The 72,089-nt window shown below is 41.7% G+C and overlaps 1 protein-coding gene across 2 annotated transcripts; it reads right to left on the reverse strand.

Moving 5' to 3' along the window:
* Window positions 1-3,150: 3,150 nt before the first annotated feature.
* Window positions 3,151-58,596, reverse strand: PIK3CG (phosphatidylinositol-4,5-bisphosphate 3-kinase catalytic subunit gamma). Of its 2 annotated transcripts, none has more exons than XM_038398662.2 (11): window positions 58,323-58,596; window positions 38,973-40,988; window positions 36,554-36,619; window positions 36,220-36,445; window positions 31,257-31,360; window positions 20,973-21,119; window positions 18,906-18,996; window positions 11,604-11,734; window positions 10,474-10,585; window positions 9,273-9,430; window positions 3,151-5,921 (listed from the first exon to the last, which is right to left on the reverse strand). In XM_038398662.2, exons 2-11 carry the CDS (start codon window positions 40,974-40,976, stop codon window positions 5,640-5,642), a joined length of 3,321 nt encoding a protein of 1,106 aa, XP_038254590.1. In that variant the 5' UTR covers window positions 40,977-40,988; window positions 58,323-58,596; the 3' UTR covers window positions 3,151-5,639. The 2 variants fall into 2 exon arrangements, with proteins under 2 accessions (XP_038254590.1, XP_038254607.1); XM_038398679.2 differs by lacking the exon at window positions 58,323-58,596 and adding an exon at window positions 42,203-42,798.
* Window positions 58,597-72,089: the final 13,493 nt, after the last annotated feature.

Consider the following 72,089-nt stretch of genomic DNA (forward strand, 5'->3'; position numbering starts at 1 on the left):
TGTAAAAAATTCCCTTTTCTGCTTAAAACCTCAGAAGGGGAATGTGTGTGAAATCTGGTAAAATGACAATACATACATAGTGTGGAGTTTCCTGGCAGTGGAGGGAATTTGCTATTTTCCAATTTTGGTCTTCATCTGGTTGGTGGTGAATCTTACCAGTCTACAGCTTCCATAGTATTGGATGGAAGTGCAATTATATGTATTAAGATGATGAATAAAACAGGATGTTAAAAGATTATAATTAGAACTCAAAAGTAGGGTGGCAAGTGTTATCTTCTTCTGAAGTCCAACAACGAGGCCTAAATGAAACAGAAGGTGGGATCGCTTTGAGCGTGTTGGAATCGCTTCAAGCCATAGAAGACAAAAGTGTATATTTTATCTTCATTCAGGGCTAAACAGAAAATTACATTTGCCAAACTGGATGGCTGAATTGGAGGGACTGAAAGCTAAAGGTTGGCAGGCAACATAGAATCAACCAAATAAACACACAACTATTTAAAAATTAGATGGTTACCAGGCCAGCCAGATAACTAGCTAGCTAGTTGTTATGGTCTATATGTATGGAGGAGATCTGGGTTCAATTCCTGGTCACTCATTGTCCAGGCTGGTAGAAGCTTCAAGTGCTCTGGAGGCAGGGTTCTCCATTCATGAGAGGAGGGAGGACAAAAGCTTATGCTCAAATAAATTTGTTACTCTAAGGTGCCACAAATACTCCTGTTCTTTTTGCAGATATAGACTAACACGGCTGCTACTCTGAAACCTGACATTACTGCACAGTGAGCCCAACAGAGTATTCCCCTCTGCCAGCATGAAACATTAAGTCTGGATGAAGGGATGGTGTCCTTAAGGATGTGGAAAATAATTGTCTGCAACTTCATACCATACAGAAATATATTAACTACATTGTATAGGATGTTTATTGTATATTGATACTGTACATTATGCTTATTACAAATAATGGGCTAGCTCTAACAACCCGTAACTCATATAGATAGTCCCATTAAAGTCAGTATCGTATTTTTTGATTAAATCATAGGACTGGAAGGGACCTCGAGAGGTCATGTAGTCCAGTCCCCTGCACTCAAGACAGGACTAAGTATTATCTTGACCAGGGGTCGGCAACCTTCGGCATGCAGCCCATCAGGGTAATCCAAAGGCGGGCCACAAGACATTTTGTTTACATTGACCATCCGGAGGCACGGTCCCCCGCAGCTCCCAGTAGCTGTGGTTCGCTGTTCGCAGCCAATGGGAGCTGCGGGAAGTGGGGGGCCGCAGGGACGTGATGTTCTAGGTGTCTGCAAACTGATTGCTTAATTATTTGCTTCATTATATTTTCAGGTACTGAAGTTAAGGTGACTGATCTGTAATTCCCAGGGTTGTCCTTATTTCCCTTTTTATAGATTGGCACTATATTTGCCCCTTTCCAGTCCTCTGGAGTCTCTCCCATCTTCCATGACTTTTTGAAGATAATCGCTAATGGCACAGATATCTCCTCAGTCAGTTCCTTGAGCATTCTAGGATGTATTCCATCAGACCCTGGTGACTTTAAGACATCTAACTTGTCTAAGTAATTTTTAACTTGTTCTTCTCTTATTTTAGCCTCTGATACTACCTCATTTTCACTGGCATTCATTATGTTAGATGTCCAATCGCTATTAACCTTTTTGGTTTACACAAACAAAAAAGTCATTTAGCACTTCTGCCATTTCCACATTTTCTGTTTTTGTTTTTTTTTCTGTTATTGAGTAAGGGGCCTATCCTGTCCTTGGTCTTCCTCTTGCTTCTAATGCATTCGAATGTATTTCATGATCATTTTCACCTAAGCTGCCTTCCACTTTCAAATTCTCATCCAGTTCCTCCCTATTCGTGAAAATCAAACGTAGAACAGCCTCTCCCCTAGTAGCTTTCTCCACCTTCTGAAATAAAAAATTGTCTCCAATACATTCCAAGAACTTGCTGGATAATCTGTGCCCTGCTGTATTATTTTTACAACAGATGTCTGGGTAGTTGAAGTCCCCCATCACCTCCAAGTCCCATGCTTTGAATGTTGTTATTTGTTTAAAAAAAGCCGCACCTACCTCTTCTTCTTGGTTAAGTGGTCTGTAGCAGACCCCTACCATGACATGTTTTTAACCCCTTTTATCCTTACCCAGAGACTTTCAACAAGTCTGTCTCCTATTTCTATCTCAACCTCAGTACAAGTATACGTATTTTTAATTTTTAAGCAACACCTTCTCCCTTTCTTCCTTGCCTGTCCCTCCTGAGCAAACTGTACCCTTCTATACCAATATTCCAGTCATGTGTATTACCTCACCAAGTCTCTGTGATGACAACTATGTCATAGTTGTGTATGTTAACTAGCATTTCAAATTCTTCCTGCTTATTCCCCATACGTCTCACATCAGTATACAAACATCTCAGATACTGATTTGATTCTCCCCTTTGTTCTCTCTTGTCTCTCCCTTCCTGCTATAATGGTCCCTGCTCCCCTCCCCCATAAAAGTCTGTGTATAACAAAGTTCTGCGTTCCTGTATTATCATAATCTCTGGATAGCCTAAACAGATTTTGTAAGATTTCAGATAACTTTTTACTAAATTCTAGCCTCAAATCCTATTTTCATACTATATAGTGCTTTAATTGATAAGGTTTTTCTGTCAGCTTGTAGCACATAATAAACTGCTGATACATGCTTTAAACTTAGTAGTAGATTGTAAACTTCTCTCCCAGGGCTATATTGCTGTTAGATCTTTATTTACATGAACAGGTTTGCTTATGAATGGCATTACCTGGCAAAACTGCGACCATTGTTTCAAATATTGCTGACTCAAGTATTCTAATATTAACAGCCGACAATTTAATTTAAAATCATAGCAAAATTTAAATCAAGTTTGCTTTAAACAACAGAACCAAGGTTTATAAAATCCCAGTAGAAAATGGGGGTTTGCCCTCAGGGTGGAAAATCATGAAACTGGAGTCTTCTCTTTTGTTTCATATTGACAAAGTCCCTAGAATTAGGAGGGTGGGGAGGGCTGTTTGTGAAGCTTTAGACTTAAGAATAAAAATGTCCTCAAAGCTGGGCTTTGAAGAACATTTCTTCAAGAAGTTCCATACATGTTTTTTGAATTATTGGAGAAACAGAAGACTATTTATTTATTTTTGAAAAAGAAATTCTTTTATTTCATGATTTATCATCAAATAAGAGAGAATTTATTTCAGGACTATAGAGCACAAAACCAAGAATATCACAATGCTTATCATACATTACACCTCAGCATGCTTTTAAAACCATTTTGCACAGGGTCATTATGTGTCAGAATGGAAAATGATTTCATAACAACATGTAAGCATTTTGGACCGTCTCATCAGAATTTACCATATACATCAAAAATACCTTTGTGGAGAGCAATCAATTAAGTACCTCCATTTAAAAACCAAAAATTCGTTGTATCTCTCATAATTGAGATACCAACTACAGTACATTTATTCCAAATCTTTTAAGAGCACACTCAGTAGTTCTTCTAAAATCTAAGCAACGGTGCGAAATGATAGATACAAACAACAACAGAAATTAGCAAATCCAGTTGATCATCTGAGTTTAACGTAGAACCCATGTCAATATGTAATAAAAGAAGCAATTACATAGGCACAAGTGCGTGCAAATAGGCCATACTGTAAGCTGTTTTCTCTCTTTGGTAAAATCAATTAATCAGCAGGGAGAGTATTTTAATAATTTAAGTCAGAAGCAAATTTCATGCTGTAAATTATGTTTTGCTTTTTCTTATATTAATAGGATCAATTAATTATTTTCAGATATGCTATTAGAGAAATAGTTAAAAATATACACCTAATATTTGCCCCCAGTATTTCCTTGTCTTTAGATTTAGTTTATACTTAAATTAAAAATAAAAAATTTAATTCCTTTCATAAATAGCTTCTCAATAGTCAATTATTTTAAAAGAACTTTAAAAATAAAACAAACACTACAAATAGTAAAATATACACAATTTCAAAGATTACATTTCATTCCTAATTGGTATAACTTGAAAATATGTCACTGAAGAATAAATAACCTTTGGGCTTCTTAAACATTTGGCAAATTGTTCTTAGAGAAGATTCTTTTAAGGAACAAGGAAGTTACTTTTATAAAGCTTTTAATGTAGGCACAGAATTCCAGTAATATTCAACAAAATAATTCATTTAAAAAAGGAACTTAAAAATGAAAATTGAAACACTTAAACTTAAAAGAAAATTATCGGAGCAAACCCAGGAACTTTAAGGTAAAGGAGATGTTCTGTGGGCACTTCTGTGAAAGGGCCAATTAGGCCTTTGGTTTTATGGTTCAGAAAGCTATACCAATGGTAATGTAAGGTTCTCCCTAGACCACAGTTTCTCAACCTTTGGGTTAGGACACAAAACTGGGTCACCAGAATGTTTCAAAAGGTTTTGTGGCAGCTCCTGTGGCTCTAGTCCCACTGGACTGGCTGGGCTCACTCCCTCCTCCTAGCTCTGCAACCTGTGGGGTCCCAGCACCACTCAGATTTGGCCCAGCTATCAACAGGACAGGAGTCCAGGTAGGCCAAATTTGAGTGAATGACACTGCAACCCCATGAGTCAAGTCACAACTCCATTCACACAAATTTAATCCAGGCAGGGAGGCGGGGCCACACCTGAGCAGTGCTGCAACCTTGGAGGTTGCAACACCCAGAGCCAAGAGCCAAGCACAGCTAGCCCTACAGCACAGGAGCTGCAGGAGCCGCCATTGTGGGGTGAGTGCCAGGTAGGACCCAACCCCTTCTCGAGACAGGATCTGACTGAAACCATCCCAGGGCCTCTACCCCCAGACTATTTACTGGGTCATGACAAGCTGTAAAATTATAAATGGGTTGAGCTTTTTTTTTTTTTTTTTTTTTAAATCACTGTTTTTTCCACCAATGTAGTTAATCCATCTCTCAGAGGTGGTAGATAGGTCAATGGAAAAATTCTTCCGTCGACCTAGCTGTGGTTACACTGGTGGTGAGCATGAAATTCTTCACAACCCTGAGCAACATAGCTAAGTTGGTCTAATTTTTAAACGTAGACTCTCTTTCAGGCCTGGTCAAGGGGGAACAAGGAGTTAAGGAAAGGATGAAGGAGAAGAATGAGGGTGAAGAACGCTTGGTAATAAAGCCCTCCTGAAGAAGTATACGTCCTGTAGGGGAACTTACAATCAGATTATTTAAAATGAATAAATAAAAATCCTCCTTCTCTTGAAGGGCCTGACAAACATGCATAATTTAGGGGAAAGTCACAGAGCACCCGTGTTTCAGTTCCCAGGCTATCATCATGCTCCACTCCTTGCTTTGTCTTTTTCTGAAGCTACCGTGAAGACAAATGGGAAAATTGTAGGCCACATCAGCAAAGCTACTAACAAATAAAAAACAGTATTTGCAATGTTAGCAACTCCAGAAAATCTTTTTCTGTAAGAAACAGATTGACGTTCTTGAAGTTCAGGGCAAAGCAGTTTTCCATTTTTAGAAGTCCTATTTAAACTGTTAGCAAATTAAAAGAAAACTTTGATGGTTCAATTACTAGTAAGCTGTAAATAAACACCCTAACTTGTTAACGTTCTAGTTATATCCATAGTTATTTTACAGAAACATTAGGCAGAATGCTTTTCTACTCCTTGTTTGATTCCAAGCACAAGATGTAAAAACCAGTTAAACTGCACAGTCCAGCCTTTATCTCTGCAAACCTCAATCTGATCCAGAAAATGCTTTTTAGCATCTTCCTCATTTTTACCTACAGTTAGAGCATCCCGGATATATTCAATATCTTCTTTGCTGGTTAATTGGGGCATTCCAGTCATTAGCATCATGGAAAACAGAATGATCAGCAGGTTTGTGTGATGTCGAAGAGCGAGATAAGCCTTCACACAAATGTCCTACACAAGGGAAGAAAGTTTTGTTAACTAACTAAAGCAGACTGAAACAGAAGGTTTTAGGAAGCTCATTTAGGAACTTGTTTAAATTTCAATTTCACAATACTAATCAACCATGTTAAATTGCTAACACTTAATTTCCCTACTATTCATTTTAACAGAAACATTAAGCTAACTTCCCCATCCATTGCTTTGGATGCATTGGTAGCTATTGAGGCATGCATCCATGTTTTGTTGCAAAAACTAAAGGGCTTTTTATAACAGCATTACATAAATTAATCAAACATAAGCTTTTTAGTAAAAAAGAGGATTTAAGTTTAATTTTCCTAATGTGTAATAATTGCCAGTAACAATGAAAGAAACCTCATTAATTTATCATCTTTCTCTAAAATCAGTAACATTTCCATTTATCATAGGAGAATCCAAACCAACTCACTTTGTAATAACAACAACGAGTCCTTGTAGCACCTTAGAGACTAACAAATTTATCTGGGCATAAGCTTTCGTGGGTTAAAACCCACTTCATCAGCTGCATGAAGTGGAAAATACAGTAGAGAGGTATAAATACATAGCATATGAAAAGATTAGAGTTGCCTTGCCAAGTGGGGGGTAAGTGCTAACGAGCCAATTCAATTAAGGTGGAAGTGGGCTGTTCTCAATAGTTGACAAGAAGGGAGGAAAAAATCACTTTTGTAGTGCTAATGAATTAAACCTAATCAAGGTGGCCCATTTCAAACAGTTGACAAAAAGGGGGGAATTAGGTTTTGTAGTGACCCATCCACTCTCAGTCTTTATTCAGGCCTAATTTGATGGTGTCCAGTTTGCAAATTAATTCCAGTTCTGTAGTTTCTTGTTGGAGTCTGTTTTTGAAGGTTTTTTGTTGAAGAATTGTCACTTTTAAGTCTGTTATTGAGCGTCAGGGAGACAAGTGTTCTCCTACTGGTTTTTGAATGTTCTAATTCTTGATGTCAGATTTGTGTCCATTTATTCTTTCGCGTAGAGACTGTCCGGTTTGGCCAATGTACATGGCAGAGGAGCATTGCTGGCACATGATGACATATATCACATTGGTAGATTGGTAGCACATCTACCAATGTGAAATATGAACTGGTTAACTACTTTTTATCTGTTTATTGGCCCAAATGGAAATTAGACTGCCCATCTTACATGCAACAATGTCTGTATGATTTAGAGGACTGCAATTTGGATTTTGGGGGAAAGATTGTGATTTAAGGCCCACACCAGCTTTGTGTACATTAGAGATTTTTGCAGTAGTGTAGCTTCCCAGACCCTGGGGAAAGTCATACTGTCCCATGTGCCAGTTTACACTGGTTCAGTGCATCAACACTGGGGAATGGCAGTACAGTGTAGCTACCATGTCTTCCCACAGTTCCCTTGGGGTATATTTTCTTGCTGTCTATCTACTCACTGCTTCCAGACTGAACATCACCTGCCAATTCACACTCGCATTTGAACCCCACATTCATGCATGGCTTATACAGTGTCTGCAAGAGCACTTCTGCTCTGGTACACAGCTATGTTCGGTTCAAATCCTCCTTTGAAGGGGGGTTCAACTCTCCTACCTTTCAACAGCCAAGAAATGCCTAGCTTTATAAAAGACTTTGCAATAGTTTGACTTTTAAATGTTCTATCACCTTACAAATATGATGGATCTGCAGGTCATTTAGAATTCTGCACTGCTAGAGCAATGAAATCCTTTCACACTAAGATGATGCTAGAATTGCTTTTGATTCAAAATAAAGGCTCAAAACCAGCAGCGGGTACTCACTTACTTTTAAAAGCACAGGTTGGAAAATGGCAGCTGCCTTGTGTTTAGAAATGGAAATTTCATTTCAGAAAAACTTATTTGAAGATGGAACAATACATATAGGTTCAAATATAGAAGATTTTACCCGAAAAAATGCCCACTTTAAACATCTCAGAGCAGCAGCACTGGAAGCCATTATCTTGTTATCTTTCTTAAGCCTACTAAATTGGTTTCTTCTACAGGTCCTATATAACACTACAAAGTCATGTGCTTAGCCATTTTGGAAGGCCTCGTTGTTAAAGTGATAGCACTCCAGAGAAGGAAACACTATCCTACACTTAGGACATATGAAAAAAAAACACTACAAAACCTGCCACAGTTCAGGACAACTGGAAATTTCTATTCAGAAACAGAATTCCAGGACTGAAATAGGCATGCAGATCAGGAATGAGTTTCCCTGGCATAGCAGTTAGAAGTATGCACAGCACCTGCTCACACTATGGCTGACTCTAGCAAATTCCATTAGTCTTCTCTAATTTTATATATATCGAAACTTAATAATAAATATAAATTGTCTAGTGAAAATCATTCTATTAACTGGATATAACAGAATACTTGTATTCATACCCTAAACACTGTTGTAATAATTTTGTCCCAAGGCATGTCTTCTAAGGTGTCATTTGAAATCTTGTAATTTGTTGATCAGTATCGTCCTGATAAAATATGTGTGGCAACATTATATGTAAAGGCCTGTATGATGCCCTGTATGATGTTCTTAACACATGTTCCAAACCCCACAGTCCTGCCCAAACAGAAAGTTATTTTTCTGACTTTTATTTCTCATTACTTGTACCTACTTAAAATCTCTCTTTGTAGTTAATAAACATGTTTTATTGTATCATCTAATCCAATGTGTTTAAATTTAAGTGCCTGAATAATTATTTGAGATAATAAGATGGCGTATCATTCCCTTTAAAGAGTAACAGAGTTAAAATACTTTGTACTCTCCAGGAAAAGGCTGGGCAATACAGGACATACATTTCTGGTGGGAAAGAGGATGTGTTGTGGTCACCTGGCAGTATAACCAAGGCCGGGGAGAGCCACAGTGTAACCCAGAATGGTTGGCAGGCTGCAGTTGCACACAGCCACTCAGGGTGTGGTTTGCATGCAAGAAAGCTATTTGTGAGTGGCCCAAGTGGGAGCTACTTCAGCAAGGCATTGTAAAGCACCCCAGGTTGCAGGGCAGGGGTGACACAGCTGCTCATTAGTCTGGACTGTATCCTGGTATGTCATACTGGGTGATCCCATTCAAAACATGAAATAGAGTAACAGGTCTTCCCATTCATTTCCATTGCAGGGTAATGCTGCCCCAAGCAGCTCTGTATGTGCCTTTTGAATTCTAGTTCCCATAATCATATAGGTAATCTGAGAACTTAGTTGGGCCTAAAATAACCTAGAATTTGATTTTGGTTCAGTACATTTTATTAACAGGGAAGTCTTAAATTTTGAAGACTAAGGCACCAAATGTTAGTCTCAAAAAATAAAACACTGTTTAACTTATTTATATCAGAAGATTGACTCCTTACCTGAAATTTATTGAAATGCAGACTTGTCTTCTTTCCAGAAGTTCCCATGACAAAAAGAAAATCTGGTGTCAACACAAAAGGGACTCTTTCCTTATTAATTCCAAGGAAGCTTTTGTAATTCCCAAGAATATGGCCAAAGTCAATATGAAAGAGATTACCTTTATAAGAAAGTGAATTCAAGATTAGGCTGATAAATAAGTAGCAGACAAATATTTCCACTGGCATCCATAATACTATGGATAGCAACCTTTTAATAGTTTATCTTATATTAGTTTACTATAATATAACTCTGGTTTACTACAACAGACTATCTGTTCTCCTTTTTATACATCCTCATATCCTCTGAGCAAAATATTTATTGTTCAGATTTATTTTTTCTATCCCTTAATAAGCAGGCAGAACTGCTATATTTTTATCCATTTCTGTTAGTGGCATTGTTACTATTGGGACCTTATAACATATACATCACAAGTTACATGATAAAATAAGGTGCTTGTACCATGAAAACTTGTGCCTTAAATCCATACCACCATATACCCTTGTGGAAAAGCCCCCATAAAATACAATAGAGATGAAACCAATATGGTTCCACAGAAATTACTCCTTTAAGATTTAATACATAATATAACCCTTTCTGTAGTTATTTTTTAACCACAATATAGATATCTGTAACAAAGATACATTATATTCTGTATTCATTAATTCTGCAGGATCTTTTCATAAAGGTATATACGAGTTTATTGGAAACGAAGCCATTTCACTAACAGCCCAATTCTACCCATTAAACTCAACCAGAGTTGCATCCATGTTTCTGATGGTAGAATTAGGGTGCTAAAGTTGTTGATTTTGTTTGACTTTTTTTGAATTTGGGTTTGACACACATTAAAAAAAATACACAGGAAAAACAGCTGAAATAAATGTCCATAAAGCTACACCAGTAGCACAGAACCCATGCACTTCAATACAAATGTTACCAAACCTATTTATGTTACATGAGTAAACATTTCCACCCTAACTTTAGTCAGTGCAGTCTTACATATTCGTGAGTAAGTTTAAATACTAATGTTAATAAATAAAAGGTACAAGGATATGACGAATAATGAGTAAGATGTAAATATCAATTAAATATCTGTTGAAACACACATCTAATAAAACATACCCAGTCCCTATTTGAAGTATGTCATTCATAAAAAAACCTCACCTGATTCTGTAATCATAATGTTGTCATTGTGTCTGTCTCCTATTCCAAGTACAAAGGTTGCCACACAGTAACCAGAACAAGAATAAACAAATCTTTCCACTGCTGCCTGAAACTAATTAATAACAAGAATAAAAGTAAGAATATTCTATTGCTTATATCAGTGTTTCTCAAACAATTTATCATTGTAGACCACATATGCGGCCTACAATGTGGTACCTGGGCTGCAGATTGAGAACCACAGTGGACCCCGCAAACCTCCCCACAGACCCTTATGCCCAGCTCCTCCCACCCAGATTCCCCTCCACAGATGGGGCCAGGAGCAGAGTCCTGGGTGGGAAGCAGGGGGGTGGGGACTCTGGACCCCACCATGCGGGGCTGGGTAGCAGCCCCGACCCTGGACCCCAGACCTCTGTTGTGTAGCGCTGGGCAGCAGCTCTGACCCTGGATCCCCACTGTGCAGGGCTGGCGACCCGACCCTGGAGCCTGTGGGGCCGGGTGGCAGCCCTGTACCCCAGACTCCTGCTAGGTGGGACCGGGCAGCAGCCCCAGAGCCCGTACCCTGTGGCACCTTGCAGGATCAGGCCCTTATTAATTACCACAACACACCTGTGAGCTACATTTATATTGTTGTCCCAATTTTATAGAGGAAAAACACGTGCAGAAGATTAATGATTTGCCCAAAGCCACACAGCAAATCAGTGTGAAAGCCAGTGTCAGCTCCCAGTCCCATGCTTAACACTAACCATGCTGCCTTTTACCATCTTCCTAACAGTGCTTGCTTTAATCAGCTCACCATGCATCACTTCAAAATACCATCCACAAAAGGGATAAAAAAGACCTTGTTACTCAGGACGATGACTGTTCGCTTTCGTTTTGCCCTGTTACATGACACCCCATCATATGCACCCTAGTACTTGTTCTGCTACAACATACAGTAACATTTATTTTTAAAAGAAAAACAAACTATGTTAATGAAACCTGTGAACCAATTTAAAAATAACAAAACAGAGTAATTTACAAAGAGGATGCAGTGTGTGTGTTACAGAACACTTTTGGGACTTTCAATGGGACTTGTGCACCTAAGTCACTTAGGTGCTTTTGATAATCCAATTCAAAGTGTAAGAATTTACCTTTTCTTCAATCACACATCTGTCTTTCAGCCACTGATTTAGTATTTCATCCTTAAATGCACCTGTGTTGCCAACTGTACTTTGCTGAATTTTGGCAATTGTTGTAGCATCTTTCACAATTTCAATCATTCCTACAAAAGACAAGGAGGAAATAAAAATTTTATTTTCTAAAACACTTTAGTTTTATTTTTATATATATATAAAACCAATGCTGTCTGCATATTATTTCATAGAACCACAAAGTCACAGAGTGAAGGTCTTATATTCTGTTGAGATATTTACATTAGGAGGTTGCATTGTCACAACTCAGTCATTTTGTCTCAAAGCAACACTACAGTACAAATACTGCAAATGTAATATCAGGTTATCATCCATGGCTTTGTGGTTCTGTGCTACTATTTCACACACTATCTCCCCTCTCCCAGGCTCTTACACATAGCTACTAGGAAGGAATATCGGGATATTTTTCTTTTCTCTTTCCCTTTCCGATCCCTGGGAGAGATTCCTGATGGCTCCAGTTCTTTTGTGCTGTGCTCCCTACACTGCCTCAAGTTTCTGGCAGCATAGGGAACTCCTGTGCTCAGCATCCTGCATGCTCTTCCTGAGTACACATTTCTATCTGTCTCGGTCCTTAGCCTGAACTTGTTACCATAGTCTCTGAGGGCCTCACAAATAAGAGAAAGACAACATAGTAATCCTCTTCCTCCCCCCCATACTCTCTGCCAAATCCTCCTACTGCGAGGAAATAACTATTTAATTCTGAGCATGTGTGTAGTTTTTTTTTAAGTAACAATTATTATGAGACAGTGAAGTATAATGAATTTTTATTTTGCTTTGCACATGGTGATGTTCACAGCCACTCTTATCTCACATGGAAGTGAATTCCAGTCACTTGGTCCAGCTTTTACCACAGTTATCTCTCCTGTGCACAAAAGCCTCCCTCTGTTGGTCAACTCTTTTGTGGTTCCAGTGGAACACAGCTATCCTGGGAGGTCAGTCAGAGGGAGAGGTGATCTCTTAGGTTGCTAGGGCCAATCCTATTGAGGGTGTTGATTACTGGGACAACACACTTGGATTTGACTCTGTTTCACAGGGAGGCAGTGCAGAGAGGAAAGTACCGGGTTGATGTGCTTCTGGTAACCTGTGTTGCTAAAAGAAAAGGAGTACTTGTGGCACCTTAGAGACTACAAATTTATTAGAGCATAAGCTTTCGTGAGCTACAGCTCACTTCATCGGATCTATTTGGTGGAAAAAACAGAGGGGAGATTAATATACACACACAGAGAACATGAAACAATGGGTTTATCATACACACTGTAAGGAGAGTGATCACTTAAGATAAGCCATCACCAGCAGCAGGGGGGAAAGGAGGAAAACCTTTCATGGTGACAAGCAAGGTAGGCTATTTCCAGCAGTTAACAAGAATATCTGAGGAACAGTGGGGGGTGCGGGGGGGGAGAAATAACATGGGGAAATAGTTTTACTTTGTGTAATGACTCATCCATTCCCAGTCTCTATTCAAGCCTAAGTTAATTGTACCAAGTTTGCAAATTAATTCCAATTCAGCAGTCTCTCGTTGGAGTCTGTTTTTGAAGCTTTTTTGTTGAAGGATAGCCACTCTTAGGTCTGTAATTGAGTGACCAGAGAGATTGAAGTGTTCTCCAACTGGTTTTTGAATGTTATAATTCTTGACGTCTGATTTGTGTCCATTCATTCTTTTACGTACAGACTGTCCAGTTTGACCAATGTACACGGCAGTGGGGCATTGCTGGCACTTGATGGCATATATCACATTGGTAGATGCGCAGGTGAACGAGCCTCTGATAGTGTGGCTGATGTGATTAGGCCCTATGATGGTGTCCTCTGAATAGATATGTGGACAGAGTTGGCAACGGGCTTTGTTGCAAGGATAGGTTCCTGGATTAGTGGTTCTGTTGTGTGATGTGTGGTTGCTGGTATTTGCTTCAGATTGGGGGGCTGTCTGTAAGCAAGGACTGGCCTGTCTCCCAAGATCTGTGAGAGTGATGGGTCGTCCTTCAGGATAGGTTGTAGATCCTTGATGATGCGTTGGAGAGGTTTTAGTTGGGGGCTGAAGGTGATGGCTAGTGGCGTTCTGTTATTTTCTTTGTTGGGCCTGTCCTGTAGTAGGTGACTTCTGGGTACTCTTCCGGCTCTGTCAATCTGTTTCTTCACTTCAGCAGGTGGGTATTGTAGTTGTAGGAATGCATGATAGAGATCTTGTAGGTGTTTGTCTCTGCCAACCCTTCAGACAGAGACAAACACCAATGTGATATATGCCATCATGTGCCAGCAATGCCCCTCTGCCGTGTACATTGGTCAAACTGGACAGTCTCTACGTAAAAGAATGAATGGACACAAATCAGACATCAAGAATTATAACATTCAAAAACCAGTTGGAGAACACTTCAGTCTCTCCGGTCACTATATTACAGACCTGAGGGTGGCTATCCTTCAACAAAAAAGCTTCAAAAACAGACTGCCAACGAGAGACTGCTGAATTGGAATTATTGCAAACTGGATACAATTAACTTAGGCTTGAATAGAGACTGGGAATGGATGAGTCATTACACAAAGTAAAACTATTTCCCCATGTTATTTCTCCCGCCCACCCCACCCCCCACTGTTCCTCAGATATTCTTGTTAACTGCTGAAAATAGCCTACCTTGCTTGTCACCATGAAAGGTTTTCCTCCTTTCCCCCCCTGCTGCTGGTGATGGCTTATCTTAAGTGATCACTCTCCTTACAGTGTGTATGATAAACCCATTGTTTCATGTTCTCTGTGTGTGTATATCAATTTCCCCTCTGTTTTTTCCACCAAATGCATCCGATGAAGCTGTAGCTCACGAAAGCTTATGCTCTAATAAATTTGTTAGTCTCTAAGGTGCCACAAGTACTCCTTTTCTTTTTGCGAATACAGACTAACATGGCTGCTACTCTGAAACCTGTGTTGCTAAACAGGCACTTTTTACACTCTGTAGACTAACAAATTTATTGGAGCATAAGCTTTTGTGGGTTACAGCCCACTTCATCGGATGCACAGAATGGAACATATAGTAAGAAGACACACACATACAGATAAGTTGGAAGTTGCCATACAAACTGTGAGAGGCTAATTAGGCAAGATGAGCTATTATCAGCAGGAGAAAAAAAAAACTTCTGTAGTGATAATCAAGATGGCCCATTAAGATAGTTGACAAGAAGGTGTGAGGATACTTAACTTTAGGGAAATAGATTCAATATGTGTAATGACCCAGCCACTCCCAGTTTCTATTCAAACCGAAGTTAATGGTATCTAGTTTGCATATTAATTCAAGTGTAGCAGTTTCTTGTTGGAGTCTGTTTTTGAAGCTTTTCTGCTGCAAAATTGCCACCTTTAAATCTTTTACTGAGTGGCCAGAGAGATTGAAGTGTTCTCCTAGCAGTTTTTGAATGTTATGATTCCTGATGTCAGATTTGTGTCCATTTATTCTTTTGCGTAGAGACTGTCCAGTTTGGCCAATGTACATGGCAGAGGGGCATTGCTGGCACATGATGGCATATATCACATTAGGAGATGTGCAGGTGAACGAGCCCCTGATGGCGTCGCTAATGTGATTAGGTCCTATGATGGTGTCATTTGAATAAATATGTGGACAGAGTTGGCATCGGGCTTTGTTGCAAGGATAGGTTCCTGGGTTAGTGTTTTTGTTGTGCGGTGTGTGGTTGCTAGAGAGTATTTGCTTCAGGTTGGGGGGCTGTCTGTAAGCGAGGACTGGTCTGTCTCCCAAGATCTGTGAGAGTTTGGGATCATTTTTCAGGATAGGTTGTAAATCTTTGATGATGCGCTCGAGAGGTTTTAGTTGGGGGCTGAAGGTGACAGCTAGTGGTGTTCTGTTATTTTCTTTGTTGGGCCTGTCCTGTAGTAGGTGACTTCTAGGTACTCTTCTGGCTCTGTCAATCTTTTTTTTCACTTCAGCATGTGGGTATTGTAGTTTTAAGAATGCTTGATAGAGATCTTGTAGATGTTTGTCTCTGTCTGAGGGATTGGAGCAAATGTAGTTCTTAGAGCTTGGCTGTAGACAATGGATCGTGTGGTGCGTCCTTCAACCTCTCTGGCCACTCAGTAAAAGATTTAAGGGAGGCAATTTTGCAACAGAAAAGCTTCAAAAACAGACTCCAACGAGAAACTGCTCAGCTTGAATTAATATGCACACTAGATACCATTAACTTGGGTTTGAACTGGGAGTGGCTGGGTCATTACACATATTGAATCTATTTCCCTAAAGTTAAGTATCCTCACACCTTCTTGTCAACTGTCCAAATAGACAATCTTGATTATCATTACAAAAGTTTTTTTCTCCTGCTGATAATAGCTCATCTTGCCTAATTAGCCTCTCACAGTTTGTATGGCAACTTCCAACTTATCTGTATGTATATATGTATTTCTTCTTACTATATGTTCCATTCTATGCATCCAATGAAGTGGGCTGTAGCCCATGAAAGCTTATGCTCTAATATATTTGTTAGTCTCTAAGGTGCCACAAGTACTCCTTTTCTTTTTGTGGACACAGACTAACATGGCTGCTACTCTGAAACTTTTCTACACTCTGTAACAGATGAAGCCTCTTCAGAGCTGGCAGCTTCATTCATAGGTATAATGATCAGCAATAATCACATCCAGTGGTCACAAGCATGTGAATCCCCCTGGTCACATCTGAGTCTGACACAATAAGATGCAGCATTCTGGCCAGCAATGCATCAGAGAGCGTGTTTTTTAGAGCAGGGACTGTTTGAGCATTCATTAGCAGTTAGGAATGCAGAGGCCCGCAAGGCTGCAAACTTCATCTTGAGGCATTACACATGAAGTGCTTCCCTCTTCCCACCAAAATCATCTTGATTTTGCTTGCATCCAGCTTCAGCTGGCTGCTCTCCCATCCAGGTACTGAAAAACCTGAAAGATGGTTCTTTTCTATATTTGATGTTAAGGGAATTTAGAACTGAGTAGTCTCCATATTGCTGGAACTTCAATTTGTGTTGGTTCACAAACAGCAGCTTCATATATATTTGAATAACATTGGGGAGAAAAATGAGATTTGGGGAAATCTGCAAGTGAATGCTCTGGCAGACCACTTGCCTATCATGACCCTCTGGTTTTGGTCCAAGAGAATGTAACCTCCTGGAGACCTCAAAATGGTGCACCAAAAAGTCACATATAGAAGAACACTAGTTTAATCTGAGAAAACATACAATAATGAGCTGAGACTGTCCCTTCATTTGACCAACATTGTCCTTTTTTTGTGATATGGAGGGGTACACAATTCTTAAATCCATCACATGGAAAAGGGAATCTATGAAGTACAAAAGAATATATTTTCTGGAAATAAAAAATTGGGAGCCTATTAAAAACCCATAAAAGAAGAGAGAGTAATGTGAGCTATAAACTAAGCTTAAGGACCTTGTAATAACTGGCAGATTTTTCCCCTCTGCAATTCTATTTTTATGTTATTGGATAGTTTTAAGATAAATTTATATGGAATAAAATTCAGTCTTATAGTTTCTGGAAAATACTACATTTTCTTAAAAAAGGGTCTAACGGAGAGGCCACAAAATTTGAAAACATTTTAACATTAACAGTTAATGGTAAAATACATGTATCAAGTAATATTTTCACATATCATTCATGTTTAATTTCTTTTGATTTTCATTTTATATAATTTGAATAGTAATCTCTGATTTTAAAAACATAATATGTATCAAGAAAGAGAAATACCCTTTATATTGCAACATCCTGCATTTTAATAAGCATGCATTTGGGACTGCTGCATTTCTCAGAACTCATGAAGTCATGAATGAGTAATGCAGGTGACCGCAAAGCAACCTTGATGAAATCTTTCCACTGCAACATCACATATTCTCTATGCCACATATTTGTAGCTTTTAGAAAAATTACTTTAGAGATATTTTAGAGAATTCTTAATTTTAGCAGTACTGCTTTCATATTATTCTGCCTATAAAGCAGTTTCTGTTGCAGGGGGGAAGAGGAAAGTTTAAAAAAAAAAGAAAAAATGTGTATTGTGAAGAATGTGGGAAATACCTGTATTATTTTTTGTGAATATTACATAGACCTCTACCTATTTGATTACTATCATGCTGTGTCATCTGCTATGTGGGTGCAAACAGTTAACTCAGTCTTGGGAAGGTCTGCATGTCTCCAGGAAACCAAAGTTAATTACTTTAGTCCTTGTCTATGCTTAAAAAGGAATGCCAGTATAGCTATACTGACAAACCCTGTAGTGGAGATGCAGCTTATACCATCAAAAGACTTCTTTTGCCAGCATAGCTTAAACCTATTCCCCAAATGGAATAAGCTACACCAGTGCAAAAGGTGGATATAGCTACACCAGCGAAGCTGCATTTTGTGGTGAAATAGTAAAAACTATCCTGACAAGTGAAACAAGCTATCCCAGTAAACGTGCAGTTTTGCTGGGATAGCTACATCTATACTAGGGGTTTTTGTTGACATAGCTATGTCAGTAAGGGGTCACACTTCTTCACACTCCTGAGTGACACAGCTGTACCGGCAGAAGTCACCAGTGTAGATCAAGCTTTAGACAGCCCCAATCATCATTGTTTAACAAATAATACTGGTGTCAAGGCCTTTGAAGTTTTGTCCCTGTCAAAGTTGGACACAATACTGCCTTGGCAATGAGGGGATGGGGGACAGCACATGGAAACAAAGAACAAAGGAGCGAGTTTGGTTTTAAAGAGGGACACCACCTGAAGCTCAGGAGAGATGGAGAAAAACAGGGTCTGCAGAAAAACAGATTGTAACCTGGCTCCCAGAAGAGTGGGAGTACCAGGGATAAGTCAGGCCAACCAACATCTTGGAGAAAATGTGAAGCTTTCGGTAAGACAATATGTGTATGGGCTTCATGTTGTTTTAACTCATCTTTCTCTAATTGCTGTGTACCTATGGATAAATAAATAACACTTTGCTTTGAGGAAGCAGATTGGTCATTGCATTGTCATACTGATGACAGCTCCCGGGAGGAAGCATATAGCAGGGGCCAAAGACAGTTTGGGTAAATAGGGGTGGTGATTCCATTCAGAGAAATGCAAGTGCTGGGCCTATCAACTTGAAAGTGATGCTTAGGGAGGGACTGAGAGAGGGGTCAAAAGTAAGGCTCACCCTAGAGCCATGACTTCCACAGAGACATACAATATAAACTTTATGTACAATTTTTGTTATTTGTTACCATAATGACATTCTGAAATCTACTGATCTCCTCAAGTGTACTGTACCTATTTTATTTCCCGTAGAAATGCAACCATATGGCAACAAACACAGGTCCAAAGATTCTGCTTCCCAAATGGATTCCATAATTCGAAGAATCTAGTCATAAAGACAATATACATTTTATAGCACTCCATCTTCAAAAAACACTTTACAAAACAACTAATTAACCCTGTCCATAATCTTGTGAGACAAGTCAGTAGCATTATCTCATTTTACAGATGGAGAAATGGAGACAGAAAGAATAAATGATCCATCTGAGGCCACAGAGATAGTCAGTGGCAGAACTGGAATTAGAACGTTATACTTCTTGGCTCTCAGTCCTGTCCTCACATCATGCTCCTCTCCCTGATAAAACATACATATTTATTGTATACCATACTTTAACAGAAAAGAACTGACCACATTACAAAACACCAACTTCTATGTAAATCCTCAAAAAATGCTAATATTGGTAAACTGTCACTGGTCGATTGGAACACCATCATTAGACCAACCAGCAAAGTCATACAGGAGAAATGCAATCTGTCACTCTCCTTTATCTTTGTAAGTTTACAAAAAATATGTTTTTCCTTTAGTGGGAAATGGATCATAATGGCCAAAATGACAGATTAATTTTGTAGGATAGTTAAGGTGTGAAATTTATGAAAGAAACTCAGTCTCAATTCTACCATCTAGCCAAATGCATGCAGGAGGAATAGGACAGGGGGAACGAGGTGCAAAGGTGATATAAAGCACCAAGAAAAGGAGTACCTGTGGCACCTTAGAGACTAACAAATTTATTAGAGCATAAGCTTTCGTGAGCTACAGCTCACTTCATCGGATGCATTTGGTGGAAAAAGCAGAGGAGAGATTTATATACACACACACAGAGAACATGAAACAATGGGTTTATCATACACACTGTAAGGAGAGTGATCACTTAAGATAAGCCATCACCAGCAGCGGGGGGGGGGGGGGGGGGGGGGGGGAGGAGGAGGAAAACCTTTCATGGTGACAAGCAAGGTAGGCTAATTCCAGCAGTTAACAAGAATATCAGAGGAACAGTGGGGGGGTGGGGTGGGAGGGAGAAATACCATGGGGAAATAGTTTTACTTTGTGTAATGACTCATCCATTCCCAGTCTCTATTCAAGCCTAAGTTAATTGTATCCAGTTTGCAAATTAATTCCAATTCAGCAGTCTCTCGTTGGAGTCTGTTTTTGAAGCTTTTTTGTTGAAGTATAGCCACTCTTAGGTCTGTGATCGAGTGACCAGAGAGATTGAAGTGTTCAAAAACCAGTTGGAGAACACTTCAATCTCTCTGGTCACTCGATCACAGACCTAAGAGTGGCTATACTTCAACAAAAAAGCTTCAAAAACAGACTCCAACGAGAGACTGCTGAATTGGAATTAATTTGCAAACTGGATACAATTAACTTAGGCTTGAATAGAGACTGGGAATGGATGAGTCATTACACAAAGTAAAACTATTTCCCCATGGTATTTCTCCCTCCCCCCCCACCCCCCCACCCCCCCCCCCCACTGTTCCTCTGATATTCTTGTTAACTGCTGGAATTAGCCTACCTTGCTTGTCACCATGAAAGGTTTTCCTCCTTTCCCCCCCTGCTGCTGGTGATGGCTTATCTTAAGTGATCACTCTCCTTACAGTGTGTATGATAAACCCATTGTTTCATGTTCTCTGTGTGTGTGTATATAAATCTCTCCTCTGCTTTATCCACCAAATGCATCCGATGAAGTGAGCTGTAGCTCACGAAAGCTTATGCTCTAATAAATTTGTTAGTCTCTAAGGTGCCACGGGAACTCCTTTTCTTTTTGCGAATACAGACTAACACGGCTGCTACTCTGAAACCTGTCATAAAGCACCAATATGACATTAAAAAAAATGAGGCCCTAGTCCTGGTTGGGGTCTCTAAGCAGTACCATAGTATGGTTTAATAAATAATAAGTTCATGTTTCAAGTGTACCATAAATACAATTTACATACATGTATGACAGGAAAAGGTTGGGTTTTTTTCCAACAATACTTTATTCAGATGGCTCTTATACATATCACATAGCAGTTTAGCAATCATACCTGTAAAATAAGCATATCCTGGCGAAGGTCATCTCCATGTTTGAAGATAATGCCTATGGTTTCATTTGATAGGGCTGTGGGGTCTGCACATTTAAATTCAAGCCAAAGTGGCTTTTTCTTGGATGCCATTACTTTGCATTTTTCAATCTGTAAAAGACGAATTCATGTCTAAGCTTTTTACTCCTGTTGGCACAGCAGAGTCAACACAGCTAACATAGAATTAGCTGCAGATTCTATTCCTTTTTATGCATCAACACCACATTGTTTACAAAATTCCAATCAGTTATGCCTGTGGAAACACATTTAAAGGTTGGGGGAGAAAGGTGTTATTCAGTTGCCAGAGAAGGCCTAATTTAGCTTTCAGAACTTTTAATACTAGTGATGGTGCATGAGCTGGAAAGAACCCAGCTTGACTCAGAGCACAGGCTAAATTTATAGAATTGGCCATTAAAAAACAAACAGCATCATCTTCTGAACTGTGAACCAACAATATGAGATTCTGAAATCACAGGGAGACAATAAGCATGGAAACCCACAATAGCAGTTTTACTGTTACTTTGCAGAGTAGAAACACAAATTTAATTCCCCTCTCCCCCCAAATATGACTCCTATGGATTTCATTCTGAGTGAACTGGGTCCTATGTCTCTGGATTCTGTTTGATTCTATTTTAAACATCAGTGAAACATGGTATTTTAAAAACCATGAACACACTTTGAACAAGAAAATTACATCTTTGAGGGCATCTGAAGCTAAATCAATTGTAAGGACACATCTGTATCAAGTCTCAAGGGACAAGATAAACCTGGGATGTAAAGATCTGGCTCCACATAAACACCACATGGACAGAGCATGCTGTACAGGGATTAGAGTAGCAGCCGTGTTAGTCTGTATTCGCAAAAAGAAAAGGAGTACTTGTGGCACCTTAGAGACTAACAAATTTATTAGAGCATAAGCTTTCGTGAGCTACAGCTCACTTCATCGGATGCATTTGGTGGAAAAAACAGAGGAGAGATTTATATACACACACACAGAGAACATGAAACAATGGGTTTATCATACACACTGTAAGGAGAGCGATCACTTAAGATAAGCCATCACCAGCAGCGGGGGGGGGGGTGAGGGGGGGGAGGAGGAAAACCTTTCATGGTGACGAGCAAGGTAGGCTAATTCCAGCAGTTAACAAGAATATCAGATTTCAGAGTAGCAGCCGTGTTAGTCTGTATTCGCAAAAAGAAAAGGAGTACTTGTGGCACCTTATAAACACACAAATGTTATAAATGACACAAATCAGACGTCAAGAATTATAACATTCAAAAACCAGTTGGAGAACACTTCAATCTCTCTGGTCACTCGATCACAGACCTAAGAGTGGCTATCCTTCAACAAAAAAGCTTCAAAAACAGACTCCAACGAGAGACTGCTGAATTGGAATTAATTTGCAAACTGGATACAATTAACTTAGGCTTGAATAGAGACTGGGAGTGGATGGGTCATTACACAAAGTAAAACTATTTCCCCATGGTATTTCTCCCTCCCACCCCACCCCCCACTGTTCCTCTGATATTCTTGTTAACTGCTGGAATTAGCCTACCTTGCTTGTCACCATGAAAGGTTTTCCTCCTTTCTCCCCCCTGCTGCTGGTGATGGCTTATCTTAAGTGATCACTCTCCTTACAGTGTGTATGATAAACCCATTGTTTCATGTTCTTTGTGTGTGTGTATATAAATCTCTCCTCTGTTTTTTCCACCAAATGCATCCAATGAAGTAAGCTGTAGCTCACGAAAGCTTATGCTCTAATAAATTTGTTAGTCTCTAAGGTGCCACAAGTACTCCTTTTCTTTTTGTACAGGGATTGGTTCCTGAAAAGTAATCAAGCCAATCATGACGCATATGATGCAATGTATGGCTAAGAATGCATATGTAGTTTGTGTTAGTGAAAATGTGTACGTATAAGGTAAAGTTTTGCTGTGTAACTTCAGATGTGTGGTATGCCCTATAATATACCCACCCCCTGCACTTGTCATCAACATAGCTTTGCTGTATGCCATAGAAAGGAACCTGAGTGAAGAGACTGGAGTTGAACTGAGTTCTTGGGGAACTGAGTGGAAGAGGTCTCAGGAAAACACCAATATAGGGGTTCAGTGACTCGGATTCAATTCGTCTGGAGCAGGTAATGTATAGTTTATTACATATGTAGCTTCACTTGCAAGGATCACAACCCAGAAGTTTAGCAATGGCATGGGAGGATGTAAATTTCAGGTTTCTGGGGCACTGGAGGAGTGGATTAGATCTAAAGGAGGTCCCTATGGACTCCCGCAAAGAAATTACAGGGGAGACTGGAAACAGGTAGACAAGGAACTCCAATAAATAGACAAGAAATGCAAGAAAAAGAAACAAAAAACCATATTCAATTATTATACAGAAGTCTCTCCTAAAGAGAATTTAAGTAACATACAGGGAATAGAGGGAGCTACTTTGGATTCCTATAGAAAGGAATGCCTGGCAGAGCACGACAAAGGTATATGTTGAATGCCACTGAAACTTTAAAGAATAAGACCAATGGGAGACCATGAAGAGAATAGTAATTGTAGCTAAAGAATGAATGCAAACAAGCACAAAGATCAGATCAGATTCAGGAAGAGAAATTGGCTGAGAAATGTGTCACTTTGGGAACTAATGACAGGTTTCAGAGTAGCAGCCATGTTAGTCTGTATTCGCAAAAGAAAAGGAGTACTTGTGGCACCTTAGAGACTAACAAATTTATTAGAGCATAAGCTTTCGTGAGCTACAGCTCACTTCATCGGATGCATTTGGTGGAAAAAACAGAGGGGAGATTGATATACACACACAGAGAACATGAAACAATGGGTTTATCATACACACTGTAAGGAGAGTGATCACTTAAGATAAGCCATCACCAGCAGCAGGGGGGGAAAGGAAGAAAACCTTTCATGGTGACAAGCAAGGTAGGCTATTTCCAGCAGTTAACAAGAATATCTGAGGAACAGTGGGGGGTGGGATGGGGGGGAGAAATAACATGGGGAAATAGTTTTACTTTGTGTAATGAGAAAAGGAGTACCCGTGGCACCTTAGAGACTAACAAATTTATTAGAGCATAAGCTTTCGTGAGCTACAGCTCACTTCATCCGCTGAAGTGAGCTGTAGCTCACGAAAGCTTATGCTCTAATAAATTTGTTAGTCTCTAAGGTGCCACGGGTACTCCTTTTCTTTTTGCGAATACAGACTAACACGGCTGCTACTCTGAAACCTGTCTTTGTGTAATGACTCATCCATTCCCAGTCTCTATTCAAGCCTAAGTTAATTGTATCCAGTTTGCAAATTAATTCCAATTCAGCAGTCTCTCGTTGGAGTCTGTTTTTGAAGCTTTTTTGTTGAAGGATAGCCACCCTCAGGTCTGTAATCGAGTGACCGGAGAGACTGAAGTGTTCTCCAACTGGTTTTTGAATGTTATAATTCTTGACGTCTGGATTTGTGTCCATTCATTCTTTTACATAGAGACTGTCCAGTTTGGCCAATGTACATGGCAGAGGGGCATTGCTGGCACATGATGGCATATATCACATTGGTAGATGCGCAGGTGAACGAGCCTCTGATAGTGTGGCTGATGTGATTAGGCCCTATGATGGTATCCCCTGAATAGATATGTGGACAGAGTTGGCAACGGGCTTTGTTGCAAGGATAGGTTCCTGGGTTAGTGGTTCTGTTGTGTGGTGTGTGGTTGCTGGTGAGTATTTGCTTCAGACTGGGGGGCTGTCTGTAAGCAAGGACTGGCCTGTCTCCCAAGATCTGTGAGAGTGATGGGTCGTCCTTCAGGATAGGTTGTAGATCCTTGATGATGCATTGGAGAGGTTTTAGTTGGGGGCTGAAGGTGATGGCTAGTGGCGTTCTGTTATTTTCTTTGTTGGGCCTGTCCTGTAGTAGGTGACTTCTGAGCTTTCGTGAGCTACAGCTCACTTCATCGGATGAAGTGAGCTGTAGCTCACAAAAGCTTATGCTTAAATAAATCTGTTAGTCTCTAAGGTGCCACAAGTACTCCTTTTCTTTTTTGGGAGCTAAGTGAGTGATTTAAGGAAAGAGAGTGAGGAGTTAAAGGGAATATTTATGCAGATGTTAAAAATGTTAGAGTGCTTAAAGGATTAGGCAGGCTGGTATAGTAAAGGTATTGGGCGTAACATTCAGTAAGGGAAAAGAGAGTGCTTGGTTTGATAACAAAACCTGGTTACAGCAGTACAACTTGGTCCAGTCTTGCCTGGTGGAACCCTGGTAGTCAAACAAATTACACAAGTGGATGTCAGGTGGTGACAACTAGCACCACTATGCTTTTGTCCCCAGGAATCTTTACAGTCATTCCGAAGGAGAATGGCCATTGAATGGTCTATAAATAATCAATTGTAAAGGACTGCCTTAGGCAAAGTGACAGACAATTTAGTCAAAATCACTAAAAAGAAATAAGGGGTTTCCATTTGAACTTGGCTGCCTCCAAATGTACAAATAGGGAATGTAGTCAGGGTACAATTTGTAAAATATAATTAGAGCAAAACAAGTGGTGTTGATTAAAATACTTAAAAGAAACGCAAATATATTTGTGTAATTACATAAGGTTTTAAGGACCTAAACAAAACACTCCTGGTTTGTAAAACCCTATTTTGTATGTCAAAAATGAATTGGCTTTTAAAAGATTCTACTAAAAATCCATTTCAATCTTTGATTCAAAGTTGCAAACGCTGACAGGCACTTTTTGAGCAGCTGTCAAGGCTTGCTGGTAGTCTTTGCTAAATCCTCCCCCCTCCCCCCCAAGCCAAGCACATGTAGCTTGTGTTATTTGGCTTTGTTACCTCAATGTTTTTATGAAGTTCAACATCTTTTTAAATAAGGGCTAGAGCACATGGATGTGGCTGTGGCAGGAATGGCCAGAACCAGGAAAGTAGTGAGAGACTCTGCATCCTCTTGTAATGAATCAGCAGCTGAAAGAGCTGCAAGATGAAAATGAAAAATTAAAGAGACGGGACACCTCTGGAGTAACAGCAAAGGTGTGTATGGGAGGCGTTGTTAAAGGAGTAGCAATGTTTTGAACACTGAGCCTTAAGATGGCTCTAGTAATCAGACAATCGCTTTCATAGGGGTACATGGAAACTTTTTATTCACAAAACAAATAGTTACACTTGATGTGAAAAATTAATATGGCTAACAAGATCTTATGGCAAATAAAGGGTGAGAGATGCACTGTGGAAAATTCCCATGGTATATGCAGCGTGTCTCGTAAGAGAGATAAAACAAATGTAAAGACATGCTATTTAATTAAAACCATATAAAGGCTCCAAATAGGAGCCACAATAGGTTGTTTTCTCTTTTTCAGATGGCTGTGCGCTTTGGAAGCAGAAATCAACCCAGTACCAAGCACGATCAGTAAATATAAGAAATGAATCTTAACCATTAACGCTTTTATCCAAAAGTTTTGTTTAATTGTAGTGTAAAATAAATGTCATTAAAAAGTAAAAACCTATATGAAAGTGTTTTGTAAATGGAAAACTAAGCAATTTTATAAAAGATTGAAATAGTCTAGATTTGAAACAAAATCCAACTAATGGTTTAGGGTTAAATTAAGGACATATTGCTTAATAAATTTTAGTTTATTAATGTGCCCAGTGTTACTGAATTTCACCAATCTGCAGTCACAGGGGTTTGGTCAAAAATAGTTTAAAATGATTGAAAGGACTTCATGGACAAAAAAGTAAACTTTTAAAATGCATAATCCTGCCAAGGTCAGGAAACAACAAAAACTGGAGGAATCCTGACATGGGAGCTGAGCTTTTTGGGACTGGTTATATCACTTTGAAACCAAGATGACATAATCAATGACAGGTATCACAGACCAGGGGAGGCTGAGCCTCCCCAGCCAGGTGTGGCCTCACCCATGCTCCATCCCGAGGCTCCCTCCTGCTTCCTGCCACTTCCCCCATGGCCCCAGCCCAGGCAGGCTGCTCCTTTTCCCCAAAAAGTGGGTTGGGGCTGGGACTCAGGGCAGCTGGGGCCAGGGCCGCCCAGTGCTCCTGGGCTGGGGGCGCTTGGGCAGGGTGGCCTGAGGCTGCGGGGCAGGTGGCTGCAGTAGGGGACTCGGGGCTCTGCTGGGAGAGGGGTGGGTCTCAGGCACAAGGGGTGGGGCCAAAGGCTAGTGTCCCCAAATGGGTGGCTCACACGTCGCCCATGTTTGACATAGACAGGCTGTGGGAACATGAACAAGCATATCAACAGAAGCTAGCAGCAGAAGTACTGCAACTGTTACATGAGCAAGGGTTTCAGCCAGAATTAGCATCTAGAGTACTGTATTTTGAAAATCAACAAAGCAAAAAATGTATTGATAAAGAATTTTTAACTATTTTATATGTAGGATGTTGTAAATTTTTTTTTAATGTACAAGATAAAGTTAATTTATCATGAAAGATAAAAGGCAAAAACAATGACATACTATATAAAGTAAAAGAGGCCTTAAGTGACAACAAAGAGGGTTGCCCTATTTTATCACCACAGAAATGTTAAAAATTTGGTACAAGAGATGTAATACTAATTGATACAGGGTAAGAAATTTAACAAGGGTCCAATAACATGAAGTTAAATGTGAAAAGCACTACAACTCGTCCGGTGTGGAAGAAGTTTTATTTTCCCTCCTCAAATACTGTTGCAAGACAATGCAAAGTCCAGAAAGCTCCAGACTTGTACTTCTGCTTGCCCCTGGAGGGCACTTACATGTGCAGGTATAAGAGTTGTCAGCATGTGGGTTCACTCTGTGGGAACAGTCTTCAAATTGCACGGTACAGCTGAGATGCTGGGATGTTGGTAAAGTAAAAACTGCCTATGTTCGTGATGACAAGTATTATGTGGTGGCTTACCAGGACCACTTCTGGTACGGACCCAAGGAATGTTATACTAATGGGCCTATGTTCTGTTTGACACCTAAATTTCTTGTGGTGATAAATGGAAAGATTTTTACATTTTGTACCAGTTTTTCATGTCATTAAAATAAAAGCAACGTTAAAATTACCAAAGGATGCTTTAAAGGCAGAGCAAGCTTATAATGTTTAAAATGTATAAAAGTTTCCTGCTTCATAGTTTAATCCCCTGCTTCATAGTTTGAGCCTAATATTAATGGTAGTTCAAATTATTACAACTACTGTGGTTTTGACGATGTGTTGCTGGTTAGTAAACTTGAAAAAGAACACAAAAGTGGAATAGGACACAAATGAAACAAATACTGACATAAAAAACAAGAATATTAAAGGAGTGGAAATGTAGGCCTGGCTTGCCATAACTTTCCTCATTTCTTAGTGGGCATGATTGGGAAGATGAATGGAAAGTTAAGTTGTAAATAGGGGCGTACCAAGCAGTATCCTGGAATCAGGTGGTCTGTGCTAGCTAAAATAAGCTGGAACACTCTGATGCTAGACAATGGACAAGATAAACTTGGAATGTAAAGATCAGGCCCCACATGAATAGCACATGGACAGAGCATGTTGTACAGGGATTGGTTGCTGAAAAGTAACCAACCCAGTAATGACACACATGATGCAATATATGGCTAAGAATGCATGAGAGACTAAATATTGAAAATTTCAGCCCAAAAGGGTTTTAAATTTTTGAGAAAATAGAAAAAATGTGTTTGAATGGAAAGTGGAATTCACAATGGACTAAAGTAACCACTACAATAAACATTTCTTTGTTCACACATTACTTTGAGTTTAGTGTCCAAGGAATGAAAGAAAGGGATAGACTATGAGTAACTGTCTGTCTGCCTTCTGATGTCACACCATTTGCACCTATAACTCAATTATTTCCCTTATCTAGTGAAGCGCTGGTAGAGTTGTGAGCTTCACAGTCTATATGGAAAGTATCAAATGCTGTCATGGCAGCAAAGTGTCTAAAGAAAAATGTCACTTTGCCATCAAACCAATTGTGACTTCTATCTACAGTGGGGGTCTCAAACTCATGAGGACTAGTGCATTGGCCCGAGGGTCGCATCACTGACACCCACCCCCTCGCTGCCCCCGGCCCTGTCCCCACTCCACCCCTTCCATGGGGCCCCGCCCCTGCCCTGCCTCTTCCCACCCCTTCCCTGCCCCCATTCCAACCCCTTCCCCAAAGTCCCCACCCCAATTCTTCCCCCAGGAGGTGCAGGAGGGGTGTGGGATCCAGGGTGGCAGCGGCGCGGACCAGGACCAGGGCAGGTTCCCTGCCCGCCTGCCTGCCCTGGCCCCTGCGCCGCTCCACTCCAGGAAGCAGCCGGAACCATGTCCCAGCGGCCTGGGGGGAGGCATGGGGGGGAAGGCCAGGGCACAGAGTTCCCTACGCTCCCTTGCCGCACCTCCAGGTACCTCCCCTGAAGCTCCCATTGGCCACGGTTCCCCGTTCCCGGACAATGGGAGATGCAGTGCCTGGAAGCCATGGCAACGCACAGAACCCTCTGCCATCCCCCAGGCTGCAGGGACGTTGTGCCGGCCACTTCAGGGAGCAGCACAGGGCTCGTGGGGCCACTGGGGGGGCAATCTGGCCCAGGGGCTGTAGTTTGCCCACCCCTGGCCTGGAGCTAGGCCGGGGGTGTGCTGCTTGGTGGGCTGCAGGAAATAGCTGGCCCGTGGGCCATGTGTTTGAGACCCCGATCTACAGTACCTAAATAGCGCATCAACCGCTTAATTGATTCTATAGTTATACCACATCAACCTCTTAATTTGGTAGACACGTGTCTGTAATCACGTTGCAGTGACCGGCATTTACTGTCTATCTAGGTATTTACAGTATACAACTTTTTCATTAATGAAGTATGAATGAATAGACTTTTACACCACTGGCCATTTTACACAAAATAGATTGAGACTGAAATAGTTATGTTAGAAGGAAGGTCCACACTGTGATTGCCTTTATTGCATTTGGATAAATGTAACACTTCTGCATATACAAAGCCATCAGTGCTTTTTTTCCTACACTGTGCAATAGATTATTTTCTGTATCACCACCACATAAACTATATCCTAAAATGCTTTGCAGAATTAAATGATATTAACAAAAATAAGGTAATAACTCGAGGCAGAGAGAAAGGAAAAGGCAATGAAAAGAACTGTTAAACTGAGATTTGAAATAAAACAGCAATTTGGTATATTGAAGAGATACAGAAAGGCTATTTTAAAATGGCAGAGGAGCAGACTTTTGTATCAACAATGGCTCAATGATGGGGAGATACAGGGGACAGATCAGTATAAGATGGGTAATGCAATGACTGGGGTATGGGCAGTCCAACCTAGTGGTTGGAGCAGGAATCAGGCCTAATAGTCAGAGCAGAGGGTCAAAATCAAAGACAATGTCAGGTATGAAGCTGAAGTTCAGAGCTGGAGACAAAGTCAGGTAGTAGGCCAGGGATCAGAGCTGAGGACAGCATCAGGGGTAAGGCAGAGCAGCAGGGGCCAAAGTAGAGCAGGACAGCAGGAATTGGGAGTAGACAGGGGTTTGGGATGGGAGGACAGGAACCAGGAGCAGGCAGGGAAGCAGGAAACAGGAACAGGAAGGAATGCAGGGCTCAGGCTTCAGGTAAGCCGAGGTAGTCACAGCCAGCCAAGGATTCCGCTACTTGCTCACACAACTTCCTGTTGCTACCTCCTGGTTTATGTTATGCTCCTTAGCCAGTTGGGGGTCTGGATGTTTCCCCCAGTGTTTTGGGGCAGGGCCCTCTGCAAGCTAGACCTTCCTTGAACCTGTCCCTAGTTACTCAGGTGAGCTGTGGGGGGGCAGTCATGGCCTGAGTGCTGTCTGGGGACCCATGGACCCAGGTTTGATGCCTGTGATACGTCACAGGTAAGGGAAGTAACTGGAGGACTAGTCAGATACAAAGCAAGTGAAGAAGACTGGAATAAGTCTATAGAAGTTTTTAGATACAAGAAAGCCAGTTTCTAACTAGATCCTGAAATTAATGGGGAGCCAGAATTGCTGTTTGAGGATTAGTGTTTTGTCATGTTTTTTCCTTGAATATGAGGTAAGCAGCAGCCTTCCGCTTATACTTGCTTAAGGTGAGAGCGAAGAATCATAAAGACCACAGAAAAGATAGGGCTGTCAAAGTGAACTGAGGTAAAACCATAAATGAGGATATTTATCGCAGAAGTGAAGTCAAGACTTTTGGGTACATGATTTGTAAATCAAGAGGCAGATTTGTAAATCACACACATTTGCAGATAAGAGATTTTCAAACTATGAAGAATGTGTAAATAATCAAATATATTTACCACTAGTGCTCCTGCTCTCAGCCCAGGGTCATATGGAACTCTAAAGCTTTCCGGAAGTTTGCTGTTCTGCAGTTTTTCAAGCTTTTGTTTCAGCTGTGTGATAACTGTAATTGCAAAAAAGAAATCACCATTATTGGGTTCAAAAGTTAGAAGCAGAAAGTTACAGTTAATTAGACCTTTTAAGTCTCAGAATTTGGATGCAAGGCTCTTATTTTTAGCTACCTTTTTGAACTGCTTATGCCTAAGACCTTCTAGCAGGTTCTCCTGATTTGGAAATCCAAGGAGATTCTATAGTATAGAGGCTCTCTCTGGTTAAATGTTCTCAGGTGTCTAACCATAGAGAGCCAGTCACAGTGTTACCAACTCTCATGATGTTACCACAAGTCTTGTGGAATTTGGTGTTTTTCTTAAAGCTCCAACTCTTGGACTCGGGTGATTATATGAGAATCTCATCTTTCATTTAAAAAAAGTTTCTAGCCTGCATCATTATCAAAAAAGCCTGAAAACATGACCCACTAAAGGCTCAAAACTAGAAGACAAATACAAGAGCACAACTTTTTAAACAAATCTCATTGTTTTTAAGCCCATCTCATGATTTTTGGATGCTTAGTGTGAATAATACTGAAGCCATGAAGACTCTAACCAGAGACATAGCCTCCCTAGAGCATAGTTCCCCCAACTCACACCTGGCCATAGATTTGGAGCTACAGCTATAGTGATATTGGGCAGTGCTCTAGCTCCTGCTCTGTGACCTCAAGGGCTTTCCAGCTGCAGCCAGGCAGTTGCAGCTAGAGCTCCCATCCTCACAAGCCAGGATGCAAGGAATAGTTACAACTAAGGGCTAGCAGCTCAGTCAGAGTATCCCCCAAACTGATAGCAGGCAGCAGCAAATCCCTCACCCAGTCCAGGGCAACAGCCAGCACCAGGAGTAAGCAACCGACCACAGCCCTATATCCAGTCCAGAGCAAGAAGCAACCAGGGGGGCAGAGCCACAAGGACCAGCCAGGGGCAAAGCAATTACTATATTCTTAAAGAATGTTCCATACTGTAGCTCTGTCCGTTTTAAATTCTAGCAAACAGAACATCTGCTGATTATGTAAATAAGGCATTATATGCATATATGTAAATTATGAAATCCATTCATAGCCTCTCCAGATTTCTGATCCTTCAGTTTAAATAGGAATGATTAATTCTATCCGAAATACATATTGCTCCATCTTAGCTAGCCAATCACAATCCCTCTCTGCAATATGCTGGGAAGTATTCCTCTTGTATATTAAACGAACAAGACACCAAGTTAAAAGAAAAAGAAAATAAGATAGGGATTTCTATATGCACAAGTTCTAGCTATTCAAGCGCTCCCCATATTGATGGCACTATATAAATAATTATACGCTCAAAAAAAGGAAGAAAATTAGAAGGGAAACAAAGGAGCACTGGAAAATGAAGAAGCTAGACACAGCATTTATGCACCTAGAATTTTTAAAATATTAACAGAGAAAAATCTCAAAATCTTTGCTATAAAGTTCAGTGAATTAAGAATCACCCAGGAATTGAAAAAAACAAAAAACAAATGACACCTATCTTTGAGGCTTTTAGGAAAGAAGGACCTAGAAAATACCAGATGACTAGTGTGAAACCTATTCTGGGAAAAATATCTGAGTGCAAGATAAAGGAGTCAATATGTGAACGTTATAATTAGACACCTTTCTTTAAGGAGAAACTAGGGTTTATTAAAATAGGCCTTCTCAAATAAATCTAATAGTTTTCTACAATGTAATTATTGATTTACTACACAAAGGTGCTCAGGATATAGCATCTCAATTTCAATGAGCTATCTGATATAAAACCACATAATTAAGAAACTGAATACCAATTACTTAAAGTGATCACAGTAAAGGTTTGGAACTAGCTGATTTAAAAACAAAAACAAACAAAAGTATTTATAAATAATAAGATTTCCCAGCTGATCTAGTTTAAGAACTCAGAACTGGAACCTAGAGAGAGGAAACAATTGCATAGATATCTATTTTGAAGATATTTAGAAAACAATTATGCAGACCCAGGGACGAAAGCAGATAGCAAAACAAGTATAAGATTGAAGTGTATTGCCCTTGTAGAAAAAAAATTGGATGTAAACATAGGGATTCTGGCATGAAAAGTGAGGGAAATATTACCCTATATAACCATGGTGATACTGCATCTGGAATACTGTGGACCAACTAAAAGTACTGAGAAGGATGAAAAAAGAGATAAAATAATTAGGAGGTAAGATTGAAAGACTGATAAGACTAGAAAAGAGAAGATGTGATCCAACACATTCAGACTGACAATATAAATAAAGAAAGTCAATGGAGATGGTGGGCAAAAGGCGCAACAGGCTGAAGTTAAAGGAAGAAAAAGTTAACAAGTAAGAGTAACTAGGCAGTGACACACTTCTAAAGGCAGTAGTTAAAGCAACATATCCAGTATTTTCAAAACAAAGTTAGATAAGTCATTAGTGGAACAGTCAGTCATGTGAGTAGACCTGAAAAATGCAGAGCAGTCACACTTGATCACCCAAGTACTCTTTTCAGGTCCTGTTATATATTACACTATTTTTGGAGAGAGCGAAAGAGAAGAAAGAAAAGAAAAAAATCACATAAGACAGACAACTTGCTGGACATAAAGCTGATTGCTGTGATTGAAATTTCAGAATCTCTCTCTCTCTAGAGCTGCAGTAGCTTCAAGTTTCCTCCTAAAAGGTAGATATTCTGATCAAGGAAGTCTGGGGAAGCCCCCCTATGTGTTTTGTAAAATAATTAAAAGTAAATTTCTTCTAAAATGTAGAATTTTTAAATGGGGTTTGTCAGCATCACAAACCAAACAAACACCATGTTGAACACTGGGCATAACACAGGAGGGTTTGTCTAGGTTATTAAATACTATGGCCCCAATCCTACAGTCTTTAAAACAACAAAACTTCTCCTGAATTTAGGAGTGCAGGATAAAAGTGAAAACATAGCAGGATCTGAAAAAATACCTGGGTGATCCAAGTTGAATACTATGCATTTTTTCAGGTCTACTCACACTGTCCCAATAATGGCTTATCTTGGAAACATCGATTTACACCATGGAATTAGTGGATGGTGAGTTGGACTGGGATTTCAAAGCTGATATTCACAAAGAAAAAGAACTTGGAATTTACTTTTCAATTAACAACATTTTGGATTGAAGGAACTCTTTCTGGTGTTGATATGAAGTTGCACTATTCACAATGGATTTTCCAACTGCTGGAACCAGTCATGTTACAAGCTCCTATTGGTGGTTGATTCAGCATGGTAAATGCTGAAAAGAAACTGGTAAGATGTATGGTGCAGGTATAGTAGTGAGAGCAATTCTCGCTTCTAGGAATGAAGCATCTGGAAAGTTGTTCAAAAAACAGGAGGCATATTCATAAATGAAGTAAACATTTCTTTCATCCTGGGTAAGAATGCTCCAAGACTTTTGAAATGAAGCCTCGCACTTACTACAATTCAAAACACTGTTTAAGGACTTTTAGCCTGGAGCATAAACTGGTTTATGAGATATTTTGAGAAAGTGGTTTAATGAAAAATATGACTTGACATTAAGTTTTATTATGGGTGCTTCTTCAGCATATGCAAAATATACCATAAATCTGAAGAAAGGTGTCATCCTTTATAAAATCAATGAGCTGGATTAAACATCCATTCACTTTTAATTGAGATAAAAAAGTAAGGTTTCACTCAAATTTGTCCACTGTGCCTATCTCAGGTGCTAGGCACATGATCTGAGTTACTATAGAAAATTCTTTCCTGGGTATCTGGCTGGTGAATCTTGCCCATATGCTCAGGGTTTAGCTGATTGCCATATTTGGGGTCGGGAAGGAATTTTCCTCCAGGGCAGATTGGAGAGGCCCTGGCGGTTTTTCGCCTTCCTCTGTAGCATGGGGCATGGTTGACTTGAGGGAGGCTTCTCTGCTCCTTGAAGTCTTTGAACCATGATTTAAGGACTTCAATAGCTCAGACATGGGTGAGGTTTTTCATAGGAGTGGGTGGGTGAGATTCAGTGGCCTGCGCTGTGCAGGAGGTCGGACTAGATGATCAGAATGGTCCCTTCTGACCTTAGTATCTATGAATCTATGAATAAAACATATACACAACTTTAATACAAATTGTAATTAAAACCAGGCACTTAACCAGGCTCATACCCACTGATCATTTCTCTCAAAAATAAATACATGAAAAGAGAAAGTGAGACCTCCAGTAATTTTCCCAACCCCAAGCAACATCTCCCAAGAGCCTACCAGTCAGCTCCTTAATTAATCCGTACAATTAACCTTCCACTTCTCTAGGAAAAGTCTGCATAAACATCAGGTCACACCACATCCATGGCTCAGATGAACCAAGAAGGAAAATTAATTTCAGAGCCCAGGACCCCTCACTGAGAACATACTTCTTCTTCTTTATACCAGGAGAGGTGCATGAACTTGAACCTGCACCAGTGTTGCAGTAAAACACAAAGGAGACAGTAGTTAAGATTGTATTGTGTGGTGTCATCTTACCTCTTCATTTCATGGTAGCATGTCTTTTGTTTTTTCTTGTCACATTACATACTCTTTAGATTAGAAGAATATTAGAGTACCTGAATTCTGCATTTCCTGGTTTTACAATGTTTGAGTTCTGGAAGACACCCAGGAACACAGCACACCATTAAGTGCCTCCAACTTTAACTCCGCATTAATGCAGTTTTCCACAAGTGAATATATTATTGGCTTCTTTGACACCCACAACTTCTATGGCTATTTAGAAGAATTAATTGTGATGCTCAGTGGCTGAGGTAGTAATTTACTCTTATGGACATTACAGAGAAACATACTGTTTGCTGATTTGGTTTTAATACACATGGAGCAAAAAGACACACACATCACATAACAAATGAAGCAATACCTATGAATAAATACCTTGAGAGGTGACATCGTACTTTTCAGCAGAAACTGATTTTATATCCATTGTGACTTTATGCAGCAACTTAATTATCTGAACCTGTTTCATGAAATCATGTAGCATGGCTTTTCCACAGCCCCTAAGATAGGCTTCTAGGATCACAGCAAACCTCTGCTGGTAGTGCATGGACTGAGCAATCTCACTTCTTAAAAACCAAAACAAAAAGTGACCAATTCTTTTGTTCTAAAGGCAGAGAAAAGGCTAACATTAATATACATGACATTCGCCTGAGAAACAGTCAATTTTAACAATGCCTGTAACTTTAATGTTACTTAATTTTGAAGTACTTACTCTCAAACCTCGTTTTAGTAGAAATCTGGCTAGTGCGCTGTCATGATATGGTTCAAATTTCACAGCCTAAAAAATGCATATAAAAATCAAAGACATACAAATTTTATTTAAAATATTTATAATACCTTGTTGCATTTTCTTATATCTGTAATTTACAGATGACATCAATAGAATAGAGCTGTCAAAGGAAAAATGTTATGGAAAAGCATAGGTCTTTAGAGAAAAAAAAGTTGGAAAAAGCACTGATGTTTCTTTTCATGTGATTTGATCACTGCATTCTATGATTCTATGCTAGCTGTCTCAAAAAACAAAACCCAAAACCACATTATTATTGTGACAGATGATTAACAAACAAAAGCCACATGGAGAAGTAGCCATCCAGTCTAACTTCACACTCATGAATCTTGATGCACTATAGTGACAGTACTCAGGCATTTAGATGAGGAGGTGGCAATAAAATAAAACATTCTGATATTGTTTTACATTAAACTATTGTGTATGTTATAATTTAATAAAAGTTTTAACCCAGAGTCTTTCCTTTTGTTTTGAAAAGAAACTAAAAATACCTCAGTAGTTTATTTCTTCCTAAAATCATTTTAATGTATATTGTCTTGAAACAAATTCTTTTAGAAAATGCACACAGAAAAATGTTAGCATCCTGCATTGTATGCACTTGTGTATCCACGAGCCTGCATATTAACTGAACCTCTAATTTGGGTGCCAAAATGTGTTAAAAATAAACAATAACTTGTCTGTAAGGTCTGCTATCTTGAAGGAGAGTTACATAGTAGCAGTTATGTGGGAGGTCAGACTAGATAATCTTAGTGGTAACTTTTGGCCTTAAAATTTACAAACCTTGAATTGCATATGTCCTGTCTGGGGAGCCCAACTTCCAGATGGGTGAAGATGGGGCTGGAGAGTACATAGAGGCTTTGTCAGAAGCCCTGCTCCTGCAAATTTGGAAGCGCTAACTTCACTTTCTTAGGAATCAGCAACTATCTCTAGACCTGTGCGGCTTACAAGATCCACAGGCTCCCTTGCCACAGAGGTGCCCAATGTTACTGCAGAACTTGCTCATAGGTTCCTTGATATTTAGTTGTCTCTGCTGCTTTGGAGTTTATAACCTTTACAGAGAAAGAGCTGCCAGATATTGAAAGGTGCAGAATAGGACCAGAGAAACTCGATATGCATTTACACAACTGAATTGCACTATTACAAATTTCATCTGCAATCAGTAATACCCTCAGTTCTGCAAGTTGCAATGGTGCAGTGTTCCCACCCCAAAGAAAACTATTGCGAAAGTGAAAGAAACTTCCCTTTTCAAACTCAGACCTCTGAAATGCTTTGTCGTATAACTGATCTCAAGCTTTCAGCAACAACAGCTAGCAAGAGACCATATACAAGATATTTCAAGCAAATAGGATTGTAACTCACTTTCCATTAAAACCCTGATTTTGATCTTTCTAACTTTCTATGAATGAATAAATCCTAAGTATGGACCATTGTTCCTTGCCATGCCTTTTATTTTTTATTTTACTGTTTTATACTTTTTAAATTTTAGGGAGAAGTACAATTACATGACAGTACAAGATTGATAGCATTGCCAGATAAGATGCATGCACAGCAGCATGAAAGATTCTTCACACAACTCTGCAAGGAGACCTTAAACACAGCCCAAAACTTTTGTGTCAGGCCTTGTCTAAACTAGCATTTTCTTTAAATTTTTCATTGTTTCATTACCAACAGTGGCAGCAATAGCAGGAGCACTGGTGTTTCAGTCACTTAGTGTAAAGCTGAATACAAGTTAAAATTGAAGACGTAACTTTATTAAATCCTGCACATTGCTCTGACCATGTGGCTGTGTTGCTTCCAGCCAAACTCCCCATATTCCCTGGTGTCCTGTCAATAAAAGTCCCTCAGGGTAGGGTGACCAGACAGCAAGTGTGAAAAATCAGGATGGGGGTAGGGGGTAATAGGCACCTATGAAGCAAAAGCCCCAAACATCTGGACTGTCCGTATAAAATTGGGACATCTGGTCCCCCTACCTCGGGTAAACATGGGCTCTCTGACTGCAGTGCCACTGATCATTATACAACTGGTGCTTTAATTATCATGTGATCTAGACCTGCTCTGAGCAGGATTAGAAAACCCAGTGGTTAGGATGTGCTTCTATCATTAGAGCTACACTGGTGGTAAGTTGACTGTGGGAAATTTGAAGAAGACTGTTAACATAGACACAACCTGTAAATGGTATCAAAGTAAATGTATTAAGAATATTATTAAGTTAATTCCTTTCACTAGCACTGTTTTGATTAACATTGAAGACTTCAAACAGTAGGTCATTCTTAACACTGGAACATTTCTATGATCATGCAAATATTCAAGGAAACTAATGTTCAGGAATGCAAATATACCTTACCTGCACTAGTTGCAAAAGGTAATGCAGAACATCGTCGTCTTCTAAACTCTCCAGCTTTTGGACTGCCATTGCTCTTACATTTTCATCCGAAAAGTTACAGTCCAAAAGTTGCATTGTTAGTCCAACATCCAAAGTGCTATGATCCCAAGCTTCTCTTTTAGCTAACAATTGGTATGTTTTAGCCACTATTTCTTGCTGTCCCCACTTCACTGAGCTAAGCAGCTTAGGATATGCCTTGGGGTGCTTTATGCTTTCATATCTAAAATGCCACAATAATTCTTTGTCCTCAGGAGTAAGTGGATTAAGTGGGTCAGTATCTACGATCGCTTCAAGTTGTTTGCGAAGCTGGTTGGGCATTTCAGCTCTTGTCCTATCCCCTTGGGGGTCAGATGTTATCCTATGTTTGGGCAAAGCTATTGGGTGGCAATATTTATCCAAAACAATAGAGATAGCCATTGAGTTTTCTTTATCAGGATTGGTTGCTGATGTAAGTTTGTCAGCATTGATGCTTCCCTGCTCTTCCCCTTTACCTGAAATCTTCCACATATGAAGCACATACTCCCCACTACGTAGCAATGAACGGTGATCAATCAACAAAATATTTACATAATAGAGTAGCTGAGTTTTGCATTTAGAATCGGAGTTGGGGGAATCATGTGACTGAAGGCTAACCTTTGTGGATAATGCCTGTGCTTTGCCACAATATATCTGTAGATTTAGTAGCGCTCCTTTAGGCAAATCTTTAATTTTAATATCAAATTCAACCCAAGTATTCCACAGAACCTCCTCAGTAAAAGGCTTAGATGTGGTCCTTCTCTGTGAAAGAAGTTGTTGCCCATGTTGAATATTAGCCTCAACAAACACAGTAAGTTCAGTATTTCTTGGTAGCACTGGGATATCAATGCCAACTATCTTGACCCTGAATTTTCTATTACAGTCCCACAAAGAGATAATGAACACCCTCTCATGATCTTTTCCATCTATTGTCAGCTGTTCATGATATCCTGTAACACCTGTGCAGTCATCCACTAAGGGCCATTCTTCTTTCTGAACCTCATCCTCCTTGGGGTCAGGAGGGTCATCTAGTACTAGGTGGATCTCTTCCCCATTCTTCAAGCACTGTCTTATCCAGTGAAAATCTTTGATTGGCGTCTCTCCTGTGATATACTCATCTCTGCCACAAACCCTGAGAACAAAATCCAGTTCACTGTGATCCTCAGGAATATCCATCAAAGATTTCTTCTTTGCCATTTTTGTGAAAAAGCTCTGAAGGATCATATCTGGAGTGTCATCAATTGATACTTTAATTTTCTGGCTAGTTGTTCCTCTATGTATGATTATAAAAATATTGTTATTAGTAATCTTTTTAAACACATATTCTGGGAGTGGCTTGGATGTAATCCATGGATGCATTGAATACAATTTTGGATCTCTGCAGGCTACTTCAATCATTCGTGGTGTGACTAACCTGCGACGAGTAAATTCTAGCTCATCATCATGAACATTACTAACATCAGTGACATCATAGCCAATTAAATCATTAAGCTGCATCTGAAATTCCTGAACCGCCTCTGGTGGTTTTTGCTTTTGGACAACATGAATTTTGCCTACCTTTTTCTGTAACACTTTCCAATACAGTATGCAGTCCAGCGTCTGTATTACTTGATGTTTGTCATAAATTTCATACCACTGCCCTTTCTTTTGATATTGAAGAATAAATTGATCTGGGGTGAATTTATGGTAAAAGTCTGTGGTTTGGCTCATCTCTATTGCACGCATCCAAATCTGTGTTTTCATTTGCTCAACAGTACAGTTGCCAGCTATTTCGACTAACATTGTTTCCGACATTTTAGTGTGTTTATTGTTTGTAGGCAGAATGAACTCAATGGATATCAGTTCCATTGAAGACAAATTACTTGCTGCACTGTATGGCTTCATTCTTCTTCTCCTTCGTTTGTTTTCCTCTCTCATTACAACAGGCTGTTCATAATTCCTCAACTCCATGCCAGAAGAAATCTAGCAAAACATACAAATGTTTGATCACTTTCTCATTTAATTTCTGTGTGTATACTTCTACAGACACATTAGCTCTTTTTGTTAAGTTTAAATAAAGTTTAACTTTAATCATAACCTTTACATATACAATATATATTCCAGAAGTTTCTGAATATAAAACTATTTTTGTTCAGGATAGCTTATTTGAATCAACTTATTAATTTTAAACCCAAATATTAGGTACAGCAATAACTAATTAAAATTGTGCATTTATAGAACACTATTCACCCAAACCCATTTTATGAATTGTGAACCTGATCCTGTTAGGGCCTCGGGGGCCTAAACTCCCAGACTTCAGTAGAAACTGATCTCTAGAAGCTTGACAATGTTTTTTTGCTCCGACTAATTTTCTCTTTTGAATTTGGCAAACATTGTTTTTTTTCCCCCCTCCTGTATTTTGGATGATGCTGAAATTAACACAAATGGATTTTAACAATTAAAAAACATTTTGCTGTTAGTGATCCAGTATCACAGAATGATGTCACAGTAAGCTCCGGAGAAAAATATGTTAATTGTAGCAGAGGAAACAAATATTGTTTCTATGTGGACCCCACAGAAAGCGAAACTGTTGATTGTTTCCCCCCTCCGTGATGAAGCATTAGGATATTTTTATTTTAAAAATCCCGTATATAATGTACATCTAAATTTTAGCCTAATATGATGAAAATGTTTGCAAGCCAATGACACTCTAGTACATTTTATAGCAAGTGAAAATATCTAAAACAAACAAAATTAGAAAGAAATTTTAAGACAATCTTACTGATTTTAAGAAAGCAAAAATGTTATCACTCACAATTAGTCTCTGTTCTACCATATCAAAGTGGAAGTTATTTACAGAGTATTCAGCTGAGGAAAGCAAAGTAGACTGGATGTACTTACATTTGTTCCCCTTCAATGTCTCCTTCACAAATTATGCTGTTAGATTGCTTAATTTCAACATTTTTTTAGAAAAAACTTTTAGAAAAATATACACAAAGCCTCCCTCTATTTGCTTACAAAAAGCCCCAGGAATCTCATCGTGTCCTTGCAAATATTAGAACAAAAGGTAAGAACATTCAGGTTAGTTTTGTTGTAACAACAGAACACACGGTGACTACAATTCGTTCTTAATGTTTCGGAAAGCAAATAACTCTGGGCACCATATTTATAATTACCAAATCAAATTGAAACATTACCTGATTACAAAGCACAGGATGAGTCGCTGAATAAGACTCATTTGTTTAATTTTAAAGTATTTTTTTTAAATGAGGATCAAGAAAGTTGATTGTTTAAGTTGTTCTGCTTTTCTTGCTTGCCTTCACGTCCAGATGCAAAGGAAGTGCTGCACTTACCAGGAAGGAAGTTTTAACCGAGTTGATTATACATATGATTGCTCATTTTAAAAAAGTCAGAATGCTTTTCCTGTTAGAGCAGAACAAATATATTTACAGTACCGGCAACCACAAAAACCTGAACTTAATTTTAAAACTCATGGGTAGAAGGGTTGTGCTAAAAATTACTCACTTCGATAAAAACATTAATAAAAATTAAAACAATGACATATGCATAAAACTAGAAGAAATGCTCTGTATAAAGATGAACTGTATCTGAAAGAGCCAAATTATAGATGCTTGGCTACAAAAAAAGAAGAACAAATTAAACAAGACACAATTAAGGCTCTAATGCTGCCTGTATGGTAGTCCTTAGGACCTTTGACCTAGATTGACTACCAGGGATTTCCCTACCTTCACCCCCTGAATTTCCCCAACACCCTGACAGTGGTCAACTATTTACACAGTGTTGCCAATTTAGTCATTGGTTGGAAATTTGAATTGAAATTGAAACATTAATACACTCTTTGAAAGCATATACAGTATATAATAAAATACTTGTATCGGAAAAAGTATAATGGGTTTGAAAAGTATGAACAAAGACTAGCTTCTTCACACAGCTGTTGTTTTTTCGATAATGTTGGCACATTCATTTCAGCAATGTTGGCCAACCTTATAATTTCAATATATGATTTGTAAGCTAGGTCTGAATGAGCTCTCCCCTGACAGCCAGGGCAGGGGGAAGGCTTCAGGACCAGATTGTACTTACATGAACTCAACTACTCTACCTAGGGACAGGTTTCAGAGTAGCAGCCATGTTAGTCTGTATTCGCAAAAAGAGAAGGAGTACTTGTGGCACCTTAGAGACTAACAAATTTATTTGAGCATAAGCTTTCGTGAGCATTGAATATGGGGGTCATGAAATGATGTTATCCTTATTGTCTGAGTAAAGAGCAGCAGAACTATATTGAGCCTGTCCTGACCAAGGGGGTCACCCTCAGTGCTTAATTTTTGCGAGGGCTGAGCCCCAACATCTCTAGGCTTGGCAGTTCATAGCCCCAGGACCTCTGGGCTTGCCACGTCGATTATGAAAGTAAAAAAACTTGCTTGAGCCCCGGTACCTCTTTCATTACAAATTAAGCACTGGTCACTCTCAACAGAACAGCACTCGCTGAGCAAGGGGTTTGGATGGCAGAGCCCAGTGGAGTGGGAGGGAGGGAGAGACAGGGGTTTGGCTTGGTAGTGTGGGCTGTGCCTAAGACTCACAGGCACTATTTGACCTGCCCCTCTTCTCTATTTAAAGATAGAGCTTATTAGGCTCCATAGAGAGTATTTTGTTTTGTTAAGTGATTATTAGAGCTGAAATCACTAATAATCAGGTCTAAGTGCTTAGACCTGCTGCAGGACGGCATTTCTGTGGAAAAGACAGCCCAGCCTGCACTCGCTGTGAGGTTCCCCAAATGAGAGCTGAAATCACTGAATGCTGTGTGGAACGTCAAGAGACCGACTTGCAGAGGTCACAGTGGCAGGTGGCAGCAGAAGGTGATGTCACAGGGCCATTGGCGATGGAATGGTGGTACAACAAACTACAGCAACCAGAGTGAATGGCCAGAGCGAGTGATGAGCAGCTGGCGGAAAGAACAAGACACCTTCTCCCCCACACCCTCCCCCCCGCAGGGTGGGAGGTGAACTTGTGTGAAAGCACCTCTGAACTCTTGGTTTTCACTGACCCAAAACAATAACTATGAGTGGGGTGAAGCAGAGAGAAGGGAGGGGCACGTTAAAGGAATGTTTGTTTGTTGGATTACATTTTAGTGACTTTGCTCCAAAATGCTAGATCTGTGACAAACTTATATAAGTATACATTTCCTAGTAGGCCAAGATTTTTAAAACACTTTGTTGCCAAGGTCATTATCTCGTATTCTTGCTATCTCGAGGAGTTAACATCTTGGGGAGTTTCTGTACTAAACATTTTTATTATAATTAATTTTTACATAAGAACTAGGACTGTTGATTAATCACAGTTAATTATGTGAGTTAACTCAAAAAAATTAATCGCAATTAATCACAGTTTTAATCGCACTGTTAAACAATAGAATACCAATTAAAATTTATTAAATATTATGGATGTTTCTTTACATTTTCATATATATTGTATTGTGTTGTAATTGAAATCAAAGTGTATGTTCTTTTTATTACAAATATTTGCACTGTAAAAACAACAAAAGAAATAGTATTTTTCAATTCACCTCATAAGTACTGTAGTGCAATTTCCTTATGATGAAAGTGCAACTTACAAACGTAGATTTTTGTTACATAACCGCACTCAAAAACAAAATGTAAAACTTTAGAGCCTGCAAGTCCACTCAGTACTACTTCTTGTTCAGCCAGTCACTAAAAGAAATAAGTTTATTTATATTTACAGGAGATAATGCTGCCCTCTTCTTATTTACAATATCACCTGAAAGTTTGAACAGGCATTCACATGGCACTTTTGTAGTCGGCATTGCAAGGTATTTACATGCCAGATATGCTAAACATTCATATGCCCCTTCATGTTTTGGCCACCATTCCAGAGGACATGCTTCCATAGCAGATGACGCTCGTTAACACATTAATTAAATTTGTGACTGAACTCCTTGGGGAATAATTGTATGTTCCCTGCTCTCTTTTACCTGAATTCCGCCGTATTTTTCTTGTTATAGCAGTCTTGGATGATGAGCCAGCACAAGCTGTTCATTTTAAGAACACTTTCACTGCAGATTTCACAAAACACAAAGAAGGTACCAATGTGAGATTTCTAAAGATAGCTACAGCACTCAACCCAAGGTTTAAGAATCTGAAGTGCCTTCCAAAATCTTAGAGGGACAAGGTGTGGAGCATGCTTTCAGAAGTCTTAAAAGACCAACACTCGCATGCGGAAACTACAGAACCCAAACCACCAAAAAAGAAAATCAATCTTCTGCTGGTGGCATCTGACTCAGATAATGAAAATGAACATGCATCAGTCCACACTACTTTGGATTGTTATCGAGCAGAACCCGTCATCAGCATGGACGCATGTCCTCTTTAATGGTGGTTGAAGCATGGAGACATATGAATCAAAACACCAATCCTCTGGACTGTATTGACATGCAAAAAAACAGTCATTGTCAAAGTCAATTTTAGAAGTACTTAATGAGGCTGTAAAAATGCTCGAGACACAACACAGTTTATTCAAACAAACATGACGGTCACATCATACTTTCTCTTTAAGCAAGAGATACCACACACTACAAACTGGAGGCCAATGTTAAGTGCATTATCATTTGTTAATCCTGAAGTTGGACAGTGGTTCCGACCAAGACCAGCACATGCTCACTATCTTTCTGCAAGAAACTCAACTGAGTGGTTAGAAGCATGCAGTGGAACAGTGAAAGACTCAGCAGTTGAAAAAGTGAAGAACTCTCTCACTGCATTCAGAAAATGTGCATACATAGCTCATGAATGAACTGATGCAAATGGATGTCAAGTATTAAGTCACTGCTTACATTATCTTCATGTCAGTGGTAGCCCAATAGATGAATTTCTAGATGTTCAAGTTATAGAGGACACATTGGCCGCATCTCTGACAACCCATGTCTTTAGAAGAGTTAAATGCTTGTAAATTGAACCCCAGACAGATGGCTGCTTGTGCAGTTGATGGAGCTGCCAACTTCTCTGGAAGACATAGTGGAGTACAAGTTTACTCAGAGAAAAGTGTGACTCTAAACTCTCCTATACACACTGCAGAGGCCATCTACTCCAACTAGCACTAGTATGAGCTGTAGAATCTTCAAAAGGCATTTAAAAAGTTATACATTTAATGTCTTCATTATACTCTTTTTTCAGCAAGAGTCCAAAAGGACTGAGTGTCTTGGAAAATATAGGAGATACATGAGGACTGAAGTTCAAATTGGTCCAACCTGGGAAAACCCGCTAGCTTTCTCATGAACGATCCTTGGCTGTTGTCTTAAAATTACTGCAACCATTATTATTGGCTTGGGAAAATATCTACCGAGATGGGACGGATCTAAGTAGTGAGATTGGTGGACTACTTTTGCAAATAAGTTCAAAAAAGACAAGCACCATTCTCTCTTGTAAGTCTACCATTGAAATCACTTGGGTCATTAAACAATGCCATCCAGGCATCTGCTACAACAGTAGTAGATCTTTGTCCAGCAATGGAAGCTACACTAGGATCAGAAAGAGACCCATTTAAAACGTACTAGAAGAAGCAAAGACTTCACTTCAGAAGTTGACTAGTTAGGGCACTTATATAGATTCTTTAAATGAAGAGGACAAGAAGTGTTTGTTAAGCCAGCTGAAAAAGTAAAAGTACACAGACTTGATTCTACATCTCTACAACAACTTTTGGATTGTATCAACTTCTACGTAGCTTTTACAGATACAGTCTATAAAAAACCAACAGTTGAGTGGAGTGAGGCACTCCCTCAATGGGGCTGCTAATGTGATCAGGACAGAATAGAGAATTTGAACACAGCGTGGAAATATCATATAATGAATGAATGAATGAATGAAGATATGGCTTCAACTTCTTTATCATCACTAGTGGTTTGACCCAATCTCTGTGCTATGTTTCCTGGGATGAAAGAAGTAGGAATTCATCTCTTTCTACTCCCAGTCTCAACAGCTACAGCTGAGAGTTCTTTTTCCTCATTGAATAGAATTTTGTGTTTTGAAAGAAGTCACCATCTGAGTGATCATGAGCATATCATGAAGGACTGGAAGTACCGGACACACGAGAAGCCACCAAAAAAGAATGCACTTCATTTGAGAAGTTCATTAACAGAGTTGTGCAAAATTACACCAAGAAACCAAGAAGAATGTAGATGTAGTGCTTCATTGTAGGCTTGTGTAGCCAACTTTAATTTGTGTGAGGATTTAAAAACATGAGTTAAATCTAATAAAATGGTCATGAAACATTTTTCAGTTTTTACTATGGTGCCATACAGCCCACCTTTACCCTGATAGTCTCACCCCTCATTGGTCCTCGCCTACCCACCCCTGTATTTTTAACACCCCCCCCAACTTTAATTGCTGAGGAAAACACTGTTGACTACAGTTTTTCAATGTGGTCTCAGTATAGATGCCATATGGAGCTGGCTTTCTTGAAAGACTAGATTGAGGTATCCATCTTATTTCCTGCTAATGTATGTGCTACAAATGATCACTAAGTGTATGGTTTTGGGATCTCAATATTTCTGAGAGAGTGTTGTAAAAAGGAAGAGCATTTCAAGATTTGAGAGTTTGCATAACATACATTTTTACATGACATAAATTATGAACAGTGAATGATTTCTAGATTCCCATCTTCACACATTATTCCAAACTCTTCTATCCTGATGGCAACATTTTAAAAAGTTGTCTCAAGAAAATTTTGCTACACTGAAATCAATGGGCCTAAATGCATAAGGGTTTGTAGGATAGAACTCAGGATTGTCCTATAAAACAGGATGTATCCTCAGTAAGCTGTTTTTGTTGTTTGAAAATATAGTTCAGGTGAGCTTGTAGAATAAATCAACTGCTTAATTTAAAACACAATTAATTATTTTAAAATATACATATAGAAAAAACATACATAAGATATAAATTGGCATCTCATAATACATGAGCTTCTCATACCGTATTTACCATTTGCTACCTAGCAGCTATACTTTTAATTATATATAATATGTATGAATGTTTAAAATATAAATCAATCATTTGTATTACATATATTTTTCATTTTCTGAATTTCAGTTTGAATGGTTAAAATTTGTCACAAATATAATTGGACAAGTGTTAGGGAACCTTAACTGTAGGTATTGCTACTGCTCCATTATATATAAATAAATACATATGATATGTAATGTATTTACAAACACTCCTCCACATACTGAAATCTACTGTGAATGATGGCCTGAGATTCAGGAAGAATTTGAAGGAAGCACTTTTAACCCTAGTAATTTGTGCAGCCACTTACACCACAAGTTAAAGGAGCTATGAGATATGCACATCCTTCAGGTTGGAGTTAATGGAAAATGCCATACGGGAAGGGGAACGTGGGAAAACAAAAATTAAAAATCAAAATGAAGGGACAGGAGACATTTTAATCTTTTTCCGGCATAGAACTTTATTAGTAACAGGCTGGCTATTTTGAAGAACAGCAGGTAGAACCCATTCTGGAAAAATGGTGGCTGTGAGAAGGAAAGAAAATATACAACAGACAAATATAAAGGTGTTCAAACCCCAGCAGAGTGTTTTGTACAGAGGGTATGTATACACTAAGAACATTACCACGACACTGCTGTAGCGCTTTAGTGTGGACACTACCTATGCTGACAAGAGGGGTTCTCCCACTGGCATAAGTAATCCACTTTCCCAAGAAGCGGTAGCTAGGATGACAGAAGAATTCTTCCATCACTCTAATGCTGTATACACCAGGGGTTAGGTCAGTATAGCTATGTCTCTCAGAGGAGTGGATTTTTCACACTCCTGAGCCCTGGTCTACACTACGAGTTTAGGTTGGATTTAGCAGCGTTAGATCGGTTTAGCCCTGCACCCATTCACACTATGAAGCCATTTTTTCCAACTTTAAGGGCTCTTAAAAACGGTTTCTGTACTCCTCCCCAACAAGTGGATTAGCACTGAAATCGACCTTGCTGGGACAAATTTGGGGTAGTGTGGATGCAATTCAATGGGATTGGCCTCTGGGAGCTATCCCAGAGTGCTCCATTGTGACCACTCTGAACAGCTCTCTCAACTCAGATGCACTAGCCAGGTAGACAGGAAAAGCCCCATGAACTTTTGAATTTCATTTCCTGTTTGGCCAGCGTGGCAAGTTGATCAGCACAGGTGACCATGCAGTCCCAGAATCGCAAAAGAGCTCCAGCATGGACTGAATGGGAGGTACTGGATCTGATCGCTGTATGGGGAGATGAATCCGTGCTATCATTCAAAAAGACGAAATGCTAAAATATTTGAAAAAAATCTCCAAGGGCATGAAGGACAGAGGTTATAACAGGGACCCGCAGCAGTGCCGCGTGACACTTATGGAGCTCAGGCAAGCCTACCAAAGAACCAGAGAGGCAAACAGCTGCTCCGGGTCAGAGCCCCAGACATGTCGCTTCTATGATGAGCTGCATGCCATTCTAGGGGGTGCCCCTACAACTACCCCAGTCCTGTGCATGGACTCTGTCAATGGACTCTCACGCAACAGAGATGCGGATTTTGGGGACGAGGAAGATGAGAAGGAGGGAGGAGGTTGAAGCACAGCAAGCAAGCGGAGAAACCTTTTTCCCCCACAGCCAGGAACTGTTTCTCACCCTGGATCCAATACTCTCCCAACCCACTGAAGGCAGGCTCCCGGACCTAGAAGGTGGAGAAGGGACCTCCGATGAGTGTACCTTTGTAAACATAATACATGGTTTAAAAGCGAGCATGTTTAATAATTAATTTGCCCTGAAGACTTGGGATGCATTCGTGGCCAGTACAGCTACTGGAAAAGTCTGTTAACGTGTATGGGGATGGAGCGGAAATCCTCCAGGGACATCTCAATCAAGCTCTTCTGGAGGTACTCCCAAAGCCTTTGCAAAAGGTTTCTGGGGAGGGCAGCCTTATTCTGTCCACCATGGTAGGACACTTTACCACGGCAGGCCAGCAGCACATAGTCTGGAATTATTGCATAACAAAGCATGGCAGCATATGGTCCCGGTGTTTGCTGGCATTCAAGCAACATCCATTCTTTATCTCTCTGCGTTATCCTCAGAAGAGTGATATCATTCATGGTCACCTGGTTGAGATAGGGGAATTTTATTCAGGGGACATTCAGAGATGGCTGTTCCTGTTGGGCTGTTTGCCTGTGGTTGAACAGAAATCATCCCCGCTGTTAGCCACGTGGTGGGGGGAGGGGTGAAGCGATCATCCCAGAGAATTGAGTGTGTGTGTTTAGTTGGGTTTGTGCTGCATGTTAACCCAAAAACCACAGCCCCTCCTTTTAAATGGCCAACCCATTTTAAAGGGCCAACCCAATGGGTTCTTGGTATGTGAAATGAGGGCACTGCTGTTTAAAACCATTCCCACATTATGAAGGTTAAAGAAGCCAAAAGACTGTGGCTTACCATGGCTGCCTGCAACCCGAATTCTGTTGCCCGCCGACCTTGCGTGTGTGATCTCTCACACCATACCGGCAGGCCCGCGATAGAAGAGGCAAAATGCGACCTTGTAAAGAAAGCACACGTGCTATGTAATGTTAACAGCTTGGTTCATCGTGAAAGAGTCTACCCATTGTTCTCTAAAATGTCTCTTTTTAAAGACTAATCTCCCTTTTTTCCCTCCCGCAGCTGCAAATGTTTCATCGCTCCATGTATCATCTCCGTCCCAGAAGCTATCAAAGATTAGAAGCTGAAAAAAAAAAAAAAAAACCACACTCACGATGAAATGTTCTCTGAACTCATGCAGTCCTCCTACGCTGAAAGAACCCAGCACAGTGCGTGGAGAGAGACAGTGTCGGAGTCCAGGAAAGCACAAAATGAACGTGAGGACAGGAGGCACGAGCAAGAGGAGAGGTAGCGTCAGTGTGATGACAGGAGGCAGGATGCAATGCTGAGGCTTCTGGAGGATCAAACTGATATGCTCCGGTGTATGGTTGAGGTGCAGGAAAGGCACAGACCACCGCTGTGGCCCCTGGGTAACCAAGCCCCCTCCTCCCCAAGTTCCATAGCCTCCTCACCCAGATGCCCAAAAACGCAGTGGGGCGGGCCTCCGGGCACCCAACCACTCCACCCCAGAGGACTGCCCAAGCAACAGAAAGCTGGCATTCAACAAGTTTTGAAGTGCAGTGTGGCCTTGTCCTTCCATCCTCCCTTCCTCCCCCACCCCTCCCGGGCTGGGAGGGGGGGGCCTGACGACATGTACCCAGAACCACCCACGACAATGTTTTTTGCCCCATCAGGCATTGGGATCTCAACCCAGAATTCCAATGGGCAGCGGAGACTGTGGGAACTGTGGGATAGCTACTCACAGTTCAACGGTCTGGAAGTCGATGCTAGCCTTGGTACCGTGGACACACTCCGCCGACTTAATGGTCTTAAGTGGGGACACACACAATCAACTGTATAAAATAGCTTTCTAAAAAATCGACTTCTATAAATTCGACCTAATTTCGTAGTATAGACATACCCTGAGAGATGTAGCTATACTGATGTAAGTTCCTAGTGTAGATCAGCCCTTAGACATCCAGGCCTATGCTATGTCTGTAATATGGGGAGGGGGACTATAGCAGCATAGCTATGGTACTATAGCTATGCAGGCATAACCTGTAGTGGCGACGCAGTTTACTGTGACGAAAGGGGTTTTTCTGTTGCTGTAGGAACACCACCTCCCTGAGCAACGGTAGCTACGTCAACAAAAGCATTCCTCCATTGATCTAGTTGTGTCTACACCAGGAGTTAGTTCAGCATTCAGGGTTGTGGATTTTTTACTCCCTTGAGGGCTGTAGCTATGTCAATCTAGGGCTTATCTACTCTTAAATTGCTTCACGTCTATAAACTGCCAACCACTGCATAGGTAGTGTCCACACTGAAGCATGACAATCTGCGGCATCCAGGGATGTGGGGGCCGCTGCTTCCTGCAGCTCCCACTGGCCAGGAACAGCAAACCACAGCCACTGGGAGCTGTGGGCGGCTGTGCCTGTAGACGGTCAATGTAAACAAACTGTCTCGTGGCCCGCCAACGGATTACTGATAGGCCACATTCGGCCTGCAGGTTGCCCACCACTGACCTACGCCAATGAGAGGAATTCTCACATTGGTGTAGGTCAGGAGTGGGCAAACTATGGCTCGCAGGCCACATCTGGCCTACCCGTTGATTTAATCCGGCCCTCGAGCTTCCGCTGGGGAGCGGGGTCTGGGGCTTATCCCACTCCTGCGCCCTAGCTGGGGAGCGGGGTTGGCGGCCATTCCGCGCAGCTACCAGAAGCAGCAGCATGGCCCCCGTCCGGCTCCTATGTTTAGGGGCAGCCAGAGGGCTCCGTGTGCCGTCCCCATCCCAAGTACCATCCCCGCAGCTCCCATTGGCCACAGTTCCCAGCCAATGGGAGCTGCAGAGTTGGTGCCTGCGGACAGGGCAGCCTGTAGAGCCAGCTGGCTGTGCATCCGCGTAGGACCCAGCAGCGAGACATGCCGCTACTTCCAGGAGCTGCTTGAGGTAAAGTACTGCCCAGAGCCTGCACCCATGAGCCCCTCCCACACCCTGCGGAGTTGGGGTTATAGAAAAAAAAAATCTGTCTCTACATATCATAGGGCTTGTCTCCACTTACTGGGAGTAAGACCTGATAAATCAACTGCCGATCACTCTCACGTCAATTACGATGCTCCACCAGAACGAGAAGCATAAGGTAAGTCGACAGGAGAGTTCCTCCCTTGGACCCAGCACAGTGTAGACACTGCAAAACGTTGACCTAGCTGGAGTTGCATAACTTAGGTCAACTGAGCCCTGTAGCGCAGACCTGCCCATAGATGAAAATTCATAAAATGAAAGAATGTGTCCTAACCACAAGCTACTAGCTGTGAGTTTTTATGTCAATGGACCCATATATGTTTTACCTGAACATTTTTGGATCTAATGGAATCCTATTGACTTGACATTATTAAATATACTTGGATTCATTAAGATCTCAATGGCTGTGCCTCCTTAGATCTGGCAGAAGCCAGCAAGAACCAGTCCTAACATTGTTACGGTTGGCTGGCATATGTTTAAAGATCAATTCCTCCAAAACAAACACACTTCATTTCCTGGTCAACTATTCCGATAAACATCAACCAGCTGATCAGACTGGTTGTCATCTTGCATAATAGACAGTAAACCTATACACTGCCCAGCCATTAAAAAAATGTTTTGGACTCATCCATTTGCAAAGGACAGTGGTGGCGGTATTGTGTGATAATCTAATGATCCTGCCATCCATTGCTTCAGATATAGTACATGGTATTAGGACATCATTGCCAACTGTCTGGGCCTTAGAGTTCCTCTTTCCCAGCTCCATTTAAGCCTTGACCCCCACCTTCTGGTCCACTCCAGTTCAGATGCCATACTATATCTTTAGACTGTGAGCCCTTTGGATGGGGATTGTCTCTTTTCTATGTACAGTGAAGAGCTCAATGGAGTCCCAGTCATGACTGGGATCTTAAGAGTGATATCACAGTATAATATTTAATAGTAATCCGGTTTGGATGTGGGGGCACGTGTATTGACCCATGTACATAAGAACCACCATACTGGGTCAGACCAAAGGTACATCTAGCCTGGTGCTTCAGAGGGAACGAACAGAACAGGTAATCATCAAGTAAGCCATCCCCTGTCGCCCAGTCCCAGCATCTGACAAAAATCATAGAACCTCTGATAGTGGCATCTAATACCACTAAAGAAGTTTCCTGCAAATCGAGTCACTTGGGAAGCCTATTTTCCCCCCCACACACTTCCCCCCCCCCTTTTTAAAGAAAATACACATTTCCATATCTACATTTTAATGGCAAAGTTACAGAAAGCCAAAAATACAAACAGTTCTTTTAAGATCACATTTTCTGTTATTAGGGATTAACAGCCAGGTTCAGGTAAAATAAGAAAGAAGCCAAACCCTTTTTGGCATTTCAAAAAGAGTAGGTGAATTCTTGTTCTGTGTTAGATTTAATTTCTGCAAATCTCTGTACTTCCTGGTTTTCTTTGGCACTGGAAATACCCAAACACTACGAAAATGATGTTTCTTTTGATATTTTTGACGCTACTATGAAGTATTGAAAATATGGTGAGAGGATCAGTTTTCAAAAGATTTCCAGTACAATTTTACAGTTGAGCCATTCAAACTTTTGAGTCCTTATCCAAACTGAAACTTCTGAAGTAGGACCATTTTAAAATGTAATTTATAAGCTTTGATTAAACAAATAGGGATTCTTGCAGAAGAAAAAAGATAAACAGTCCAATATTGAGGCACCAACCATAGCTAGCAACTATTTATAATTTTAGTGGCAGGGACTGGAAACATGGACTCCTCAGACCAAACTATTTATACTAGGGATAAATCTAGTTCTAGTCACTAGAAATATAGATATGCCTTGGGCAAGTTACTTAATCTCTTAGCGCTGCAGTTTACCCAATAGAGGCATACTACTAATCTAGTTTGTAATGATGTTGTGAGGTTTAATTCATAATCAGCATTTGTAAAGCGTTTTGAGAAGAGCTGATGAAAGATTATATAGAAGGACAATGTAGTATTATCATTATGGCTTTAATTTTATATTTTGTACTATGAAATAGTCACAATATCATCTTTTGAACTTAGTTTTTTTTAAATAAGATTAAGTGCAACTATTAGACCTTGTCCAGGTGGGAATGTTTTACCAGTTATACTGATATAGTCAGACTGGCATAACCCACCATATGAAAAACTTTTGTTTTGGTATAGGAGTGGCTTTTTCAGTTTACTTTCCAAAACAACAAACTAAACTAAACTTAAAAAAAAAAAAAGGCACTCTGAAGCAGAATAAGGATGTCTACATGGAGGGTTATACTGCTGTAACTATATTGGTTTAAAGAAAAGCAGTACTTGTGGCACCTTAGTTTTTCCACCAAATGCATCCGATGAAGTGAGCTGTAGCTCACGAAAGCTTATGCTCTAATAAATTTGTTAGTCTCTAAGGTGCCACAAGTACTGCTTTTCTTTTTGCGAATACAGACTAACACGGCTGCTACTCTGAAACCTGTATATTGGTTTAAATAGACATCTTAGGTTGTCTTCAGTATAACCTTTCCCATGTAAACACGGAAATTTAATATCCAATACATTCTGTATTAGGGAATGTATCCTTTCCTTGCAGGGGTATTGACTTTTTTACATTGGTTATAATCCAGTGCTGTATTATGCAAACAAGATATTGTAAAAAACAAAACTGTATGTAGCCATTCCCAGTACGTCAAACCCATTAGAATGTTAATAACTCTCAGATGAACCAGGTGAATGTTGGTACCCACTAGAAAGTATGCTACACAACTGGCATGTGCACGTTCATGCTTCCTATCAACAGGATTTTCAGCGAATCAAAATGCTCTAACAGCTCCTGTAATTTCTCAGCATGTTTGTGCTCACTGGAGATTTAAATATGTTTAGATCTCGAGTCAAAGGAGAGGTTGGGTGGCAGATTCTGAAGTGATCTAAAACTTTTAGCTACCTCCATAAATTCAAACAGTAATCTTGACTAAGATATAGCAAGGTTATAAATAATTATACATAACTTTAACAATAGAGGTTTCAGAGTAGCAGCTGTGTTAGTCTGTATCTGCAAAAAGAACAGGAGTACTTGTGGCACCTTAGAGACTAAAATTTATTTGATAAGCTTTCGTGAGCTACAGCCCACTTCATCAGATGCATGCAGTGGAAAATACAGTGGGGAGATTTATATACACAGAGAATATGAAACAATGGGTGTTACCATACCGACTGCAAGGAGAGTGATCAGGTAAAATGAGCTATTACCAGCAGGAGAGCAGGGGGTGGGGGACCTTTTATAGTGATAATCAAGGTGGGCCATTTCCAGCAATTGACAAGAACATCTGAGGAAGGGGGGGGGGAGGAAATAAACATGGGGAAATAGAAAAGGAGTACTTGTGGCACCTTAGAGACTAACACATTTATTTGAGCATAAGCTTTCGTGAGCTATACAGCTCACTTCATCGGATGCGTGCAGTTTTCCATCGGATGCATCGGAAATAGTTTTACTTTGTGTAATGACCCATCCACTCCCAATCTTTATTCAAGCCTAAGTTAATTGTATCCAGTCTTGTCAACTCCTGGAAATGGCCCACCTTGATTATCACGGCAAAAGATTCCCCCCACCCCCTCTCCTGCTGATAATAGCTCACCTTATTTGATCACTCTCCTTACAGTGTGTATGGTAACACTCATTGTTTCATGTTCTCTGTGTATATAAATCTACCCACTGTATTTTCCACTGAATGCATCCGATGAAGTGAGCTGTAGCTCACAAAAGCTTATACTCAAATAAACTTGTTAGTCTCTAAGGTGCCACAAGTACTCCTTTTCTTTTAACAATACAGTAATATTCCACAAAAGCAAACAAAAGTTTGAAAGTAAGGAAATTAACAATGAAGGTCCCTGCAGCATTCCTCTTACTGCCTACTTCCTATTGTGTATTTTATTTACAACACTCTGGTCTTTAGTCGCATGGCGATTTAGTCTGCACCAATACTCTTCTCTTATGCCAGGTACAGAAGATTTATGGCCTGTATGTATAGGAACGACACAACAGACATTATCTGTTAGATGAGAAAATCCATTTATTAGTGTTTAATGTTTATACTGCAGTAGATCAGGTTAATAGATTTTAAGGCAAGAAGGGACCATTATGATCAGCCAGTATGACCTCCTGCATAACATAGGCCAAAGAACTTTACTCAATAATTTCTGCATCAAGCCCATAACTTCTGTTTGAGCTATAGGATATCAGGATTACGGCCCTATGCTATTTGGCACTTATATATATATATAAAAAATAGTGCCAAATAGCATAGGGCCGTATACATACACACACATATACACACACACACATATATATACATACATACACACACACACACACACACACTTACTTCAAATAGTCCCTGATTTGAAGAATTTAATCTACACTCCCAGTTATGCAAATGGATAGTCCCTTTGGGTGAAATTACTTGCATGTGTAAGCATTTGCAGGATTAGGGCTTAAATAAATTTAGAGTAATAAAACAGAATTTAAATTGTTACAGGAAAAGAAAACTGCAAGAAAAAAATTGAAAATAAATTTAAACTTAAAACACTGATAATGACACATTAAATTAATAGTTAACCTTAACTCTATTGTAATTAACATATTAGGCAATGAATTTTCCTAGGTTTTAAACAGTCTCACCTATTTTATCATTTACATTAAGAAATATTTACATATGCTTCCATATTAATTCTTCCAACGCTTAGAAGGTCTGTATTTACTGCTACAGAATTTAGAACACCATAGCAGTCAAATCACAACTCAAATTCTACAATGGTCACTATGCAGATTTAGCAGAAATTCCTTAGGTTCTAAAATCTACAGCAGTCATTCTGGAGTTTAAAAGCACATCCACCTGCCACCTGTAAGAACGGCCAACCTGTGCGCAGGATACAGTTCCGGTCTTGTGAACTAACAATAAATCAATCTCATAGGATTGAACTACACCGGCATTAGAAAATTAGGGGCCAAAAATCCCTGACCCCACCCAGTCTTTGTGTACAATACATTAATGTTACAACTGTCAGAGCTGTACCCACTGGTTAGTGTGTTTCTGTTGGCTTTGTCTACATTAATTTTTTTTTTTCAGGGTTGCTTAGGTCAGTGGCAAAGTAAGGGAGGCTTCTGCACTGTGATCTGACCCCTCTCTCACCTTCAGGGGGGCTCTGCACGGGCAAGTGGTCCACCTGCACAGAGCTCATTGCAAGATCAGGGCCTGAGAACTGGGAACTCCCAGAAGGTAAAAGTAGCGGGCCTATGCCATAGCTTTCGCTGAGGAAAAGTGTGTCAAACAAGCCTTGAAGCCCCTTAAGCCAAGTTGTGTGGGAAGCGTGTGTTGGAGCCGCACAACAGCTGCAAACCCCATTTTCTCCAAGGCCCACACCTGCCCCCCCCCGGGGTATCACTGGCACCCAAGCGCCCCCCCCCCCCGCCCGCTCCAGGGCTGCTGCCCCCCGAGTCCTGCTGTTACAACAACCCGCCTCCTCCTACTGCCCCGCACCCGCAGCCTCGCCTCGGCACCCAGCGCCCCCGGACCGCAGGGGGAGGGGTGCGTGTCCCAGCAGCTGCCTGTAGCCCGGAGAGGCAGGGAGGAAACAAACGAGCCTGTTCCGCTGGAGCCGGGGCGAGCCCGGCTTCTCGCTACTCACCGGCTCCGCGCAGGTGGTTTCCCCAGCCGGGAGGCGGGCAGGACCCGCGGGCGGAGGGGAGCCTGGCGCCGGCAGACCCGGAGCTTCGGCCGCCGCCTCTCCCGCTCCCGGCGTGCTGGGCAGCCGGCTGCGGAACCGCCCCCTGGAGCCGCGGCGGGCGGCTGCTGCCGCTCGGTCCAGCTCGGCGCCGAGCCTGCGGGCGGGAGCGGCCCTGTGGTGCCCGGCCTAGCACCTGGCAGCTACTGCGAGCGCCGCGCACGGGCCTGGGCCTGGGCCGGGGCCTGGGGCCGGGGCCGGGGCCGGGGCAGCAGCGGCCACGCCCGGCGGAAGGACAGCACGGGGGGAAGCCCAGGGCATCCCCCGGGGGAGGGCAGGCGGGGGCTGCTCTGTGAGTGGGGCAGCGCAGGGGGGAGGGCAGAGCCCAGGGCAGCCGCTGAGGAAGGGGGGGGAGGGCGCGCTGGAGTTTTAAATCCCCCTTTCTCAGGCGCCGTGGCAGCGGTAGGTTTGGTATGGCCCGGTCTGCCTCCTGGCTGAAACACAGCCGGTGTGTGACCTCGGCGTGAGGCGCAGTCTGTACTGCAGGTTTTGTGTGGGTGCCCCTACACCAGTGCAATTCCCCCCACCGCCATGGAGGTGCTGCCTGCACCCCTGCGAGACGGGGCTTGCACCAGTGCTAGTTCACCTGCTGAGGTAAGTCACGCTGGTGCAAGCCACGGGTTGATTTTATTTATTTATTTATTTTTGCTAATGCGCATTAGGGATTGGGACTGTTGTAAATAGTGGGACTGGTGCAAATCTCCCGCGACTACGCAAGACCTCAGTGGAGAAATAGTTACTATCTTCTCAAAAAGAAAAGGAGTACCCGTGGCACCTTAGAGACTAACAAATTTATTAGAGCATAAGCTTTCGTGAGCTACAGCTCACTTCATCGGATGCATTCAGGAAAGCTTATGCTCTAATAAATTTGTTAGTCTCTAAGGTGCCACGGGTACTCCTTTTCTTTTTGCAAATACAGACTAACACGGCTGCTACTCTGATTACTATCTTCTAGAACTAGCTGTTGCAAGATGTAACTGTTTGAGGTGTTGAGAAATTGCTTCCCTACACCCTCTGTGGTATTTGACCAGATTATATATGGGTAATTACTGGTTTATTAGATTTAGATGCCTTTTTGATTTCTCTCAATATTATGCACTCAATAGCCTGCTTGTGATCTGAAGGCCACCAATATAGCCCTACTGCTATATTTATATTTGTATTATGATTTGGTATTTAGATACTTGTAGTGATTATTTTTGGTCATGTGCCCATCTTTAATTCTAGTTTGTCTGATACCTCAGTTGGACTAGTTTGTCTGACACCTTAGTAAGTTTATAAACATGAATCTTTGTGGCTTGAGCCTGTCCCTCCTCCAGTACAGCTGTGACTTCTGTCCTATTTTTTAAGGGATACAGAAACTTTTGTTTTGTAACCCTAGCAAATGTTTCTGTTTGACTCATGTGTGACTTAAGACTTTTTTGCAGTAATTTAAATTTAGCTCCCAGGTCATTACTCCTGCACCTCTGTATGTCATAGCTATCAGTACATAGTACAAACATTGCGGGCTTGCCTACACACAAAAGTTGTATAGCTTTCATAGAATATCAGGGTTGGAAGGGACCTCAGGTCATCTAGTCCAATCCCCTGCTCAAAGCAGGCCCAATCCCCAACTAAATCATCCGAGCCAGGGCTTTGTCAAACCGGACCTTAAAAACCTCAAAGGAAAGAGATTCTACCACCTCTCTAGGAAACGCATTCCAATACTTCACCACCCTCATAGTTAAAAAGTTTTTCCTAATATCCAACCTAAACCTCCCCCACTGCAACTTGAGACCATTACTCCTTGTTCTGTCATCTGGTACCACTCAGAACAGTCTAGATCCATCCTCTTTAGAACCCCCTTTCAGATAGTTGAAGGCAGCTATCAAATCCCCCCTCATTCTTCTCTTCCGCAGGCTAAACAATCCCAGTTCCCTCAGCCTCTCCTCGTAAGTCATATGTTCCATTAGTCCCCTAATCATTTTTGTTGCCCTCTGCTGGACACTTTCCAATTTTTTCACACTCTTCTTGTAGTGTGGGGCCCAAAACTGTACCCAGTACTCCAGATGAGCCTCACCAATTTGAATAGAGGGGAATGATCACATCCCTCGATCTGCTGGTAATGCCTCTACTTATACAACCCAAAATGCCATTGGCCTTCTTGACAACAAGAGCACACTGTTGACTCATATCCAGCTTCTCGTCCACTGTAACCCATAGGTCCTTTTCTGCAGAACTGCTGCCTAGCTATTCAGTCCCTAGTCTGTAGCAGTGCATGGGAGTCTTCCATCCTAAATGCAGGACTCTGCACTTGTCCTTGTTGAATCTCATCAGATTTCTATTATTATTGTTAATAATACAAGTATAGTTAAAGCAATATAACTTTCCTTGTGCAGGTGCAGCACTACAGATGTACATGTACCAGTATAACTTATTCCCCTTCCCTTATGGGAATAAGTTACCCAGATATAATGCACCTTTGAACCAGTGTAACTGTATCTATATTGAGGATTGTACTGGCCTAATTATTATGTAAAACTCATAGCCCTAATTGAAATAGTTTATGTACTAATTACTAATATAACTTTGTGCAGACCAGGCCTGAGTCCTCCATAGCAGTCACCAGAAGTTTTTCTAGATGTCTTCTGAGATCCAACTACCTTTGCACTCAATAGCTAAGTCACTGAACAGTTCTCATGATTACCACATACTCAGACTATCAATATTTTTAATGATCAAATCCAATATCACCACAGCCTGTCTGCATCTTCCTGCAACACCATTCCAGGAGTGACACCTTCAATGCATGAGAAATTATCAGCTTCCTCTACTTGCATTGGAGGGCAAGTCCTACATAAGGGAGTTTGTCTGTCAATTCCAGCTTGGTTCCCTCCCATCATGGGACTGGTTTCTTCAACAGGAAGAATGAACAGCCAATGCAGATTCTACAATATTCTGTCTATATATATATAATTTAACTCCCCTCTGCTCCTATAGTTCAATAGCTGTGGCTGCAAGGTGCTGTAGATCACAAACTGCAGGCAATGATTATGAAATTCCCTCCTCTGTAGTGGACCAGCACGAGACCTGTACACCACTTTACCCCCTCAAAGTAGGGCTTATGTTGAACATGAGTGGTATATAGGCCTTGTGCTGGTCCTCTACAGAGGGATAAATTTCACCCCAGGTGCATATTATGGCACATAGACACAAGGCAAGTAGTTGTACATTCTGCACTCTACTGCAGTAAACTGAGTAACTCCCACTCTCATTAGACAACTCTAAAGGCTGGTCTACGCTACCGCAGTAAATTGATCTAACTTACGCAACTTCAGTTACATGAATAACATAACTGAAGTTGACCTTGTTAGATCCACTTACTGTGGTGGCTACGCTATGCTGTGTCGACGGGGGAGCATCTCCCGTCGACTTCCCTTACCCTTCTCTGGGAGGTGGAGTACATAAATCGATGGGAGAGTACTCTTCACCATCTTCACCAGACCCACTAAATCGGCACTTGCTGCATCGATTGCAGCAGTGCTGATCTACTGGCAAGTATAGACATACTCTTAGACTATAAGGCCAGAAGGAACCATTATGATCATCTAGTCTGACCTCCTGCACATTGCAAACCAAAGATCCTCACCCACCCACTCCTGTAATCCCATAATCTTTGGCTGAGCTAATGAAATCCTCAAAGCTTGATTTAAAGACTTCAAGTTACAGAGAGCCCACCATTTACTCTAGTTCAGCAGTTCTCAAACTTCATTGCACTGTGACCCCCTTCTGACTGGGGATGTAAAAGGTTAACCGGTTAATCGGTAAGCATTAGGCTTACCGGTAAACTGACCTTAACCATTAACCCCCTGTCTGCCAGCCGGTGCAGACCTGGCCGTGCTGGCCCAGCCAGCTGGAGGGACCTCAGCCATGCCAGGCCAGCCAGCCAGAGAAGCCCAGCCCCAGGTGGGCCATAGTGGCCCCAGCTGTGCCTGCTGGCCAGCTGAAAGGACCCCAGCCGTGGCTGCAACAGCCAGCCAACCAGAGGGTTTCCAGCCCTGGCTGCACCAGGTCGGTCGGAGCAACCTCAGTTAACCAGTTAAACGATATAATCTTAATCATTTAACTGGTTCACTTTTTAAATGATATTTACATCCGTACTTCTGACAACAAAAATTACCTCATGACCCTGGCGAGTGGGGGCAGAAGCTGATGCCTGAGCTCCGTTGCCCTGAGCTGAAGTCCTTGGGCTTTAGCTTCAGCCCAAGACTGCAGTGAGTCTAATATCAGTCCTGTGACCATATTAAAATGGGGTCAGAACCCACTTTGGGGTTGTGACCCACAGTTTGAGAATCACTACTCTAGTTCAAACCAGCAAATGACCTGTGCCCTACACTGCAGAGGAAGGCAAAAAAAACCCCAAGCTCTCTGCCAATCTGACCTAGGGGAAAATTCCTTCCCAACTACAAATCTGTCCATCAGACCCTGAGCATGTGGAAAAGACGCTTGGGAATTCTCTGTAGTAATTAACAGCCCTCCTCATCTAGTGTTCCATCTCCAGCTGTTGGACATATTTGCTAAAAGCAAATGGGTCATGTGCCATTGTAGGGAGTCTCATCATACAATCCCCTTCATAAATATATCAAGCTCAGTCTCGGAACAAGTTAAATTTTCTTGCCCCTATTATTCCCCTTGGACAGCTATTCCAGAACCTCACCCCTCTGCTGATTAGAAACCTTCTAATTTCTAACCTAACTTGTTGATGACCACTTTATATTCATTTGTTCTTGTGTCAGCGTTGGTGCTGGGTCCTCTATTTCCATAGTTTAACTAGGATTTTTGTTCTGTGACTAGGTTATTTAACAGTATCTCTCTATGTTAGTGCACTAACAACTAATTAAGATGCCTACTCCTGTGCCATGTTACCAGGGGTCACTTTCTCTAGGATCTCTCACTAGCTAGCTTTGTATTTCTAGCCAATATTTGTATATCTAGCCAGTACAAATCACAAGGACTTTGCCCCTCCCACTTGCTCAGCTGACAAGATCTGTTCACCTCTCCAGGTGGGTAATTAGGTCATGTGATTAACTCAGGCAAGGTCTGGGGGAGATAAAAGAGGAAAGGTGAGACCCCTGGGAGAGAGCACTCAAATGGGAGCTGGTAACACTCTAGGTAGGAGGGATGGGATTAGCAGGCAGGACAAGGCTGGGAAGCTGTAGCTGGACTGAAAAAGCAGTTGCAGATGAGTGCTGCAGGGAGTGAGACTGGCTCCTGTAGGGAGTAAAGGAACAGAACCCAGCTCCATGGAGGAAGTCAGGGGACTCTTTGATGGATCTTATGACACCCAGCATTGTGAATAAACTTGTTACTCCTGCCTCCAGTGTGAGGGAGTCTTGTTTGAGGTAGTTGAGTGTTAGCTCCCTCACACCACCAACCTTTCAGCCAGTGAAGTAGTTGCCTCCCAGCTATACCAGCCCTGTCTTTCTTTTGCAAGTTAACAAGAGGTGCAACCCAGTCCCCAAGTCCCCTTGAAGCTTTCCCCTATGATATCCAGCCCTTCATGCTAGCTACTCATGGAAATCCCAGATTGTCTGCTCCCAAAGGAGCAATATACTGCTTCTGTATAACACACACAGTTCATAATGAAACAAAGTTTATTTAAGAAAGAATAGAGATTCCACTGGAAATGAGAGAGTGATAGAAACAAATGATTATACTACAAAACATCATAAAATGCAAACTAGGACTTACATTTATTAACGGTTACCATACTTTTCTTAGATAACAAAGTAGGTCCTCTCTTCCCCACAAAGGTCAATTTGTTGCAGAGCTGGCTGGCTTCCCAGGAACCACAATCATACGCATTGACTTCCCCTCTACCTGGGGAGTGCTAGACACCCCCCCACTCCACCAAAGCCCCTACCGCCACGCCGCCTCTTCCTGTCCTGCCCAGTGGGGCTGCCAGCGGGGGAGCTCCCGCCCTGGAGCACCCAGTTATAATATTATATAAAAACAAATGGGAGAAAGGGGAAATTGATAGTAATGAATATAAATCAGAAGCTAGGAATTGTAGAAAATTGATAAGGGAAGCCTGGGACACAAGGAAAAAATCTATGGGCAGCAGAGTAAAGGACAATAAGAAGGAATTTTCTGAATATATAGGAACAAAAAGAATCCTGACAATGGTATCAGTCCATTACTAGACTGAAATGATAGAATTATCAGCAATAATGCAGAAAAGGCAGAAGTGTTCAATAAATATTTCTTTCTGCATTTAGGGAAAATATAGATGATATTGTCCATCGTATGGTGATAAAACTCTTTCCATTTCACTAGTATCTCTGGAGGATGTTATACGGTAGCTACTGAAGTCAGATTTTTAAAATCAGCAGATTTCTTGGCTTACAGAGTTTTAAAAGAGCTGCCTGAGGAGCTTGCTTGACCATTAATGTTGACATTCAAAAAGTCTTAAAACATTAGCAAAGTTCCAAAAGAAAGCTAATGTCGTGCCAGTTTTTTTAAAAGGTAAACAGAATGACCATGGTAATTATAGGCCTATCAGCCTGATATCAATCCTGGGCAAGATAATGGAGCAACTGATATGGGACTTGATCAATAAAGAATTACGGTATTGTAATTAATACAAATAAACATGGGTTTATGGAAAATAGATCCTATCAAACTAACTTGGTATTTTTTTTATTGAAATTAAAAGTTTGTTTAGTAAAGGTATTAGTATTGATGTAATAGACTTCTGTAAGGTATGACATCTTGATTACAAAATTAGAATGATCTAAAATTAACATGGCATACATTAAATCAATTAAAAACTGGCTAACAGGTCTCAAAATATACTTGTAAATGGGGAATCATCATCCAGTGGGTTTATTTCTAGTAGATCTGATGGATAGATTCTTGGCCCCACGCTATTTAACATTTTTATCAATGACCTGGAAGAAAACATAAAATCATCACCAATAAATTTTGCAGATGAAAAAAATATTGGGGGAGTGGTAAATAATGAAGAGTGATCTGGATTGCTTGGTAAACTGGGCACAATCAAACAGTATGCATTTTCATATGGGTAAATGTATATATCTAGGAACAAAGAATGTAGCCATAATTACAGGATTAAAGAGTTTATCCTGGGAAGCAGAAACTCTGAAAAAGATTTGGGGGTTGTGGTGGATGATTAGCTGAAAATGAGCTCCCAGTGTGACACTTGGCCAAAAGAACTAATGCGATTCTGGAGTACAGAGGATTTTTTGCTTTGTGTGACACTGGTGCAATCACTGCTGGAATACTGTGTCCAGTTCTGGTGCCTGCAGTTTAAAAAGGATGTTGATAAATTGAAGAGGGTTCAGGAAGAGACATGAGAATCATTCAAGGATTAGAAAACATGCCTTATAGTGACCGACTCAAAAAGCTCAATCTATTTAGTTTAACAAAGAGAAAGTTAAGGGGTGACTTGGTTACAATCTATCAGTACCTGTATAGAAACAGGTTTCAGAATAGCAACCGTGTCAGTCTGTATTCGCAAAAAGAAAAGGAGTACTTGTGGCACCTTAAATTTGTTAGTCTCTAAGGTGCCACAAGTATTCCTTTTCTTTTTGTATAGAAACAAATATTTAATAATGGGCTCTTCAGTCTACTAGAAAAGGGTACAACTTCCGAAGGCTGGAAGTTAACCAGTGTTTCTCAACCTGCGGCCCTTGGGCCTCTTGCGGCCCAATCAGCACACGCCTGCGGGCCATGTGACATCCACAGGGCCATACAGGTAGTTTTGGATGCGGCCCACATAACTACACTGTGGGCCGCACTAAGCTAGATGAATTCAGACTGGAAATAAGACATAAATTGTAATTAGAGCAATTTATTAAGGGTCATGGTGGATTTTCCATCCTTGTCAAGTTTTAAATCTGGATCTGATATTTTTCTAAAAGATATGGTCTAGGAATTATTTTGGAGAACTTCCATGGCCTGTGTTACACACGTGTTAGATTAGATCAGTGGTTCTCAACCTATTTACCATTGTGGATCTCATATGCTCTGTGGGTGCTCCAGGGCTCAAGCACCTATGGGGGAAAAAAATAGTGGGTGCTCAACATACGGAACTCAGAGCTTGAGTGTGGAATATGATGAGTTCTGTGCTGCTAACAAATTCTGCCCTTGGGGCAGGGAGTTTGTTTATGAACAGACTAGGCAGGGTGATTAAGATAACAAAAGGCTTGTCATTAAATTAAATTAAGAATCCTTAGATGATCCTGAAAGCATTCCCAGGCACTCCAGTTAAAAGATAGGAAACAAAGGGTAGGGATAAATGGTCCATTTTCAGAATGGAGAGAAGTAAATAGTGGGGCTTGTACTGGGCTGTTCAACATATTCATAAATGATCTGCAAAAAAGGGTAAACTAAGGTGGCAAAGTTTGCAGATGATACAAAATTACTCAAGATCGTTAAGTCCAGAACAGACTGCAAAGAGTTACAAAAGGATCTCACAAAACTGGGTGACTTGGCAACAAAATGGCAAATGAAATTCAATGTTAAATGCAAAGTATTGTACCTGGCAGAATTTAATCCCAAGTATACATACAAAATGATGGTGCCTAAATTAGCTGTTACTCATCAAGAAAGATCTTGGAGTCATTTTTGTAGCTCATGAAAGCTTATGCTCAAATAAATTTGTTAGCCTCTAAGGTGCCACAAGTACTCCTTTTCTTTTTTGCAGACTAACACAGAATACAGACTAACACGGCTGCTACTCTGTAACCTGGAAGCACTATGTTTCCAGAGTACTGCAAATTCACAGGTATCCTTCTCACTGTGCCTGTATCATCCTGAACTCATTCTCCAGCTTCAGAAGACTTAAAAATTATCTCTAGTCATCAGTGGTACAGACGCAAGTGAATAACGTAGTTGTCCTTAACGTACATCAGAACAATACCAGAGAACCTAATGTAAATAAGATTGCTGATAGTTTCATCCAGAAAGCTACAGTAAGACATAATGTCTTTAAACTGAGATATTAGTGTAAACAGCTTGTAGGTGATTGCAATGATTTTAATATACTGTAATTCATGATAATGTAATTATGTAGTTCATAACCATTGAATGAATTATTAACATAGTAAAGATACCAATGATAGACACATTCAACAACTAGAATATGAAAGAAGTGAATAAATATTCTGAAAATAGCCTCCCCCAAAACTGGCAGAGTGCCCCCCTCAAACACACACATCTCTTCAAAAGCACCCACTGGCAAAAACAAGTCAGCCCCTATGTGCAGCCCACAATCTGTTATGTGGGCCATATCCAATACTACCTTTATGGCCCTGAGGTGGTCATATGGGCTGCAGCTGTGTGCTGATTGGGCTGCAAGCAGCCCACAGGCCACAGGTTGAGAATCACTGGATTAGATGGCCACAGTGGTCCCTTCTGGCCTTGGGATCTATGAACCCACTCCTGTGAAGGTGTGCTTGGGGCTTCTGATTCAAGGAGAGAGATGCTGAACTGGGGGTAGGGACTGGAGGGACTGCGTATAAAGACTAAATAATTTGGACCCCAAGAGAGGAGCATTCTAATTACTTTGGACTGAGATGGTGAGTGACTGAGGAACCCTGTGAGATGGAAAACTGAGGCAGAGTTCTGCAGAGCCACTCCTAGCCACAAGCCAGTGCTTGGGTGGTGGAGTCCAGTTACACCCTTGTTCAGAGTTAAAGTAGTTGTGCTGTGATGAAACATGCATGTTCCTTGCACTTTATATGAAGGAGAATCAGGGGAACTGCAGACTGGAGCCTCACCTCAGTCCCCAGGAAAATCATGGAGCAGATCCTCAAGGAATCCATTTTGAAGCACTTGGAGTAGAGGAAGGTGATCAGGAACAGTCAACATGGATTCACCAAGGGCAAGTCATCACTGACCAACCTGATTGCCTTCTATGATGAGATAACTGGCTCTGTAGATATGGAAAAAGCAGTGGACATGATATATCTTGACTTTATAAAAGCTTTTGATACGATCTCTCACAGTATTCTTGCCAGCAAGTTAAAAAAGTATGGATTGGATGAATGGACTATAAGGTGGTGTGACAAAGCTCTGTCCTTGCCTCCGTGGGTCCTGCATTTCCTGGCGGATTTTGCTACCCTCAGAGGCTCACTGTGGCCCTCCACGTAATCCTTCTCTCTCTAGAGACAAGGGTCACGGTCTACTGAGCCATTTTCATCATAAGCCAGCGAGGGAGGTGAGGAGAAGTTATCCTTCCTTGCACAGTCTTTGTTGTCTCCCAGTCTCATTGATTAAACAGGGGGCAAAGGTGGCAGGGGGGAGAGCCTCGGCCCACCCTCTACTCCAGGCTCCAGCCCAGGGACCCTAATAGTATCAGCTATGGTAGCTGATCTTTTAGAAACATGACATGTACAATTCCCTGGGCTACTTCCCCCACAGCAGCCCTCACTTTCTCAAGCTCCACTTCACCCTTACTTGAGGGCCTCCTTCCTTGTGCCTGATATGGTATATACTACTCTGTCTCTCCAACAGCGCAACTTCCTCCCACAGCTCCTGACATGCACATCCACCTGACTAACTGGGAGCCTTTTAACTAGTTTCAGCCAGCCCCTGAATGGCTTCAGGTGTCCCAATCAACCTAGCCTTCTCCCTGCCTTCTGGAAAGTTCTTAGTTGGCCCCAGGTGTCTTAATTGACCTGGAGCAGCTGCCATTTCACTGATCCTGGTAGCAGGGATTTGTTTAGCCTGGAGCGAATCTCTCTCCCTACCACTGCTCTTCCAAACTCCCTTGACGCCTTTGAGGAGCAGTGGGCGCTGTCCGGGGTTCTCTGCTCGGTGTCCCCGTCCGGTTCCCTTCATAGAATCATAGAATATCAGGGTTGGAAGGGACCCCAGAAGGTCATCTAGTCCAACCCCCTGCTCAAAGCAGGACCAAGTCCCAGTTAAATCATCCCAGCCAGGGCTTTGTCAAGCCTGACCTTAAAAACCTCTAAGGAAGGAGATTCTACCACCTCCCTAGGTAACGCATTCCAGTGTTTCACCACCCTCTTAGTGAAAAAGTTTTTCCTAATATCCAATCTAAACCTCCCCCATTGCAACTTGAGACCATTACTCCTCGTTCTGTCATCTGCTACCATTGAGAACAGTCTAGAGCCATCCTCTTTGAAACCCCCTTTCAGGTAGTTGAAAGCAGCTATCAAATCCCCCCTCATTCTTCTCTTCTGCAGACTAAACAATCCCAGCTCCCTCAGCCTCTCCTCATAAGTCATGTGCTCTAGACCCCTAATCATTTTCGTTGCCCTTCGTTGTACTCTTTCCAATTTATCCACATCCTTCCTGTAGTGTGGGGCCCAAAACTGGACACAGTACTCCAGATGAGGCCTCACCAGTGTCGAATAGAGGGGAACGATCACGTCCCTCGATCTGCTCGCTATGCCCCTACTTATACAACCCAAAATGCCATTGGCCTTCTTGGCAACAAGGGCACACTGCTGACTCCTTCGTTTGACCCTTTGACCGCACTCCTGTCCCTGTTATTTTATTAGTTGTCCCCCGGAATTTTTTGGGTATCTAGGTCCTGTGGATCCCCCTTTTAGGCTGGGGGGGATCCTTTAGCAGTGGACGGGCTTTGCCCGCCCACTTCCCGGATCCCAATAAGACTGCTCTTCCAAAGCCTTCTAGTGTGGAGGGAGGTGGGAAGCTGCTACTCCTGCTGCTAGGCCCTAAGCTCTCCCTGCTGCTCTAGCTGCTCCCATGGCTGGGCCACACACCCTGCCCCTGTTCTCTGCTACCTGGTTGCTGGACCCCCCACTCTCGGGTGCTGCTACTACTCCAACTGCAGCCCCGGGGGGGGCTGCTAGCCCACTTCCCAGAGAGGAGGAGTGAGGGACCCCAACCACTGCTGTTGTGGACACCACCACCACCTGAGAGGGGTCCTTTCTGCCTGCCTGGATCACCACCTGGAGTTCCTGGAGCTGCTACTGCTGCTGTGGAGTCTGCTGCCTGGAGCTGCTGAAGCCCGAGGAGGAGAAGAAGAGGACCATCTGCAAGTGGGGGAGCACCTAGAGACTTTGCAAACCACCATGGAGGGGGCCTAAGACTGAGTAATTTTCAAACTGTGCTCTTGTGGTGGGGGTCTTGACTGTGTTGCCAGGGACACAGGGGATGTGGCGTGGAGCTGCCCCCAATCCATCTGTGTGGCCCCCCAACCTCCACCACTACTACCACCACCGCTGCCCCCTCCACCACCCCCACTGGCTGTATACCATCTGCCTCAGCTCCTGCCTCTGGACTCAGCTGATTGCTTGGCTTGCCACGCCCTATTTCCACCCTTTGGGCCAGAAGCAGCAGCCAGCTTAAAAAAAGACTTGTGCAAGTTCACATGGGCACATGCGCCCCCCCGGACTGCCTACACCCCAGCTTTGTCCTTTACTACCTGCCCCATTTGCCACTTGTAGCTCTGCCCCCTCTTTTGCCCCAGCCCCCCTTACTAGCTTCAGTTTCTTTGCCTGCCCCGCCCATTTCCTTTTGCAGCCTTTGTTTGTTTGCCCCGCCCCAGCCTCTGAAGCTAGCCCTTTGGTTTCCCTGTTCTACCTCCAGACCGCTTAGCCCCTCGCTCCGTGTGCCCATGCCCCCTCCCATGCGCTTGTGCAATTCCCCATTTTAGTTGCAACCCCTTTCACTGCACCCCGAATGTTGTTGTATCCCCCCCCTCCCCTAGTGCACCAAGAGGAGCCGGAATTCCACCTTGTGTTGGTGACTGACCCTAACCCCTAATTGCCCCCGTCCAGCCCCCCCCTTTTAGCGCCCTCCTCCCTTGCCTGCAGCCTAGCGGGGAGGAGTGGTCGACCTGCTTCCCCTCTCCCCTCCTCCTTCTGGTGTCCCCCCTTCCCTCCTTGTTCATCCTGGCGGGGGATGAGACGGGTGGGACCCCTCCAGCAGCCCCAGCTACCCCTCCCCCGCCTACCCCTCCGTCACCCCCCCAAGCTTCTACCTCCGCTGCCGAACCATCTGCCACCCCCCCTGCTGGGGCACCAGCAGCGACGGGCACGGGGGTGACCTCCACTGCTGCCACGTCTCTCACCCCCTAGGATTCAGGGGGAGCCCCCCCAGCCGGCGGGAAGGGCCAGGGGAAGAAGAAAGGGAAGGGCCCTGCTAAGAAGACCAGGCCCTCCATGGCAGGGCCTGTCTCCAATGCCCCGGCCCCACGGCCAGCTAGGGCGTCCCTCCCCGCTGTTCCCTCCACCAGCTCTGCGGGTGTCCCTCCCCTGGCCACCAGGGCGTATGCCCAGGTGGCGGCAGCCCCCCCGCCTGCCGCTACGTCATCTCTCCAGCCCACCGCCTCCGCTACCATCTATAGCGGCCGGGGCCCCTTTCCCACCATGACCAGGAAGCACGGCGTCCGTTGCATCCTGGTGCCCACCTCGCCCCACGTGGAGACCTATGTGCGGGCGTTAGCGAGGGAGGTGGGGTCCACGGCCATTGTGGCGGCCTCCAAAATGTATGGCAAGGTCGTCTTCTTCTTAACATGGGAGGCCGCCGCCCAGGAGGCTGTGGAGAAGGGCCTGGCGGTGGGGGGTGTTTTTGTCCCCTTAGAGCCGCTAGAGGACCTGGGCGTCCGCCTGGTCCTGACCTCCGTCCCTCCCTTTCTCCCCAATGCCACCCTGTTACCCGCCCTTTCTACTT

The sequence above is a fragment of the Dermochelys coriacea genome, chromosome 1, assembly GCF_009764565.3.
Source record: "Dermochelys coriacea isolate rDerCor1 chromosome 1, rDerCor1.pri.v4, whole genome shotgun sequence".
Taxonomy (NCBI): domain Eukaryota; kingdom Metazoa; phylum Chordata; order Testudines; family Dermochelyidae; genus Dermochelys; species Dermochelys coriacea.

What these genes read in the sequence shown, in the direction of transcription:
- PIK3CG (XM_038398662.2), bottom strand. Translation starts at nt 40,976, where the DNA reads ATGGAGTTGAGGAATTATGAACAGCCTGTTGTAATGAGAGAGGAAAAC. An exon ending in CATTATGATTACAGAATCAG is followed by an intron (nt 9,431 to 10,473) that starts GTGAGGTTTTTT and finishes TTTCTTATAAAG; the next exon opens with GTAATCTCTTTCATATTGAC. An exon ending in TGCATTTCAATAAATTTCAG is followed by an intron (nt 5,922 to 9,272) that starts GTAAGGAGTCAA and finishes TCCCTTGTGTAG; the next exon opens with GACATTTGTGTGAAGGCTTA.